Source organism: Beta vulgaris, chromosome 6 (genome assembly GCF_026745355.1).
Source record: "Beta vulgaris subsp. vulgaris cultivar EL10 chromosome 6, EL10.2, whole genome shotgun sequence".
NCBI lineage: Eukaryota > Viridiplantae > Streptophyta > Magnoliopsida > Caryophyllales > Amaranthaceae > Beta > Beta vulgaris.
The window spans coordinates 7419944-7492032 of NC_079207.1; the positions used below are offsets into that span (position 1 = coordinate 7419944).

The 72089-nt window shown below is 36.0% G+C and overlaps 6 protein-coding genes across 7 annotated transcripts; 3 read left to right on the top strand and 3 right to left on the bottom strand.

The window, feature by feature from the left end:
* Window positions 1-12057: 12057 nt before the first annotated feature.
* LOC104895386 (RCC1 domain-containing protein RUG3, mitochondrial) lies at window positions 12058-18747 on the bottom strand. Its single transcript, XM_010681875.4, has 6 exons — window positions 18159-18747; window positions 16839-16978; window positions 15008-15202; window positions 13336-13464; window positions 13110-13265; window positions 12058-12467 (listed from the first exon to the last, which is right to left on the bottom strand). Exons 1-6 carry the CDS (start codon window positions 18707-18709, stop codon window positions 12268-12270), a joined length of 1371 nt encoding a protein of 456 aa, XP_010680177.2. The 5' UTR covers window positions 18710-18747; the 3' UTR covers window positions 12058-12267.
* Window positions 18748-20216: 1469 nt separating this feature from the next.
* LOC104895387 (pentatricopeptide repeat-containing protein At1g30610, chloroplastic) lies at window positions 20217-28020 on the top strand. Of its 2 annotated transcripts, none has more exons than XM_010681877.4 (11): window positions 20217-20466; window positions 20684-20750; window positions 21128-21789; window positions 22526-22717; window positions 24854-24935; window positions 25097-25285; window positions 25556-25669; window positions 26041-26131; window positions 26211-26368; window positions 26763-27188; window positions 27610-28020. In XM_010681877.4, exons 2-11 carry the CDS (start codon window positions 20712-20714, stop codon window positions 27961-27963), a joined length of 2307 nt encoding a protein of 768 aa, XP_010680179.2. In that variant the 5' UTR covers window positions 20217-20466; window positions 20684-20711; the 3' UTR covers window positions 27964-28020. The 2 variants fall into 2 exon arrangements, with proteins under 2 accessions (XP_010680179.2, XP_010680178.2); XM_010681876.3 differs by having other exon boundaries at window positions 20218-20471.
* A 2810-nt stretch (window positions 28021-30830) lies between these two features.
* Window positions 30831-32743, top strand: LOC104895388 (uncharacterized). The gene has a single exon (XM_010681880.4). The coding sequence runs from the start codon at window positions 30933-30935 to the stop codon at window positions 32547-32549; it is 1617 nt and encodes a 538-aa protein (XP_010680182.2). The 5' UTR covers window positions 30831-30932; the 3' UTR covers window positions 32550-32743.
* A 327-nt stretch (window positions 32744-33070) lies between these two features.
* LOC104895389 (jasmonate-induced oxygenase 2) lies at window positions 33071-36029 on the bottom strand. The gene is made up of 3 exons (XM_010681881.4): window positions 35474-36029; window positions 34063-34384; window positions 33071-33483 (listed from the first exon to the last, which is right to left on the bottom strand). Exons 1-3 carry the CDS (start codon window positions 35953-35955, stop codon window positions 33244-33246), a joined length of 1044 nt encoding a protein of 347 aa, XP_010680183.2. The 5' UTR covers window positions 35956-36029; the 3' UTR covers window positions 33071-33243.
* Window positions 36030-54628: 18599 nt separating this feature from the next.
* Window positions 54629-57595, top strand: LOC104895610 (pyruvate kinase, cytosolic isozyme-like). The gene is made up of 3 exons (XM_010682169.3): window positions 54629-54946; window positions 55709-56170; window positions 56574-57595. The coding sequence occupies exons 1-3, from the start codon at window positions 54698-54700 to the stop codon at window positions 57384-57386; spliced, it is 1524 nt and encodes a 507-aa protein (XP_010680471.2). The 5' UTR covers window positions 54629-54697; the 3' UTR covers window positions 57387-57595.
* Window positions 57596-58865: 1270 nt separating this feature from the next.
* On the bottom strand, window positions 58866-66836 carry LOC104895390 (DEAD-box ATP-dependent RNA helicase 3, chloroplastic). The gene is made up of 10 exons (XM_010681882.4): window positions 66281-66836; window positions 64742-64878; window positions 64252-64666; window positions 63195-63293; window positions 62439-62663; window positions 61568-61945; window positions 60791-60934; window positions 60610-60705; window positions 60124-60485; window positions 58866-59528 (listed from the first exon to the last, which is right to left on the bottom strand). The coding sequence occupies exons 1-10, from the start codon at window positions 66677-66679 to the stop codon at window positions 59450-59452; spliced, it is 2334 nt and encodes a 777-aa protein (XP_010680184.3). The 5' UTR covers window positions 66680-66836; the 3' UTR covers window positions 58866-59449.
* Window positions 66837-72089: the final 5253 nt, after the last annotated feature.

Here is a 72089-nt window from a genome sequence, read left to right on the forward strand (position 1 = left end):
CCACTTACTTATTTTCATAAAGATTAGGAATTTTTTTAATTTACTAAAACAAATTTTAGGATAATTAATTAGGATATGCTCTAGAAAAAAAAAAGTTTAATTTGAACATACCAAACTATTGTACTTATAAAATAATTCAAATATTTTCAAAATTACCTTCCAAAAAGTGAATATGGTTATGCATTGATATTGCTGTATTGTTTCTATACCTCTGCAATGGTGAATCTCATGTAACAGTCAACCTTTTGGCTGGAACTACTATTAGCCAATCTATCTTGGACTTATATGGAGTTAAGGTCTAGTAATCTATAATCAATCATGCATCGTTTGTCTTCTTCTTCTTGTCATTTTTCTTTATTTATCTGTTCTTAATTGACCTCTTTCGATCATCTTTTGGATGGTAAATTCGGAAAAATTACGTATACCAGGTACATATATGTATGTCTCCTCATATGTAGCTATTATGTCCTTTTTGTATTTACCTCAAATTATATGCATTGGAAATTTTAATATTTTGAGCTCTTTTCAATTTTTTAACTGTTATTATATGTGATTTTGAAAAGAATTTTGGGGAATAATTGAGGGAGGTTTTAGAAGAATAGAAAATATAAGATATTATAGTGTGTTATATAAGTTATATATGTTAGAAATTTTAAGTTTGTCCGATTTTTTTCCAACATTGTATGGTTATTAATAGCACCACGTCTTGATTTTAGATAAATTATTGATGGCCTAAAATTATCCTTGCTCATAGTAAAAAAGAAATTAATGATTTTTTTTATAATTAAAAGAAATTTATATTATGATTAGTTTAATATAGGCTCATATAGGGGAATTAAATCCAAAAGCTACCTTAAAAGTAGGAAGAGCAAATGTGCGAATATAATTCAAGAAATCTTTACGATCTTGTGTTAAATTAAATCTTGTAAAGTGTGATATTTAGGAGTAGGGATCCCTTTATGACATTTTACGTTTAAGCATTTGATTCGCAAATATCAGATTGAGAAACTGTAAAAGTCAAGGTATGTACATGGTCCTTTGTCCTTACCATGTGAGAAAAGAAGAAGCAAACAGATCCATAAATGTATAAGTTAAGCCAAATAGTAAAATGTGGTGAGATTATTTTGCAATTGATTGCAGTATATTTTACCTTGCTTCCCTCCTAATCATGAGAGTAGAGTGTCTGTAATTTTATCAAAATTGAATCCTACTATAGTTTTGTTTTACAACATTGAAAACAATGAGTTAATTTTCATATATTTGACCACTTTTCAGAGTAAAAGCATATTACTTTCGTTTGTCCTCTGTACATCTGTTACAAACAACCTCTATATTACAATTTATACCCTACCCTTATGGATTGGCTGTTATTTTGTTTTTTAATCTAAAAGTTAACCCATCACCTCATGCAACACAAGGATACGAATTGCTCGATGTTATATATTACTCTAAACCGCACAAAATACGTTATATAGAAAATTTTGCTCCTTTTCAGATAAAATATATCATTTATAAACAAGGTTATAAGGGTAATGTTCATTTTTAAATATATCATTTCACATATGGTATTATGACAATATGACATAATTTGCTAATCCATGTATTCCCTAGAAGCCAAGAGCCTAAATTACCAATGTAGTCATATAAATTGTCCATTAAAATTGTGAAAAAAATTGAGAGACTCATGAGGGACCAATAAATCAAGTTGTTTTTACACAACAATCTAACTCATTAGATCTTTAAGGAACACTTAAAAGCAATGGAAACCTAAAGTAACTATATTTCTTTCCATATATATTCCATTTCCCACTACTACTAAGTGGATAAGTTTAGGTTGAATTGAAAAAGAGAAAGTGAAGATTGAAGATTTGATGAAACGGGGTAAAGAGCGTGCAAAGGTTATTGCAATTATGACGAATACTATTGTGGTCTTGTGTTGTGGAGGTGGAGCTCTTTTTAAGTCACGCGAATGATCCATTTAGTAAATGTCAAGTGGGGCTAACATACAACATTGGTGCATGTATTGTGTATAGCAAAACCATTTTTCTTTTGCAGAATTTGACACATTGACATACAGTTTTAATTAGGTCTGTCTTCTCTAAACAGTCTCAACTATTAATTAGTTACATTAGTATTTGAGTTTGGAGATTGCCTCGAGTTGATATTGTGTTTTCGATTTTTTGTTTCTATCTCTTTGGTATTTTTAATTCCACACTCTCCATCAACATCTTACTTAAGAATAATAGATGATGTATGATAGTATTACATAGTAAAGCATTAAAGCTTCTATAATACACAAAAATTTACATATTATAGATTCGTACATGAGACGAGGTTACAATATACTTCCTTCGTTCTATTTATATTATAATAATTACTATTTTGGGTAGTTTCACATCTATTGCAACAATTCCAATTTTGGTATAGAAAACAACTTTAGTTGACAATATTGCCCTTATATATCTTATTAAAACCATTATTAATTATTCAAACTTTGCTTTATAGAATTGTTTTTATTTTCTAAGGATGATTTCTCTCCTACTCTAGTTGATTAAAGAGTTACTTTTATGCTAAACTAATCATTTGTTTTAAATCCTTAAAAATTGTGTCCAAACATATTGTTGTAATAGAAAAAGAACGGAGGTAGTATTCGTTCGGCTAAATTTTAATCGAATTGGGTCACATTTAGTTTTAACTACTTATAACCTTCCATTTTGGCTGTTTTTTGGGACATTTTTGGACTTCTCCGGGCTTGGTCATATTTTCTCCCGAAACATTCCTAGGAAAGTCGGCGTGACTTGTGACGTTGCGCGGGTGCTTGGAACCATTTGTGTTGTCTTCAAAATCCTCTGAACACCCCGTTTGTTCATTTCTCGTGAAACACAAAATTGTCGCGAAATGAACGTAAACGCATTCATATATCCGTTCCAAGCCACATGACTCCTTTCCAATGACCTTTCATGGCCCTAGGAGGCATCCTGTGGCGTTCAGAGCTCGGGCTTCGAGAAAGTCCGAAAGCGTGTATTATAACCTTCAATTCTGGTTGTTTTGAGACATTTTTGGACTTCTCCGAGCCTGGTCATATTTTCTCCCGAACCGTTCTTAGGAAGGCCGACATGACTGGTAACGTTGCGCGGGTGCTTGACACCATTTGTGTTGCCTCGAAAAGCCTCTGAAAATGTGTATTATAACCTTCAATTTTGGCTGTTTTTTGGACATTTTTGGAATTCTCCAGGGTCATATTTTCTCCCGAAACATTCCTAAGAAAGTCGACATGACTTGTGAAGTTGCTTGGGTGCTTTGAGCCATTTGGGTTGCCTCGAAAAGCCTCTAAACACCATATTTGTTCATTTGTTGTGAAACCAAAATTGCCTCGAAATGAACGTAAAGTCATCCATATATATCTCCGTTTTCAAGCCACATGACACATTTCCAATGACCTCCTATGTCCCTATAAGGCATCTCATGGCGTTCGGAGCTCGGGTCCCGAAAATGTCCGAAAGTGTGTATTATAACCTTCAATTTTGACTGTTTTTGGGACATTTTTTTACTTTTTTTGGGACTGATTATATTTTCTCCGGAACGTTCCTAGAAATCCCGACGTCACTCGATAACGTTGCGCAGGTGCTTGGCACCATTTTTGTTGCCTCGAAAAACCTCTAAACACCCCATTTGTTCATTTCTCTTAAAACCTCAAAATTGTGTCGAAATGAACGTAAATGCATCCATATATTCGTTCCAAGCCACATGACTCATTTCCAATGACCTCCCATGGCCTTAGGATGCATCCAGTGGCGTTCGGAGCTCGGGACCCGGGAAAGTCCGAAAGCGTGTATTATAACCTTCAATTATGGTTGTTTTTTGGACATTTTTGGACTTCTCCACCCTGGTCATATTTTCTCCCGAAATATTCCTAGGAAAGTCACATGACTTGTGAAGTTGTGTGGGTGCTTGGAACCATTTGTGTTGCCTAGAAAAGTCTCTAAAAACCATATTTGTTCATTTGTTGTGAAACCAAAATTGCCTCAAAATGAACGTAAAGTCATCAATACATCCGTTTTCAAGCCACATGACTCTTTTCCAATGACCTTCTATGGCCCTAAGAGGCATCCCATGGCGTTCAGAGCTCGGGTGCCGAAAATGTCCGAAAGCGTGTATTATAACCTTCAAATTTTATTTGGGACATTTTTGGACTTTTTCGGGCCTGGTCATATTTTCTCCGTAACATTTCTAGAAAGCCCGACGTGACTAGATAACGTTGCGCGGGTGCTTGGCACCATTTTTGTTGCCTCGATAAGCCTCTAACACCCCATTTGTTCATTTCTCGTTAAACCTAAAATTGCCTCGAAATGAACGTAAATGCATCCATATATTCGTTCCAAGCCACATGACTCCTTTCGAATGACCTCCCATGGCCTTAGGATGCATCCTGTGACGTTCGGTGTTCGGACCCCGAGAAAGTCCGAAATCGTGTATAACGTTCAATTTTGGTTGTTTTTGGGACATTTTTGGACTTATTCGGGCCTTGCCATATTTCCTTCCAAAACGGTCCTAGAAAATCCGACGTGACTTTTAACGTTGTGCAGGTGCTTGGCACCATTTGTGTTGCCTTGAAAATCTTCTAAACACCCCATTTGTTCATTTCTCATGAAACCTAACAGTGTCTCGAAATGAACGTAAAGGCATCCACATAATCGTTCCAAGTCACATAACTCTTTTCCAATGAATTCTCATTCCCCTAGGAGGCAGGGCGTGGCGTTCGGAGCTCGGGATCGGGGAAAGTCCGAAAGCGTGTATTATAATCTTTAATTTTGGCAGTTTTTTGGGACATTTTTGGAGTTTTCCAGTTCTGGTCATATTTTCTCCCGAAACATTCATAGGAAAGTTGACGTTACTTGTGACGTTGAGCGGGTGCTTGGCACCATTTGTGTTGCCTTGAAAATCTTTTAAACACATCATTTGTTCATTTCTTGTGAAACCCAAAATTGTCTCGAAATGAACGTAAAATCATTCATATATTCGTTCCAAGCCACATGACTCTTTTCCAATGACCTCATATGGCCCTAGGAGGCATCTCGTGGCATTCGGAACTCGGACCCAGAGAAAGTCCGAAAGCGTGTATTATAACCTTTAATTTTGGCTGTTTTTGGGACATATTTGGACTTCTCGAGTCTGGCCATATTTTCTCTCGAAACGTTCCTACAAAAGCCAATGTGACTTGTAACGTTGTGCAGGTGCTTGGCACCATTTGTGCCGCCTCGAAAAGCCTCTGAACAACCCATTTGTTCATTTCTCGTGAAACCCAAAATTGTCTCGAAATGAACGTAAAAGCATCCATATATTTGTTTCAGGCCACATGACTCCTTTCCAATGACCTTCTATGGCCCTGTGAGGCATCTCAAGGCGTTCGGAGATCGTGCCACGGGAAATTCTGAAAGCGTGTATTATGACCTTCAATTTTGGTTGTTTTGAGACATTTTTGGACTTCTCCGCGTTTGGTCATATTTTCTCCCGCAACATTCCTAGTAAACCTATGTGACTTGTAACATTACGCGGGTGCTTGGCACATTTGTGTTGCCTCGAAAAAGTGTCTGAACACCTTATTTGTTCATTTTTCGTGAAACTCAAAATTTAGGATTAAGTAACTATTTTGTTTACCTTATTTTCAGAACTAGGAGTGACAATGAGATGAGAAAACTCGCGAGCTAGCTCGACTCGACTCGTTAGCATTTCGAGTCGAATTTGAGTTGAGTCGAGTTCACTCGAGTCGAGTTTTGACCGAGTCGAGTTTTGACCGAGTCGAGCTTTGACCGAGTCGAGCTTTGACCGAGTAGATTTCAAGTAGCTTGCAAGTGTCTCATGTTACAAGCAACAATAAGGTAGAAAAATGTTGAATTTAGGTATTCTGCTATTGATAATTAGGTATCCGAGCTTCTCATGAGTTTTCGAGTTGAGTATCGAGTTGCTCAACTCGACTCACCAACATCTCGAGTCGAGCTTTGACCGACTTTTGACAGAGTCGATCTCGAGCAGCTCGCGAGTTTTCTCATCTCATTTCCACCCCTAGTTCCGTTAAGTTCAGCATTGATGGAGAATAAGTTAACTAAGCTAATCTTAACTGATGGATTATTATCAAAAACTAGATTTCAGTAACTAATTTTAATTGTGGAGGGCAAACATCAGTAAGAATATATTATGACATGAAAACATGGAGAATGTTGGCACTATCACAGATTTCAGCAAATCTAAAAGCATGTTTGACTGTATGTCCAAATTTTAATCACAATCTCTTTTAAACAATATCAAATTCATAGAACTCATAAATAATAGTAATATAAATTCATCCATGAAAATGGCACAAACCACCAAGAGTCACAGTCAAAGTTCAGAACTCAGTTTAACTACCAGTAATGATATTTCTACAAAATTTCAATGTCAGACTGCACACAAGCAAACAGAATCAGTACCCATATAGTCTTATTCTGCAGCAAAAGACTGGATCAGAGATTTTAAACTAACCAAATTACCTGCTTAGGTTAGAATATTCTTCTGACTAATCCAAAAAAAAGTGTGCATCAAAGTTGATATAAAAAAGGCACAGTTATCCAACTACATTGTCTGTGTTCCTGGCATTTCATTATATTTAGCTAATAAGGTTTGTATTTCGCATAAATCAAGAAGTTTCAAAGTCTAATCCCCAAAGCAAAGGCATATACATGTAGTTGGTTATACTCCCTCCGTCTTTTTTTATTTGCTACAAGCACTTTTTCACAAAGACCAAGGAGGGAGTGGGGACCATTGACATAAATGAAATTAACAAAAAAGCAAATAGATAAATTGTGGACCTATGTATTATAATGGAAACATTTACAAATCAAGAAGGAAGTGATGGAAATTTGTAAATAAAGTGTGGGACCTATGTACTATATATGGAAATATTTGCAAATGTAGCAAATAAATTGAAACACCCCTAAATGGCAAAATGTAGCAAATAAAAAAAGACGGAGGGAGTAATTTTTTTTAGAATCGAATACAAATTCGTATATGTAATGTGTCACATCACTAATTGATATTGTTCTTTTATCTATATGAATCACGAAGGCAGTACAAAGTATAAAGAATGGGAAGGGGATTCGACCATGTGACATATCGTTCACACTTCACAATACCTCAATTTTAACCACTAGATCAAGACATCATTGGTTTAGTAATTGATATTGATAGTGTAATGTGGGGGTTACAATTATTGTATATGGAACAAAAATGCACACATTCAATTTTGATAATAATTAAGAAGGTTATAGTGAACTAGTGAAATAATGTATACGTTACTAAATACAAATGGAGTCACTCATAATCAAGGTGCGATTCATCACATCGGTTTGTAAATTATATGGTAATAAAAGAAAAAAAATTAGTACAACTAATATATCAGGTGTGCTTTTTCTTAAGAAGTGCCTATGGTGTACCCCCAATGATAGTCTTCATTTTCAACTAAAAACAACGTATTTATTTAAAACCGTATGTATATTCATATAGAATAAAAAAGTTTGTTCAACCAAAGTGGTACAAGCATAAAACTATTATCATAAAGCCTCATTTTACTCATTGTTGTTTTGCAGACTCTAAATTAGTAAAATATGTTAATATTAAATTTGAAGTACCATATTAAAGGTACAGTGAATGCGCTCCCATACAAGGGGGGGAGATAATTGAAAGGTATAATAGCAGAGAAATCCCAGGCCTTTGACTGCTGGTCTGGAACAAGTTGTTTTGTTTGTCATATTAGTACATAAACACAAAAAATTATAAAGATTTCAGTTTTAGTTGTAGAACACAGTTAACGGTATTGATCGTGAGCCAAACAAGGTTTGAAAAAGGGTGGTGTAGAAGATCGAGGGAATGCAAACAATAGTAGTACAATTGCAAGTCACACTCTTATGCTAACCAAATCGCAGTACTTCTCTTACGCTATGTTCTTTTGGAGTGAATTGAATTAAACTGAACTAAACTAAACTAAACTAAACTAAACTAAACTAAACTGAAACGAGTGAAAATTGTGAGAGAAAACTAACCTAACTGAAATAAACTGAATTTTTATTAATTCGGTCCAAAAAAACATAGCCTTAATATCTTACAATTTGGAGGGATGATACATCAAAACTGAATTGCTCCCTACCACTCAAATATAACACTAGTATAAAAAATTATTGGAGTTGGCGGTTTAATTTTAATATGAAGTTGTACAAACTCAAGTCTACATTCTTATAGTAAGCTCATTTAATCATCTTACTCTAACACGAGACTATTCGTAGACATCTCTTACCAACCTAGTCGTCCATTCTCTTCTCCTTCCTCTATTTTCCGTTGAATGTCGAACTATAATAATAGATTTTTTTTGATAAACAGCCCGACATTCTTACCGAACGAATTAAACTAGTCGCTAAAAGAATTGAAGAATGTGGGTACTGAATGGATTAAATAATCACTAAGGGGGTGTTTGGTTGAGGGATGTGAAGAAAGGAAAAGAATTTCCAAACTTTATGTTTACTATACTTGATGTTTGATTAATGATTTTTTCCTTTCCCTTTACTCATTTTTCAATTTAGAATTACCCCCCTTACCCTTACATCCATTACCCACCCCCTCACCCCCCAAGGTTTTGGATACCCCCAAATTCCTCTACACCATAATACAACTGACCACCCCACCATCACCAGGCTAACCCTACTGACCACCACCACGACCATTTGAGCTGCCGCCACCATCCTCCACCGGAGTCGACAACCCCTTGCAACCCGCAGAAAACCCCACCCACCGAAACACCACCCTACCCGCCGAGACCCCACCCCAGCCCTTGGAAACACCACCTCAATCGCCGAAAACACCATCCCACCCCTCGATAACACCACCCCATCCGCCGAAACACCACCCCACCACAGCCCTCGAAAAACCTCCCCCATTCGCCGAAAATCCCAACCCAATCCTCGAAAACCTCCCCCTCTCGCCCAAAACCCTAGCCCAGCCCTCGAAAAAACCCCCACCCGCGGAAAACCCTAGCCCAACCCTCAAGAACACTCCCCACCTGCCAAAAACCCTAGCCTAGATGTTGCCGGTCGTGCGTAGCTGGTCCCGATGTAAGTGAGAGAAAGAGATGGGGAGGAGTTGTAAGGGTCAACTTTTGTTACCCTTTCTCTTGTCTAACCAAACACATGGGTAAAATTGGGGGGTTTGGGATTCTTTTTCTTTCCTAACCCTTACTTGATTCCTTTCCCTTTCCCCACTTCCAACCAAACACCCCCTAAGTAGATTAAACTAGTCACTATATTTAAAAAAGATAGTCCATTTTTTTCTTACTTTGGGCTAGACCATTACCTAAATTTAAATTAAAAGTAAAAGTCTCTTATAAGATCAACTCTTCTAGTATTGTCTTATACCTTTTCAAGCAAATCTTAAATATTCACAAAGTGCTCAAGATACCTAATTGAAAGCAGGTGAGACTTACATACAGTATTTACGAATTGACAAAGTGGGGAAACTTCGTCTAAATTTCATAGAAATACAAAATATGAAAGGATATCAACCATTTTTCCGAAAAAGAAAAAAAAAAACTCAACAAGAAGCTGGAGTTCATCAAGTTAGCAATAGAGTTGGGATTTAGGCCTAGCTAGCACCAATGCCAACATAGCAAGAAATGTAAATGATGTGAGTTGAGTTCAAGTTTAGGATAACTCGACTCGACTCATTACTTTGACCAAGTCATGCTTTCATTGAGTTAGTCGCAAGTAGCTAACAAGTTGTCTCATCTCTTAAACACCCCAAATGTAAACAATATGCTGAATTAGGCAGTTTGCTTCTGATAGAAATTAATTAATTGTATATTCAAATTTCTCACGAGTCTAATGTCAAGTTTTGAGTTGCTCCACTCGATTCGCCATTATTTTGAGTCAAGTTCAAGTACGATTGAAGCTCATTCAAATAGTTGATCCTAAGTAGCTCATGCGTGCCTCATCTCATTTACACTCATAAGCATATCACAGGAGTAATAATGTCAAGCCATGCACATACATCATTTTCTAAATTCAGCACAAGCCAAGTAGAGCCTACTCAAATGTAAAATTCTCAAGAAAGACTGCATGACACAGGGTTGGGCTATGTAAAGACCCACTTGTTCTAGTTAGTAAATTTTGGAATAAACAATCCAAAATCCTCTTTTCTTTTCAAATCTTCTTAAGTAATCAAGACAATAGCAGGTAAGAATAATCAAACTTGTGCCACTAAAGTAGTAATAGTAAACTCATTCTATGATTGCATTTTACATGGTAACACAAACCTATAAAATCCAAACAGTTGGAACACTAAAAAGGCTTCAGAAGTTAAGAATCACAGTGCATAAGCCATAACTGCATATTACACCTATTTGCCCTCAAAATCCTGTGCATATTGCAACAATTATTTGACCTCAAAATCCTGTGGCTTAGTTGTTACTCCCTTATCTCTATTATATAAGACAAGGGAGGAGGTGTGGTGTCCTCTTTTGAAGTGACTAAAATACCCTTAATGATCTAATTAATGGAATGAAAAAAATTACAAAAGCAAATCATTTAAAAATTCTCATTCCAACTTGCTATTTAAAATAAGTTTAAAATGGTATATGCATCAAATACTTCAATCAAAAATTAAATGGACATATTTATACCGTATAAAAAAGATGGCATACATAACGTGCACATGAAAAGTCTGAACATTCACTACTTTTGATACTCTTTAAGGGCCTGTTCTCCCCAGCTTATTTTCAGTTCAGTTCAGTTCAGCTCCAATAAGTTCAGTTCAGTTTAGTTCAACTCCAATAAGTTCAGTTCAGTTCAGCTCAGCTCTATTCTTTTATAACCATTTTGTTAAATATTATTATTATTATTATTATTATTATTATTATTATTATTATTATTATTATGTTGGTATAATTTATTTTACTAATTACTATTATTATTATTATTTAAATATATATCATTACTATTAAGTATTATTATTATTGTTGTTTCTATATATTTTTTTTATTATAGCTTTACTAATTATTATTACTATTATTATTAGGAGGAACATGGTTTAGGTCAAAGCACAAATAAACCCACTTTTTTAAGCCCATAAACCAATCAAATCGCGTCAAGACAGTTTATGATGTAATTTTCGCGGTCCAACCCAATCATTATTTTTATTACTAAATATTTTTAAATTATTAAATCTAATTATTAAAATAGTAATATTAATTTACTTCTTAGATATTATTGTTTATATATCATCGTCAAGTATTAATATATTAATACAAATAATATAAAATAATAATTATTAATTATCATTATTATCATTAATTATTATTATTAATTTATAATTATTAATATTATTTATTTATAACTATCATTTAAAAATATTCAAAATACTACTATTATTATTATTCATTATTATTACTTATCATTATAATTATTATTTAATATTCATATTATTATTGTTTAAAATATTATTTATATATTTATTACATTCAATTTATTTCAATATAATATAATTCAATTCAATTCAATTCAATTCAATTCAGTTCAGTTCAGCTCTGATAAGTTCAGTTCAGTTCAGCTCCGATAAGTTCAGTTCAGTTCAGCTCTGATAAGTTCAGTTCAGCTGTTTTATGCCGAAGAGAACATGCCCTAATTCAGTTAAACCAACTCATTATTTTTGTTCTTTCTGTTCAATATTCATTCACAAAAAACAATGTTAACAATCACTCACAACCTTTTTATTTTTTTACATTAGCGAATTAATATATCTAAATTCATCTAACTGTTGAATTTTTCACATTTAAGTTTAATCATAAATAAAGTACAAATGGAGTATCTAATAGAATAACAAATTTTGAAATTAACGCATTACGCACGCATCGCGTGCATATGAAGGCTAGTTCCCATATAGGTGAAAAAAGGCGATACAGAAAAAAAAAAATTAAGAAAAAAAATGGGAAAAGCAGGGAGAACATAAAAGGGAAACAATTTCTAAAACTATGATGGACAATTTAGTTTATTTTAAAAGGATAGATGTTCTCCACATAACATGTGAAGAGGGAACATTTTAGTAAATCCACTTGGTAAGGTGGTCCATGCCAATTCCTCCTCTCAATTATCTAGACATACTTACATTTTGCTCGATTGCAAGGTTGATCGTTTGCTTACCTATAATTGCGCTCTCCGTAATGAAGATAAAACATCCACCAAAACTCATATCTCATTCTGTGCAGCTTGATCTTGAAACTAAACACATGGCATGAGATGCACCGATGGCAACAGCTAGAACACTATGGGGTCCCAAGCCATCATCTTCCATTAGAAAGTTCACTTCGACAGGAGAAGGATTTATCTCGGGCAACCCTGGAACCCCTAACTGAGAATCCTTTGCATTTCCCCACATGTATAGCTTCCCTGACTCTGTTTGAAAGAAATAGTGTTAAGAGCTTCTGTATCACCTACGCAGAAAAACATGGAGTGCATGGTCTAGACACAACTCTATTTACATGCCTCTCCTTTTTCAAAACTACAATTACTTCCGCTGACTAGAAATCATAGCCAATGAGTATATGACATTATTTTACAAAAAGATACTATAAGATTTAGGTCAATTAGACTACATCATAGAAAAACCAATCATAATTATTTTTTAGAAAGGCGACAGTTTCATCCAAATTACCCAAATACTATATGTGACTGTCAATTCAAAAATGAAAAACATCGAGAAGGAGAGGGTCACAAAGGGGCTATACGGGATTAAAATTTAGGAGTGCGAATCTCATCACGCAGCAAACCAAGAAAACATTTTTTGAAAAAAAACTTGGTAAAGAGACAGACCCTACTTGACAAGAACACTGCATTAGTTAAAACTAGATCCAGCTTTGCAGACTAGGCCCGTGGGAGTACAGGGATAGGATGAGCGTAATCCCACTACCAGACCCCAATGGCAGGTTTAGCAACCAGGGAAATATGTACCATCCTCCAGACAACTAAATATATCGTACAATATAAGGTGTGTATCTCAGGACTACAACATACAGCACCACTGAGGGAAGTTCTTACCTGTCACAGCTGCTGAAGTCGAACCTCCGCAGGCAATTGAGATAACACGCTCGTCAACCAGAGCGTCAATCATTGTGGGAACCTTCTGGTTCTGAATAGAAGAATGACCCAGCTGACCATGTCCACCATGTCCCCATGAAAGAACCTTACCATCCTCTAGGATCAAATATTAGATGTATCAGATACTATCAAGCAATAAGCAAGCAAATGAGTTTTTGGAACCAACCAGTCAAAGCTAGAGAATGATATCCTCCACAAGCTATTTGAACTATATGCACTTCTTCAAGGCTAGAAATCAGTCTAGGTCGCCAACCACCCACTTTATCACCTGTTCCTAGCTCATAGTTGGAATTGGCTGCCAGAACAAAGCAAAAAGATGTAAAGTAGATAACACAGCATTATAGTGGCAGCAGATATATAAAATTTTCCCACAATAGGATCATTCAGATCATGTAGCTAAAGGATGAACATCTGGTGACTTGCAACTTCCAGATTTTTGCATATTGCTGACTTCATTTTATTTTATTTTATTTTCCTAAAAGGATGAAACAAATCACCCAAAAACAATTATATATTCTTCTTTTTTTCATTCAGATATGGTACCAACCATTTAGGCTACATTTCTGGAGAAAGCACCATAATCATTAACTTAAGACCTGGACCAGAAGATGCACCGCAAATAACAGTAGAAAGTTAGGATTATGGAAATTTTGGGAGTAAAGGAAGGCCAAACATGACTTATTTTTCAGGGCACTAAAAATGGCAAGGAAACATCGGATTTGCAGGAGCATATAGCACTTAACAGAACTGAAAAGAGGCAAAGGACCTATGTGGACGATCAATTACGATATAATCTTGCTACCTCTGTGACTCCATCCTATTAGCATTAAGACTTCGGCATCATGGTTGTCATAACTCAAAATACTCTTAGTCCCTAAAAGTCAAGAACAGCAGCATGAAGGAACAATGCAAAAGGCATTTCAAACTATATGTCTATATCACATATCTTTTCGATCAAGTTGCCCACTTCAATCCTTTGTCTCTCACCACTCACCAGTGAACTTTACAGTAACTACCATGTTATCCAAATAGACGCAACTAAGCAATAGTACAAGGGATGTTATTACGGTAGATTTTAAGAGATTCGAAAAAAATGTCACTTAAAATCTAATGCTGACCCTCCCGAGCTCAGCATCTGATTGCTTGACCAGTAAACAAATTCAAACAGCAATGTCCTACCTCTCATAATACGAGAAGGAATATCAAGATCATTAGCTTAGCGTCTCAAACTCACAGTAGCAGATTAACATGCGTGCTCATGCTACTTCAAAAGTACTGCAATGACATTGACCCACTTGTAGCTCGAAATGTAAGATTAGGGGCTCGTGTGTTGTAGTTCCGACTTCACAGGGACAATTTCATGACTACTGTTTCTTCATATTTTCCATCAAACTTTCAACTTTCAAGGGTGTGGTGAAGCCAAAGTATCCACGGAATGCAATTGCATAGATTATCATTGGAGAGGGCCATATAGAGTAGTCAGAAAGGGAAGAGAGAGAAACCGTAAATGTTGATCCCGGTTTAATAAGGGATGGACACAAGTAATATCAGAAGCAGAAGCAAAGTCAGAACTCAAATGAGGTAAATTTAGATACGGCACAAGATTATGGTGATTAAGAACCAGTTGAAGGGACAGGACAACTAAGTGAAGTTGAATACTTCATCAGCAGGCATAACAGTGGAATACCACTGCATATACCGTCAGTAACCCTAGAACATAGTATAGACAAATTTATGCACATTGCTACAAATTCATCGATGACTGGAGAGAAAAGTGAGCAGTTAGAAGGTGACAACATCCCCCGATAGAGTTCTCAAAAGAACCAAAAAAAAATTACCTCCCCAGCACCAAACTTTCCCTTCTTCAGTCAGTGCCATTGTGAAAAAACCCCCACAAGCCACAGCAGCTACAGGAACCGGCAATGCTTCTACTTTGCATGGGACACTAAGCCCACCAGCTTGGTCAGGGCCACGTCCAGGACCAAGACCTAATCTACCGTCCCCTTCTTCGCGACCCCATGTGTATAACTCACCTGTAATATTGAAGGAACATGAGAATTGAGGAGAGCACATGGGAAGTAAAGAACAATCACACCCTCACTGTGGGAAATAGCAAAGCAAAACACATTCAGCTGATCCATTATCCAAATAGGAAGAAGTTCAAATTTCAATTAGAAACTCTGGCTCATGGCGTCCAGCATCAAGATAAGCACGCATTCGGCATAGTGCATCACCACTTAGAGAGGAAATGAAAATATATAGCAATAACTTACATGATAACTCATGCAAAACTTAACCCAAGATCACCACCCTCAAAACACACACACACAGAGAGATACAAGCGCACGCGCGCACACACACACACACAAGTAGCAAATTTTCCTCGTTTATATTCTTTTTTTTTTTTACTTTAGATCTCACATAACTTCTTTAAAACAAGCAAGAAACTGTTGCTCTTCGCTTGAAATCAAATTACTTAAAAGTTGAGACACTAGACAGAGGAGTCACCTTGAGAAAGTGGAATCCACAATAGAAACACTCTTCATGTAGTTCACCCATGTAATAAGTAGCAAGCAGCTATCTTTTTAAAGCATAAAGTTTTGAACTTGACATCTACGTAAAAACATAATTTACAATCATATAAGAAGATCTTTTCCCAACGACTTTGGTTACATGAATCTAAGATTTTCTCTCTGGTGGCCATCAAAATAGATCTCCTGCCTTCATTGTATGATTCCACAAATCTAATACCTCCGTATCAATTTTAATGGCCTCTATTCAAGTCATCTTTGACCTCCCCCAACTAAGCTAAAATATACACTATCCGCACTCTCCATTAACCTTATTGGTGCACAATCTAGTCGACATCATACATGCCCAAATCAACGTAATATGTTCCCCCTTATCTTATGTGTAACTCCAACCTTCTGCTGCATATCTCCACTCCATGGAATACTATCTCTTAAGATGTTTCCAAACATCCATCTTAGCTACCCCCATTTCCCTATTTTGATTCTTCCCATGCCTTCTGCAACCAAAACTAGATGAGAAATTTTCATATATCAATTATCACCCCAAAGCTTATTCACGCGTTCTCTTTCTTAGGAGAAGAGAGCTTAGATACCTCTTGTGGTTCTAAGCTTCCTAAGTATTAGGCTTGGACACATTTGATGATTGAAACTTAACTCTTTTGACTTGGATAACAGCTTCAAAGTTATTAAGAACCAGAACCTAACAAGAATAACAAAAGTATATACAATAGTGTTATTAGCATTTTCTGGTTCATAACTTCCGTATTACAACACTTATAGCTTTTCATTACTACCTCCATAGCAACTACATTTTGCTTACTTACACTACATGTAATTCCTCAAGATGATTTGCGTCTCCACCTACCACAAACATCTCCGCCCTGCCACCATTTTACTGGATGTCCTTCTCTATCTGTACATGTATGCATGCAACTGTGTGTGTGAAAGCATTCTGTCACAATTGATAGTGCCAGTTCATTAAAATTTCCAAAAGTTCACTTTCCCAATCATGAACATCCAGACAGTTATTACAATAGGGTTTGCATCTCACCAACGAAGGTCACTTCCTAAAAGGCTAAAGATTAAAAAAAGAAAACATGAATTTAAGATGAAATGTCACTAGGGGGAATCAACTCACCTGATTCAGTGATAGAAGCAGTATGTGTTCCACTGGTTGCAATGTGTTTAATCTTCTCATTCCAAGATCCTTCAACTAGCCGAGGAACCAACTCCCTTGTGTAAACTGTATGACCCAGAGCGCCAAAACCACCATATCCCCTGCAAACTTCATTTTTCAAATGAAAAACCATCAAGCTTTGCAGAAAGTAAAACACATCCATCCATAACTTATATTGACTCAAAACTAAACAGTGCAGGAAAACTTTTCTTTTTCCTAGTAATCATTTTAATCCTCTTATCCCTCCAATGAGTAATACACTCCGTTCAATAGAACCAACGATCCAGTATTCTACTGCTTGAGATTACAATGGACTGAGAATCAAAACGACTCATAAAGTCACCCGGCCTGCACTTCTCATCTATTCTAAGATAACAAATGGTGAGTACACTCCAAATCAAGTGTCAATTGGGAAAAGCCTCCTCTTTACTAGTCAGATCATGCCGCCAGACCCGCGACCCCGACCCTGCCGTGTATGGGAGCCTTAAAAAAAGTTGTTAAAATTGAGATTCTAGTCTGAATCGGAAAAGACCTTTGTAAAATTGAATCATCGAATCGTAAGATTCTACAAACACGTATAATGAATATATTACACTCAATATTCATTGAATGTGCTATAATCATATGTTAATAAACCTAAAAATTAGAAAAAATTAGTTGTTTACCACTATATTGGCAATAACTAACAATATAATCATATTCTTTGTTGCATGATTTAAATTTGCGAGATTTTCGCTAGTCAAAAGAAATGTATAGAATCGTCTAGAATCGTGAATCGAATCGTCTATCATATTTGAATAGTAAAATCGTAAGATTTTAAGATTTGAATAGAGATTTTAGTAACTTTGTTAACAGAGCCAATGTGGTAAACTTAAAGACTCCTTCTATAAGCAATATCTCAAACAATGAAAACAAGTAAACAACAACTTCCTTAAACTTCAACTTCCAATCTCCACCATATGATCCTACATTAGTACTAATACAGAACATTTCCACAAAAACATATGCATTCCAGAACCACACAATCAAACAACATACAACGCCTAGATGGCGCACACGCTAGTACATAGAGCATGGTGCACAGATGTACATTGATAACAAGGCAAATAAACACATGTACATGTTATTACATTGGTCTTTGTGTTCATAATCTAATCCTTCATGTTAATCGTGTGTATGGTTATCATCATACTGACATGTGTGTATGTACTAATTTGGCAACAACATAACATCAAACAAGCTTCAGTAATCAAAATCAAACAAATAACGAGGATAACTGACCAACTAAAGAGTTGCCCAACTGAGGTAAGTGCAATAGAATGAAGCCCACCAAGCGCTAAACCTTTAACACCACTCAAAAGAGGGTTCAAAGTAGGCACAAAAACCGAGTTTTCATGACCTAACCCAAGTCTTCCTCCATCACCTTTACCAAAAACCCAAACCTGCCCATCAATCAAAACCGCAGAATGGAACAACCCACATGAGATTCCGACCTCCACCATTGATTTTTGCGGCGATGGAGGAGAGAGAGAGCCGGAAGATGGGGAGAGAAGGAACGAAGGAAGGACGAGGAGAGAGAAAACTGGGGTTGGGTAAAGACGAATTTGTTCTGTTCCTATGCCTAGTTGACCTGACGAACCACGACCCCATGAGAGGAGTTGCAGAGAAATGGTGTCGTTTGAGGAAGAAGATTCGGTGGGTTTCCATAGAAGAGGGGTTTTTTTAGGGGTGGTGGTTGTGGTGGTGGAAGGTTTGGATGTGGTGGATGATTTGAAGGAGAAGAAGGTTCGAACGCCGGTGATGCGGCGGGTAAGGGTGGTGGAATTTGTCATTGTGTTGTGTGTTTGAGTTTAGTGAGTGTGGCTCAGGGTTTTGGGAGGGGTTTATCGTTTGACAATTAGCGAATAGTTGTTTGTTAGCGGAATATATTAGCGGTTTAACTAGTTGATTGTATTGACATGTTGAACTGGTTGGTTGTATCGATGATTTAGACCAGTTTATGGTATTATGTGGAATTTTTACTCTAAATATTGCAAAAGCAAGAAATATTTTCGATTTTCGTCAAAGTATGAAAATAATTCTGAATGTACCGTCTACGTAGAAGTGGGTGCGAGAAATTGTACTTTAAATAGCGATTTAGTTGTAGTTTAGCTCATTTGCGATATTTATTTATAAATCATTAGATGGAATATCGTTATAGCTAGAGCCTAGAGCAGAGCTAATTCATTGAAATATTCTTATAGCTATAGCAAGTTCGACCCTAAACCTAGGAACACAATATGTAAATTACTACATGTCTCTTTGAAATAAAACCCTAAATTTTCTCTAGCCAATTCGGAACTGCCACCATCTTTTCCAATGGTAACGAGCTTTGAGTTATACTTTTATGTATTTGCATTTCTAGTTTTTGTTAACAATAATCCTCTTCCCTCTTTGTTGGAGTGCTATTTACCCGAATATTAGGTTATTTATCTCAGTGAGTGGAGTTTACAATTTGATTTGTTAGTCTCCTCTTGTGGGAGTTTAAGTTTAATTTTTGTGGTTTGTTTCAGTCGTACAAATATACAATTCATTAATGATTTGTTGTACAAATTTGCAATAAATATTGGATTTTTATATGCTATGTGTTCATTTCAATGTTAGAGATTCCTTTCCAAAACTATGGCAAAATGGTTGATACTTTGATAAAAGGCTACAACCTGCATGATTCAGCGAAGAAGCGAAGGGTACGATATATTATCATACCTTGTTCATTATTATCATAGTTATGTCATATCAGAACTTTATTTGATCAACATTTTTCTCTAATATCGATTAGGGTAATTCTCAATGGTGACCTCGTACTTTTCGAGTTTCCAATAGGTGACCTTCAGTTTTATAAATTTATATTGGTAATCTTCAATTATTATTCTAGTTTCAAAACGTGACCTTATAAAGCAAAAAAAAAAACCTATTAATTCCATCAACTTTACGTTATAACTAATTTATTGCCACATAAACCAAGGTGCTTCCGGTTATTTTTTTTCAAATTTGACCTTAAGGGCCAAAATAATACTCAATTCTTTAGCCGACCAATTTTTAGTCCTGAAAACCAATTTAGACTTCAAATTTAACCCTCAAAACCTAAAATGAACTTCAAAACTTTAACCGACTAATATTTATAGCATGCAAACCTAAACCATTTTCAAACATACAAAACATATTATTCTAATAAAAAGTTAACGAAATTAACTATTTTTTACTCTACAAGCCCAAATTTGGAAATAAAATAATAATCGAGAGCTACCAGTAAGAAAAAAGACTTAATCCATGAGAAACTCAAAAAGTTCGAGGAATTTTCCTATCGATTATAGATGTTGTGTGACTATTAGGTAATGAAATTTACTTCTTTTTTATTTAAAAAAAAAAGGTAATCTCTTCCCAAACAGTTAATCATTCTACAACCTCCATCCCTTTATACCTCACCTGCGTCCTGCATTAACTGGAATGAATCCCAACTTTCCAGTATCTACCAACCCGCTAAGCTTACCTTTCCTTTTATGTTGACTATATTTACCATGCATTTGCTCCAACAAAACTCTCTACTTGGGTAAGGTAACACCTTTAAACTCTTTCAACTGTTTTTTTTTTTGTTTGTACAAATTACAACTATGAATATCTGTTCTTCCCATTACATGTAAATTTTAATAATTTCAATTGTATTTCTTGTCATTATGATTGTATTTTGGTGGATTGTAACTGTAAATTTATATCTTTAATGGGGTAATTTTTTTCGATAGTTATCTTTAGTGGGTTAATTTTTTCAGGTGAGCTTCGATAAGGGGTTGTAATCCAATGGGTTGCATTTCGGTGCAGATGGGATTTATGCTTCAGGTATTTATGCAATATTATTTTGATAGAAGAATTTTCTTCTGATTTTTTTGGGCAATTTTGTTGTTAAAGTTTCATATATTTTTGACAGCATATTATGAAATTCTGATTATTCTCCTAATACAATTATCAATGATTTTTACTGAGTTCTGAGTAATTGAGATGTTTGTTGAGTTAATTATGGGTATAATGGGAAAATTATTTGATATCAAAGTTATTATTTTTATGGGTTAAGCATCAAATAGACAAATACCTGTTAAGTGGGCAATTTGGTTAGTAACTGTATCTGTATGTGTTGCATTTTCTCAAATGTTTCTGGAACTAGCCTAAATACAGCTTATCTATGTTTGTTTTTTCTCATGTGAAATTGTAAATTTCAGACACCTGCATTTGGAGTTGTTTCTAATGTGAGAAGAAAGGAGAATGCTTGGGTTTTAGTACGGAGACGAAGTAGTTGTATTAAAAGTACGCTCTCAACTTCCCAGATGGAGAGCAACATGGTTGTGAAAGAAGACACTGAATTTAAGTCTTCATTTGATGAGTATTTAAAGGCGATGGAGTCTATTAGAACTGACAGGGAGATGAAGAAAGTTCAAAGAGGGAGTGGCCGTGAAAAGAAGCTTAGTGATGTTGCAGTCAGTAAAGATCTTCCGAAACATCAGAAACGGAGGGAGACTGTTAAATTTAAGAGGTTTGTAAGGTCAGATTCCAAGAAAGGAGATGAATGGTCTGAAAGAGTTTCTGACAAGAAAGAGCTGAGAGGTAGTGTTCAAGCAGGAAATAGTATAAGATCAAAGAAAGAGGCGAACTATGTAGGATCAAAGAATGGTTCGAGTAAGAAACTTGATGTGGACATCGCTGCTTCTACAAGAACTAGGCTCGTTAAAAAGAAGGGTATGCCTATGAAAGATACAATTGATGACAATCAATTTGAGAGGGAAAGGTTCATCTTCCAAGAATCTGAATTATTCAATAATGGTCTGGATAGTCCGCGAGTTTCACGGATGGAAATGGAGGAAAGAATACAGAGCCTTGCTAGATGGTTGGTATTTCCACTACAACATCCTGATGTATTTTTGTCTATATAATACTAGTTTATTTGTGGTAGGCTAGCTGCTTCAGCGCTCTTGTTGATTAAGGCAATCTGATTCACTCTTCCCTAGACTTATGGAATGCTTTAGTCTTAAGGAGCTTTAAGTTGCATTTCTTGTCTGTACAATTTGATTATAATGTGTGTCCTTTCCTTTACCGATGTGGTTCCTTGCCTCTAGCATGAAGTAATATTAGCTTACATGCTATTTCCTAGTGTGTAATATGGTGCATTGTAAGAAATTAGCAAAACTAAGGTGGGAGTGGGGGAGGAGGATGGGGAATTTCACAACATGCAAGTCATATTTTACCTCTGGTATCTTCTTTAGGGGATCCTATGTGGCCGTTTACTCTCTTGTTCCCTGATCCAAAAATGGAAGCAAAGCATGTAATGGAAGATGAAAGAAAATGGAAAATAAAAACTTGAGGGAGATCATTTATTGCATTGAACTACATGTCTGGTGTCCCTCAAAAGTCAGCATACCGGACTTTCATCCCTTAAAAGAAATATTTGAGATATGCTTTTGTTTGGGCATGTTTGGGCATCCAGCATGACCAATTAAGACTTCATGATAGTTAGTCTAAGTGTGTAGTGGTCATTTAAGTTGTAGAGTTACTTTATTCGTGTTAATACTGCTTTCTGTGTTATATAATACTTGAACTAATATCGTATATTGTTGTCCTTCCAGTTTAAATAATGCTGAAATGGACATGCCAGAGTGGATGTTCGCAAAGACCATGCGAAGTGCTAGAATTAGATTTTCTGATCATTCTATTATGAGGGTTATTCAGATATTGGGTAAATATAAGAACTGGCCAAGGGTGCTGCAAGTTATTGAATGGCTTCAAACGCATGACCGCTATAAATCACTTAAAATCAGGTTTGTTTCTAGCCCGGTTTCCACAATTTTAGTATGGACATTGAAAGAGGGCAACATTGTGAAAAAAAAGTGTAAATATGTCCTAATGGCATATAAGTGAAGATGTCCCCGTTTTGCCTCCTTTTCATTGAGATGAACCAAACGGCCCCTTAGTTTGGGGGTTGGCGGTTGGTTTTTATGCTCTGCCGATGTTTTGGTGATCACTTGGACCCTGGCAGTCAGTTTAATCCTAAAGTTTCTAGAAGCTGAGTGTTTAATTATGCCTGTCTCCTCAAACAATAGTGACATACTGTGGAGGGAGAGGGAGGCAAATGTATAATAAGGGTTGGCAATGATGCGAGTCGAGCTCGAGTTTGACTAAACTCGACTCGAACTCGAAAACTCATACTCAAACTCGACTCGACTCGAAAACTCGCGAGTTTCAAATTTTCAAGCTCGAACTCGAACTCGAAACCTAAACTCGAACTCGAGCTCGAACTCGTTTCAAGCTCGAACTCGAACTCGTTTCAAGCTTTTTGATCATTTGATATAGTTCTATTTTTTATAGAAGAAAATCTTTACTTTGCTTTTTGGTCATTTTATACACTTTTTTTTCATTTTTTTAAAAGAAAAGTACAAGTATATTTATAGAAAAAAATAAAGTTAAAATTTCTAAAAAAATTTAAAAGATATATATATACATATACATATATATATATACATATACATATACATATATATACATATACATATACATATATATACATATACATATATATAACATATACATATACATATATATTATATATATACATATACATATATATATATATATATATATATATATATATATATATATAATTATACATATACATATACATATATAAAATACATATACAATACATATACATATATATATACACATATACATATATATAACACATATACATATACATATAATATACACATATATATATATATATATAATATATATATTATATATATATATATATATAATATATATATTATATATATATATATATATATATAGAAGTGAGTTCATAGAGAATGCATACTTATATAGTTATATGAGAAATGAGAATGAATTTTACACGTTATAACTCTTATGAATAAGTGAGGTAACTCTAATGAAAAAGTGATGTAACTCCAAAACAAAATATTTGAAAAAAAATTCAAAAAAACCAAATTTTTTTTTAATCAAAATGTTTTAGAGGAATAACTCTAATGAATAAGTGTTTAACTCTAAACCAATCGTGTGGTTGAGATTCATTCTCATTTCTCATGTAAGGAGCTTTCTCATGTGATCTTACCCTATATATATATAATATATATATATATATATATATATATATTATATATATATATATATATATTATATAATATATATATATATATATATATATATATATATATAATATATATATATATAATATATATATATTATATATATATATATAATTTTATCGAGTATCTCACGAGTTTCTCGAGTCGAGTATTGAGTTGCTCGACTCGTCAACCTGTCGAGTCGAGTTCGAGCTCGAGTCGAGCTCACTTGAGTCGAGCTTTGACCGAGCCGAGTTCGAGTAGCTCGCGAGCTGTCTCAACTCATTGCCAGCCCTATGTATAATAGCACAACTTTCTGTTTATGCAGCAAAATAGGAAGTTCTTAGCTGCACTTTCTTGCTGGAGTGCAGTTGGTCTGTTGGTGATGATATGATTATATAATAGTCACTATTTCTTGTAGTGAGTGAGTGCAAGTTTCGGAGCAATGTGGCTTTACTGCTATGAACATTCTTCATGTTACTAGATTATAGACTCCTGTAACACCAAATGCTATGGACTTTATCTTTCCGGAGTTCCAAAATACTCTAAATTGTACTCAGTGGTGAAGTCTGTGTCTATATCCTAAGGTCTGATCTTTGTACTATCTCACCCTTTTCCTTTTGGGAGGATATAGTTACTAATGTCAGTATATGCATCTACTGGTTCCCTTTCTTGGATTCTTTAGTGTTCAGGCACATGCCATTTGCATAATATAGTAGATAACATTGTGGCTAACTATGTGAAACTTGTCATATATACTACACTTATCTGACAGTAAATTCTACTTCTGTTAAATCATGCCTTTAAGTTTAGATATGTCTACACAGCTGCACTTGATGTACTGGGGAAAGCAAGACGTCCTGCGGAAGCTCTAAATCTTTTTTGCGCAATGCAGGTAATTTTTCTTGACTGATTTCTCTCCTGTTAGATTAATACCTTATTCTAACATCTCCTTTTCCTCATTCCCCAATTATAGTGTTTCATTGTAGTTCTGAGCAACTTTATGTCCAGTAGTATAAAGTATTAACTTTGGCTGACACTTATAATCCACTGCAGCGGCATAAGACCACTTATCCAGACATAGTAACTTATCACTCAATTGCTGTTACTCTTGGACAAGCTGGTCATATGAAGGAACTTTTTGATGTAATTGATAGCATGAAGTCTATGCCAGAAAACTTCAAGATTGAATCTCTTGATGATTGGGATCCACGGCTTGAGCCCGACATTGTTGTTTACAATGCTGTAAGTGCACCAGGTGCTGTGTAAAAATTACTTTTTGCAATTTTTGTAGTGGACTATCCTCTTTGGAGTTGTGTGTGTGTGTGTGTGTGTGTGTGTGTGTGGTGTGTGTGTGTTGTGTTGGTGTTGTGTGTGTGTGTGTGTGTGTGTATGTGTGTGTGTATATATATATATATATATATAGGGAAGAGAGAGAGAGAGAGAGATGAAAAGATGATTAAATTAGCTACTTCATTAATTGCTTCTGTTTGTATTTGTCTATTTGATTATCAGGTTTTAAATGGCTGTGCTAAGAGGAAAGAATGGGAAGGAGCGATATGGGTGTTGCAAAAATTGAAAGAAATGGGCCAAGAGCCATCAGGCACAACATACGGACTTGTTATGGAGGTAAAAAGTTTCTTTTGCAACACTGGTAGCTACATAAAACTTCCGAGTTTCAGTACAAAATGTTCTGTAATTTTATGTATTCCAGCTATTTTTTAGTTGTTCTGTAGCATTTAGCCTTCACTTTGGTTACATGGGTGGTCACTTTGTTTCAACAAAGGATCATCTTTTTTGGCTTTTGTGGATGCATGTGTTTATTCTATGTTCTTTGCTTTCTCATAGCTGTTTTTTTCTCATCAATTATATCGAGGGGATTACAATTTACTTCATATGTTCTTGTGCTCCCATATGTCTTTGTCTAGCACATATTTATTCTTGTGTTTTTCTATGTCTTCAGATAAAGAATGTAATTAGAGTGCTCTCTTTTCAACCAGGTTATGTTAGCATGTGGAAAGTATGACTTGGTCCACGAGTACTTCAAGCAATTCCAGGGCTCTTCTGTCCCTAATGCTTTAACATATAGAGGTGCGTTTGTGAAGATATGTTTTATTATATTTAATTCTTGGAAGTAAACTGATGACTTGCTTGATTGCCCACTTTGTAGTTCTTGTTAATACTCTTTGGAAAGAAGGTAAGCCAGATGAGGCTATTGCAGTTATTCAAGACATGGAGAATCGGGGACTACTAGGTTCAGCCAGTATCTATTATGACCTTGCCCGCTGTCTCTGTAGTGTGGGAAGGTGTGAAGAAGGATTGATGCAAGTATGTTAAACTATAAATCATAGTTCTTTTGCAACTTTCATTTCTATCAAAGCTCAGTTCAGCATTGAGGCTTTTCTTTTTAGATTTTCCCTCCATTCACGCATTCCTTTTTGTGTTGTCCCCAAAATAAATTCGACACTTCTATTTTAGGTAATCTTCTACCTTTCTCTCTCCATTATGTTAACCCTTTCTCTCTCATATTCGTACTTAATTAACTCAACAGCTATCCTTGATATTTGTACCAAACTCGAAATTGAAATTTTTTCAAGGAATAGAGGGAGTATATTCATTTGTGCTAGACGGAAGTAGATGCCTAGAGGGCTTCAACTCTATGCTTTACCAATTTCGTATTTCCGTGATTGTATGATCATGTAACTCTCGCGTCACATTGCAGGTTGACAAGATATGCAAAGTCGCTAGTAAGCCTCTGGTGGTGACTTATACTGGTTTAATCCAAGCCTGTTTAACCAATGGAAATATTCATGACGCGACATCCATATTCAACCATATGCAGAAGTATTGTTCCCCAAATACCGTGACTTGTAACATTATGCTAAAAGCGCATCTCGGATATGGAATGTTTGACAAAGCTAAAGAGCTCTTTCATATGATGACACAAAGTGGAAACAACAAGGACAGCAAAATCAGGATCAAAATTATGCCTGATCACTGTACATTCAAGATGATGCTAGAAGCATGTATCAAGGAGCAACAATGGGATGATTTTGAATATGCCTATGAGCAGATGCTGCAGTATGGGCATCCTTTCAACACTAAGCGACATCTTTGGATGCTCCTACAAGCTTCTAGTGCTGGAAAGGTATTTCTCCTGTCCGGGAATAATATTTTACTGTGAATTTGCATGGTATGTCACTTGTAAGTTTCAAGGTAATGCATCTCTGCCAGGAGAGCTTCGTAACATGATAATTGCGTATCATAGGGACTTATTTGCATATTTGGAATAGTGACAGTTATTGTAGCGATTTTGCGGCTAAATAAACGGGTATATTAGGAATGTTATAGAATGTCACGTTGATATGCACTATTTTACATACATTTATTCCGTAGGAGTTTCTGTCTCTATCAGCATTGTTTTTCTCTTCATTTTTGTATCTAAAATCTGTCTCTCCAATCTCTGATAATTCCTCCCATCCTTTTTTATATTTTGTGTAGGATCAAACTGTTTCTTTCTATAATCCCTTATTGAGTTTCTAAACGTTTACAAATAATAATTTGCTTAGGTTGAACCGATTGAAACAACATGGAGCCACTTGGTGCAGACCGATCGTGTCCCGCCACCTGCACTCATCAAAGAAAGATTCAGATTGAAAATGGAGCACGACGACCTAGCTGAAGCAGTTTCAAGTGTTGGTTGCCATCCTTCCAGTCATCAGCAGTCATTCTCCAAGGAGGCATGGTTGAAGTTATTCAAGGACAATGCACATTGCTTCAAGAAAGAAGCTCTCGAGCACTTGATGCGCGAGGTCAACAACTGCCTCTCCAAGACCGACTCGCCAAACCTCATATACCAGAATTTGCTGGACTCTTGTATGGAATTTGTTAACCTCGACAAGCTAGTTGCTGGTCAGACATGAAGGATTGAAACCCCTGTAAAATGTTAATGATAGGAAATTTCTTTCTTTATGTGATAACATGCAGTATCGGCATCCGAATAGGCCATTAAACAAACAACAAACAATACAAATAGCACATTAGCACTCATACGTAAACTCCCAGATTCTTCCTTACAGTTAATACAAACTCTTACTACTTATCTCACAAGGTTCTCTCTCAGACTGGTTAGTATGAGCAAATATCACAAGGACTTTCGTTAATCAATACGATAATTTGGAATATATATGACACTGACTTCGAATTTTCTAGACCTATCAAATAACACTGTTACCCGCCCAAGCATGCCCATCCTTCTCGGGAATGCTCGCCCGAGCAGCTGTCAGGCTAAAGCTCTGGTAAATCGTCCATTTAGGCACCTTAGAGCAACTATAATGGCAAACTACAACCACTTGTAGCTTTGTGTGCCACATCAGATTTCCAAACTACAACATTCTCAAGCTACAACCTCTTCCAATAGAAAGCTACAACCACTTGTAGTTTTTGCAGGTCCCAATAGAAAGCTACAACCAATGAAAAATGGAAAGTGCAAAGTGGGGACCACAAAAGGTAAAACAAAGCAAGTAGTTTTGTGGAGCTACTTGACTTCCCCCAAGCAACAACATGCTTTTCACGCTAACAACAACAAGCAAGCAACTAGCTCCAACTTTCTCATATTTGCAAGCTAGGACCTCAAATGGTCCGCTGGAGTTGCTCTCAGTCTGCCAGTCCAGACAAGCTATCCATAGTTTTTTGACCTTGTCTCAAGTCTATCGCAAGCATTGAAATTATAATGGCTTATAAAAATATTGTTGTCATCTCGCGTACTTTTGTTTTCGATTATATTATCTACTTCCCGCTAACTTTAGAGTTGGTTTGATGGAAATTATGTGGGTGATTGGGAGTCATGGTGGATGAACAATACATGTTTGATGTTATAATATGGGCATATTTTTGGCTGCTAGTGCTTCGTATATGCGCGTGAAGGCAGGTTTGGCGACGTGGTGCTGCAACTACATGACTACATGACTACATGTTTCTGCATTAAGGACTCCAGGACGAGTTTAGACTCAAGAATTTGGAAGTGCATGCCTCGTTGTTTGTTGCTCATCTGCTTGTGGTTGTGACTTGTGTGGCTGCAAGCTCAAGCTTGTATGCTTAGTTGGATGATTTTGTGGTGCTAATGCTACTTTCATTTCCCATTGGGGTTGTCTTTGCAGTTTGCTTGAGAAGAATATTTTTTGAACTGAGGATTATTCTTTTAGTAGAAATAAGGTTTCCAACTTTAGAATGGAATGTATGAGGGATATGAGTGACTAATGAGTAAAATGTGACGAGCTTGTCCTAAATAATCACGGTGATATCAGATTTGTGAATAGTAATATATTAGGGGATATTTTGTGTAATTTTGAGAAAGTTGTGAGTATTGTAGGGGTATTTCCAAAAAAAGTGGGGATGTTTTGGATAGCAACTTTCTTATGTTCTAAAAAATTACAAAACTATTATGGTGACATGCACTATTCGCATATCACCGTGATTATTTGTTAATTTCTCAAATGTGCCATTTCTCTTGTTCTCAACCTAAGAAAATTTCAACTATTACAAATCAAAACAATGAAAACAATATATAAGGTACCCACCTATACGAAGGTGGGTAGGTGTTAAAAAATTCAAGCTTCCGGTATTGAGAATCTCGTCTTAATTATAAAAGTGGACACTAAAAAAATAAGATTATGGATTATCTTATGATATAGTAGTAAAAATAGCTTCTATAAATCTATTATACTAAATATTGTTTTTCTACATGGTTTAGGTCAATAATGATTAAAAAAACAATCAACTACATATTTGTGGATCCTCTAAGATGAAGATCCTAATCTTTGGTCACTTTATACACATTCTTACACGACCCTATTTATACATATCTCCATTTTTTTACTTGCAACATTCTTAACTTTTACGCTTGTCGATATACAACTTTGACTATTAATATCATTAACAATCAATTTGTGATGACTATAAAAGTTAAAATCTTATAAAACTATATATTAATATAATATAGTGCAAATATCAAAATGCTACAAGTAAAAGAAAAAGAAGGAAAACTTCGTATAGCTTAGTAGTGTACTAGCAGAGTCAGCTATTAAGGGGAGCCACCTGAGTGACGGATCATGGCTCTCCTTTTTGATGAGCCCCCACCTTTAAAGTGGAAAATAAATTATTAAAAAAAAGTTTATGAAGGATGTGCTTTTCTTCTAACTAAGCTCCTCCCATCTCCAACTTTTTCTCTCACTTTATTAGCTCTTAACTTTTCAATATCTATACCTCATAATTTTCATCATTCTTTACCTATTTATTCTTCTTAATTAAACCAACAACCATGCCAACAATTTATATCTTGCCTTCTCCCCTTTCTCCCATATTAAGTTCTTGTGGTGCCCGCCGTTTTGTACGGTTGATGCAAAAATATCCAGACAATTTAAATTAGTTTCCAACAATATATATAAAGAGCAAAAGTTCCAATACTATCAAGCGCAAATTTCGTTAAATATGTATGTACAATTTTTTTTTGGTGAAAACGAGTAATCAGATTTCAATTAAAGATTCATACACTCCCCTAGATAAGTGTCCATACAATAACTAGATGGGGAGGGAAAAATCCTAGTTACATTTGCACTATTATTATTAATACGACAATTTCCAGCTATCCCACAATGTTTGTACGATTTAGGAGCCCGTTTTTTAGTTTTCGCTCAGGGTCCCGAAAATATCCGAGACGGCACTGCGTATTAGGTACTAGCATACATACTATAAAGACACTCCGACGGTTGATTGTCAAGACAAACTCCAAAGTCCAAACTCTACCATCCTTGGCACTCGACAATACTAAGCGAAAGTTGGCGCGCAATTGTGGACATATTGCCTATTGCAGTAAGAGCAAGAGAGAGAAAAAATGGAGGATGAAGAAATGAAGAAGCTACTAAGCATGGGGTTCTCTGAAGAACTCGCTACCCAAGCTTTAGCTGCTACAGGCGGTCAATCTACCCTTAAAGCCACTGAATGGATTCTCTCTCTTCCTGAATCAACCCCTAAAACCCTCCTTAAACCCTCTCAAATCCCTCAAATTCTCTCTCCTCAATCTCAACCTAAACTCAACAAATTCTTCCCTTCTCATTCTTTCAAACACCCAATTTCTCAATCTCAACAAAACCCACAAATTTCTCTCCCTCAAAAACGTCCCAAATTAGTTCTTCATGACACTATCAAATCTTCTGAACCCTTGTCCGAGCGAATGCGGCCTCGAATTGTTGATGATATAGTTGGCCAAGATCATATTCTAGGACCCAAATCATTTCTCACATATGCTATCAAATGCAACCGTTTACCATCAATTATACTATGGGGACCACCTGGCACTGGCAAGACCTCCATTGCTAGGGCCCTTGTTAACTCATGTTCTTCATCCTATAAGTTTGTTTCGCTTTCGGCGGTTTATTCGGGTGTTAAGGATGTGAGGGAAGCTGTGGAGGGTGCTAGGAAGTTGAGGGATAGTAAAAGGACTGTGCTTTTTGTTGATGAAGTTCATAGGTTTAATAAGTCTCAACAGGATTCTTTCTTGCCTGTTATTGAGGATGGTAGTATTGTGTTTATTGGTGCTACTACTGAGAACCCTTCTTTTCATTTGGTTACCCCTTTGTTGTCTAGGTGTAGGGTACTTACACTTAATCCATTGCAACCTTTTGATATTGGTAAGTTGTTGGAAAGGGCAGTTGATGATTTGGAAAAAGGTTTGTCATTGAGTGTTGGAGGGAAGGTTGAGGTTGAGAACGAAGCGATTGAGCTTTTGTCTTCACAGTGTGATGGGGATGCTAGGGTTGCTTTGAATGCTCTTGAAGTTTGTGCTACCACGGCATTGGGTCGTGTTCAGGGTAAAGTTCAATCTTTAGAGGAAACTCAAAGTGGGTGTTCTTCGTCAGATAATGTGGTGGTTGTTAATGTGGATGATGTGAAAGAAGTTCTGCAAGGTAAGCATCTTGCTTATGATAAGGCAGGGGAAGAGCATTACAACTTGATTAGTGCATTGATTAAGTCGATGAGGGGGAGTGACGCAAATGCAGCTATATATTGGCTTGCTAGGATGTTAGAAGGAGGGGAACAACCTCTCTTCATAGCTAGGAGATTGGTTGTGTTTGCAAGTGAGGATGTTGGATTGGCAGACCCTAATGCACTGTCGCAAGCTGTCGCTTGCTATCAGGCTTGCCATTTTATCGGGATGCCTGAGTGTAGGCTGAATCTTGCTCAATGTGTGGCTTATTTAGCTTTGGCTCCAAAGTCGGTGGCTGTTTACAATGCGATCAACGAGGCGATGAAGATGGTGAAGAACTCAGTTGGCGGGAATGAAGGGGTGCCCTTGCATCTCAGGAATGCACCAACTAAGCTAATGGGAGAGCTTGGATACGGAAAGGGCTACATTTATACCCCTGACAATCCTACAGCAGAACAGACTTTTCTACCACCATCACTCCTAGGTAGAAAGTTTCTCCAATGGCCACCTAAGGATGCCTCATGAGCTATCCAGAACATTGATCTTTTGTTAGACACATTTGATCTTAGTTGAAGTCATTAGGTTTTATGGTTAGGTACACTTTTTGTTGCTCAATGGTATATCCCTGCAGCAAATTTTGTTTCCATGTGTGTATATTAGTTGGATACTCTCTTTTTTGGTTGCATCACATTGTGATATATACTTCATGTTGAAAGGAATCTAAGGAAGGCTTTTTTTCTTAACAGAAGAAAAACTTCTGAGCTCTTTTACTCTTGGCATGATACAAATTGCAGTGTTGAATTTGCATTTTATGATCTCGCCGTGTCTTCGGAACCAAATTTATGATTACAAGATAATGTGACTTGAGAGAGATGGAAATTCTATGTGATAAGGAGAAAAATTGAGAGAAACCACTTATCAAGCAAAACAACGTTAACATATTTCAAACAGAAAGTGATAAATTACTGGCAAACTTAGGGACACATGAAAGCCAGCAGAAAAAAACTCTGAATTCAACTGATGCCATCCTAATTTGGTGTTCACTGTTCAGAGTAAGCACTGCAATTTCTTCATTTCTCAAGACTCTTGTCAATATACAAGTTGTTCTTTGTTTGATCATATACATGGAAACCAGAAATTAGTATTCATTCTCTAACTTTCATGACATATTCAAAGGTTATCTAAAATTTCAAAACACTGTAGACATTATAGGACAATGTTACAGTAGAAGTGCGTCAAGGTTCCGCTTGCCTTCAGGGCCCTTAGTGTACCATGATTTAACAAAATCGCCATAGAGCACTTCCTGGTACCTGGGTCCAGATTTTGCCACAAGCTCCGGAGCCGGAGATATTTTCCTAGTTTTTGCAGGATCATGAAAAGTGGCCACCGACAGTCGTGCTCTATTCGCATTGGTTATGGCTCGATGTATCGAACTCCTGTACTCACCATTTGTAATGACCTACAAGGACCGTATCAGTTAAAACCAAACATAAGAGACATTTTGACAACATAGCCTTGTGAAGAGGATAGTATTTTGGAGATATGCCAACCTAGATATATGATGCTCATAAACAGGTCCAGAGTATACTAGCCTACTTGTGAAACCAAACACCAACATCCACTATGCATGTTCAACAGCACAACCCAAGATAAAGATGAGATTAAGTTAGAAAGGAACCTCCCTTTGTCCCTGATTAATATGCCACATTTCTACAATACACCGTCCCAAAAGAAATTTCCACTTTCTAGATTTAAAGTTCAACTTTCCAAACATCAGCCTTAAAGAAAGGCTCTAATTAAGAAACTCCAGTGAAAGATTTTGTTGATAGTGGAGATGTGAAAATTTAAATAGTGACAGTTGTTTTATTATGACTCAAATTTTTTAAAATGTCCTTGATCAGATGTGGCCTATTTGAGGATGAAGGAATATCCGACATGGATTGGATCCAAGTTATGCATCAAGGGGAGAGTAAGTCAAGACTAGTGTGTGTAGGCAGGGAGTGCAAAGTGCATATAAGAAAGGATGAAGGAGAGGTACCTCGGTTTGATCTGCAAGGATCACAACGATGGCATCAGATAATGGCTGTACGTTGACCCATCCCCCATCTTTCAAGACTTCTAGTCCACCGACATCATCCTGGATAAGTAGGGTTATAGCACCCATATCAGAGTGCGCCTGCAAACCCAGCGTAAGTTCTGGCTGAGGGCAAGGTGGGTAATAGCTGACTGTTATATTCTGGTAGAAATCACCCACAGCATCCTCAATGCAAGAAGAATGTAGACCTAGACTTTCAGAAATCAGAGCTAAGAGCTTCTGAGCAAGTGATTTCATCTGTTCACTGTATTCTTCCACCACATGTCTGGCCAATGCATACATTTCCAAGTCAATACTGATCATCTTAAGCTTAAAATACACTCTCCATGTAATTTGTGAACTAATAGTTCTATTTTTTTGACTATTTAGTTAAATCCACCATATGTAATCATTTTCCTACGATATTTTTTCTGGGCATACCAAAAATCCGACCAGCGAATTTAAATTAATCACAAAACTATACACGAAAGTTTTATACTTTGCCAATGTGCATAGCCGCATATGCAATTGGTTTGCACAACCTCAAAAAAGGTGATTATCACAAGATCACTTCCCAATATAACAGAAAGATTCACAGTTCCTTGGTTTTGAATCATAAATCGACTAAATCTTCGAAAAGTCTCCTGTTCATTCTAAGCTAGAAACTAGCAGTTCAGCTAAAGATACACTCCCACTAAACTTAAACCTCAGCATTTACAAAAGTGAATTCACTGTTCAATTCTAAATTAACCTGCCTTCATCCCCACACACAAATGTGAAAGTTCTCACATTCAAGAGCACAAGATTACCTCAATCCCCACATACGAATGCGAAGGTTCTCATATACCAGAGCACAAGATTATCTCAATCCCCACATACGAATGCGAAAGTGTTCTCATATTCTAGAGCACAAGATTACCTCAATCCAAGTAACACCACCAGTAATACCGAATTACCGATATATTAAGCTCAATCCATCTTTTAAATTGGTTTTTTTTATAAATGCATAAAAAACACACATTACACAACCACCTTAGATTTCTAATACAAATTATCCATTAGAAATTCAGAATTACCATGAACTTCATCCAATTAAATGAAAACTGAAGGTAATTACTAAAAATGTAAAACTCCAGTGCTTGTTTATTTATACGGTCTTCAAGACAGACTTTTGACCTCGAAATTTTCAATTCGTTATTAATAAAAATATTAAAAAATTTATATTATGAAATTACACATCAAAGCGAATCTAAGAAGATCCCACGTGATTATATTTTCTTATATATATTAACGAGAATATTTGGTCAAAAAATTTAAGTGTGACACACTACAAAAGAAACCGGCACTATATTACGAGACGAACGATTATAATTACCTATAATTAGAAGGATAATGAGGCCAACGAGAGGGATTACGCCGAGAAATTGGAAAAGTATGATGATCAAAATAATCCCTCCAATCCAACACGACGTCGTCTTTCTCACTAACCAGCATACGACTTCCATAACCTTCAGAAGCAGGAGAATTTCGATCACAACCATACTTAATTTTCTCAGAAACATCGAGATCCTCGAAGAAGGAAGATCCAACGGTCCGCATTTGATGAAGGAGATTAATGGGGACGCCATGGTTGAGTACATGAAAAGCTCCCCAATGTCGGCACGCAGATGATAATTGAGGAGAGAGAATTTCGGAGGAGAGAGAAAGATCGATTAGAGGAATTGTGGTTGAAGGAGGAGGAAGAAGGTGGTGATTAGGGCGGAGTTGTGATGGTTGGATGTATTCTGGTGGGACTTTTAGGGTTTTTGTTTGTGCTAGGGTTTGAACTCGGGTTGTTGATTCTTTGATTACCTCCATTGGAGAGAGTTTGAGGAAGATTGAGTTTGTAGAGGTGTTTGACTTGTTTGTTTTCCATGGTTGATCAACTTCTTACTTAGGGCCTAGGTAGGGATGTCAATTGTCAATGGGGCGGGTCTGGGTCTGGGTCGGGTCCATCTGGACCCAGATCCAGACCCGTTTATTTTTCATAGACGCAGATCCGTCCCAGATTCGTTGGGTCTAGATTTTTCAGATCCAGACCCAGATCCGTAAATCTAGCGGGTCCATGGGTCCTTATTGGGTCCTAAATGGGTTTTTCTTAGTTTTAAGTTTTTATCGCGTTTTTGAATATATGTAATAAAAATTTACGCCCTAATATATATAGGTTCTTGTATCCATGGTTAATGCATTTTCTAAATAAAATTTTAATAATTAACTCATAAAATATTAAAATGTTACAACTTATAAAGTTACATGTCTTAGTGGAGTTACAACACTAACGAGTTTACAAAATCACTCATAAAATTTTAGAGTTTAGTAAAAAACAAAAAAATCTAATATGTAAATGGATCCGTGGGACGGGTCTGGGTCTAGCATATGTGGTAGAGGTGATCATGGGCCGGGCCGCGGCCAAAAAAATTTGCCCAATGGTCGGGCGGGGCCGGGCCGAATTTTTGTGTCCAAAGCCCGCTATTTCGGGCCTAAATTAACGGGCTTTGCGGGCCAAAACGGCCCGGGCCAAAAAAAAAGATTAAAAAGTCGTTTTTGGCAGCTTGCCCAAAGCCCGCCCAAAGACAAAAAAAATCCGAGCAGGTTGGGCCCGATCCGGCCAGCGGGTCGGGCCAAAATAATCACCTCTAATATGTGGACCCAGACCCGACCCAGACCTATTGGGTCTAAAATTTCTGGACTCAGACCCTTATAAATGGTTCGGGTCCTAGCGGGTCTGGGTCGGGTCCAAGACCCATTGCCATCCCTAGGCCTAGGGGGAGTGGGGATTAAAACGCTGACATGGTGCACGCAATTGTACGAAAAATAAGGGCTTTGCTAAACACCGCCCTGATTTTTCCTACTTACGCCCTGTATTTTAGTACAAAAATACATGGTATTTTTTTTTAATACATGGCATCCCTCATTGGCTCATCACTCCTTTCCTCTTTCCCTTTCTTTATTTAAACCCCCACATTTCCCATGTTTTCCACACATTTCACTTTCATTTTCCAAACTTTGTTTATTGGCTTTCTTTTTCAAGAAATTTCCGGCATTGGCCAAGATGTTTGGCGGCGTTGACCAACATTGACCGGCGTTGACCAACATTGACCGGCGTTGACCAATCAAGAAGAATTTCCTCTGGCGTCATGGCAAACATGTGAGTTTTTTAGAACACGAAACTGGTCAGGCGCCTGATTTAGGCGTTTGACTATGTGGTCAGGCGCCTAATTTAGGCGTCCAACCATACAGTGAGGCGCCTAATTTAGGCGTCCAACCATGTGGCAAGGCGCCTGAGTTAGGCGTCCAACCATATGGTGAGGCGCCTAATTTAGACGCCCAACCATATGGTGAGGCGCCTAATTTAGACGCCTGACATATGGTTAGACGCCTAAATTAGGCGCCTCACCAGTCCATATGGGTTGAAATTTAGGCGCCTACTTGTTTTTAGAGTTAAGTCAAAGCATGATGTAGAATTTACATATGCTTGAAATATCTGTTTAGAATATGTAAAACAATAATATCTTTACATGGTAGAATATTTGTAAAAATTTACTATGTTTGAGCTTAAATGTAGAATTTACATGAATATATGTTGATTTTAGATATTATAATACTTACATTATATTTTCACATATATCAATGTGATGTCTTATATGTAGATTTTTAGCATATATTAGAGTAGTTATATTTAAATTTTTAACATAATAAATGTTCAATTACATTTAGATTTATACCTATAATAATAGTTATATATAATTTTAACATATTAGATGTAGAATTTACATAAAGTGATATATGTAGAATTTAATAATATTATAATAGTTATATTTTTATTTTTAACATGTTAGAGTAGTTATAATATAATAGGCATAAATAATTTAAATTATATATTTTGCATATTATACTAGGTTATAAGTTCATCCTAATTATAAAAAAATGAAAATATGAACCAGTATTTTTTTTGGCCTAGAATTGCTTACAAGCGTCCTAATTAGGCGCCTGCACCATAGGTGATGCGTCTAATCAAGGCGCCTGCACCTATGGTGAGGCGTCTAATCAAGGCACCTGCACCATAGGTGAGACGCCTCACCTTTGGAGCAGGCGCCTTTATTGGGCGCCTCTTATCTGGTCCAGGCGCCTTGATTTGACGCCTAACCTCTGGTTCAGGCGCCTAATCACCACTGCTCCTGTGCAAATATATTGGACTTATTTACTTTTTTTAATTTTTGACTTGTATTTAGATATGTAATTTAACTATGTGATTTAGATATATAATTTATTAAATAGTTTCTATTACTTCTATGGTATTTAATAGGTTCCATATTTGAGCAATAATGGGGACGGGGTTAATTATCACGGTAGATTTCAGATAACTGATGCATTCCCAACGGTTAATGATGCGGTTAACCATCTTAATGAAATTGCAATTTCCATAGGATTTGAATTGGTTATTGACTCATATAAGCAGAAACCGACTGGTCCACTGCGTTGCTATTTTGAAATGTTTTAGGGGCGCGAGATACTCGGGAAATAAGGTAGATCCGAATTATGGTGCGACCTAATACATCGACAAAGTTTTGTGGATGTAATTTTATGATTAGGTTGGTTTTGGGGACAAATGGCATGTGTCTATTCCGAATATGATTATGGTTTCCACAACCACGCATTCATAGTATATGCGGAGGGTCACAGACGGACTAGTGGGCTCAATGATGATGCTAGGCGGATGGTTCGACAGATGACTGATGCCGAGACCCGCACCCAGAAAACATTCAAGCTGCTGTAAATGAGGCATTCCCCCATCTTCACCAAACGATAAAACATATATCAACGAGAGGTATTTTTACAAGATGGAAGGGGCGTGAAGAACGGACTTCAGCTGAAAATTTTTGTACCTTGCTCGTTCGAAAAAATGTGTATTGGTCATTTCGGGATGATGATGGAGTGATCACTCATGCATTCATGTCTCATCCTGGTGGTACGAACGCATTTCGTACCTATCCATGGGTAATTGGCATCGATTCAACATATAAAACCAATCGCTATGGTATGCCTTGCATTGAGATGGTAGGGGTGGCACCGACGAATATGAACTTCCTCATCGCCTATGCCATAGTGAAGGAAGAGACTGCATACAGTTACCAGTGGGTGTTGCAGTGTCTGCGTAATCTAATTGGCGATGATGTGAGCCCGAGTGTCATATTCACAGATCGTGAATTGGGTTTGATTAGACCTATTAGGGAAGTTTTTCCAGCTTCTACTCATCTTCTTTGTACATGGCATATTAACAAAGATGTGGAGGCAAGAGTTAGTAGATTATGTGGGGGGGCTGCATTTGGAGAGCGATTTCGTATTGGTCATTGGTCGAATGTAGTAAATGCAAACACAGAACATAATTATGAGGTTGCATTGTGAAATTGGAAGTCTGCTTGGGCATGGAAGCCCTCCGTCATTAATTATGTTGAGACAACATGGTTGAATCCACATAACACAAAGTTTGCTAAAGCATGGATCAACAACATGCTTCATTTTGGGAACACAACCACATGTATAGTGGAGAGTGCACATGCAGCTCTAAAAGCATGGCTGCAAACTTCCACTTGTGCCTTGGATACGCTGTTCAGTCGGGTTAATTTGTTCATAGATAGCCAAATGATAAAGATCAGGGATAATTTAGAGAAATCTAGGTGCAGAATTGGAAGGCAACATATGATAGATCCTTTTCGTTATTTCGTTGGTCATGTCTCACATTACTGTCTCAATATGCTGAAAATTGAAAACACTAAACACCTATATATACATGGGTAAGGAAGTGTTTGATTATTGTGGTTGTGTGCTTGTGTCTTCTTCTGGTATCCCATGTGTTATGTGGCCTCCAAAACTAGTTATGACACTACCGTCCAACGGCCCACCTAGCCTAGCCTCACGTACTAGCCATGAAGTGTCCTCCTCCGTCCCCTTCCTCTTGCCCGACCTACTACTCCCGGATCCCTCAGCATTGCACGATGCTCCATCTGAAGAACGTGCAAAACGACCACGAGAGGTACGTGGTTTGCATCCCCGAGACGGACGACCTTCCTCTGCGTCCGTTGATGGATGCTCCGGCTGACTATCGTAATAAGTACCCGCCTCCTGATCGTTCCCCGCCATCGGGTTGCCTCTCCATGGTGAGTGAGGTCTCCACGCCTCAATGTCCATAATAGGAGTAGGCAATGCAACGGATAAAGGAGGAATCTCTGGTACTTCCTCTGTTTCCGCCCCTGATGAAGACTGAGTGCTCCTGAAAAGCAACTCTCTAGCCTTCCTCGATGAGATTGTCACCCCTCTATCATGAGGATGACGATGACCCGAATCTGTAGGCAAAGACGTTGCTTTGCCTTTGTCTCGCCCACTCATCTTTGATTAAACGTATAAAATTTAATTAATATTAATACTGTCAAAATATGAATAATCAATTACATTCAATAATTAAAATTGTTCTCATATAAATATATTTCTACGCTTCATTAACTATATTTTCTATTATTTAATTCATTTTTCGCAATAATACATTTTCCAATTTTAATACACCATAATTAATATAATTTTGTAATTATTTTCTTTAAAAAAAATTAAAATTAATAGAATTCGGGCCCTTAAATTAAATTCCCCACCAGTGGTACATGCGCCCAATTAAAATTATTTATATATAGTTTTTAGTTGCATTTAGGTTGCATTTTAGAGCATTTAGTTTCATATTTAGGTTCATTGATGCATTATATTCTTAAGTTATATTTTTCTACTCCTATTCGGTATGTTTTCTTGTTTTTGATGAATTTCAGGCATTGAGGATATATTTGGAGTATGATTAATTAAGCTTGAGGATTAGGAGCACTTGGAAGGAAGCTACAATGCATAAGGATCGTCATAGATATTTTATAGTACGAATTTGAGCGAAAACGAAGCGGAAAATCATTAGAAGAAATGTGAAAAAGAGTCATGTCTACTCTTCTGATCATAACTTTTGATGTGATTCTTAGAATCGAGTAATTCCAGAATATTTGGAAACTAGACTTGAAGAGCTTTCCAACGATAGGTGGCACGCCCCGAGGAGACTTTTAGTCAAGGAGTTATGCCTTTCGGAAATTGCACTGATTTCTGCTGGAATATGCCACGCGTACGCGCGGATCACTAATCCGCCTATTAATGATTTATTTAAGACTTTCCTTATCTTCTAAATTACTTTCCAAGTCATATTAGGTGATTGAATATTTATTTAAATAGGTTTTCATTCTTTTTCTCCCTCCTCCTCCCTCTCACGTTATTTTCTTAGGTTTTAGGTTTTAGGTTTTAGGTTTTAGTTTTCTTTCCTCTCTTTCTCTCTAGTTTCTAGTGTAAACCCTAGTTTTCATTCTTCTTCATTAATTCATGAGTTTCATTAGTTTCTTTCCTTGATTTCTTTGATTATGTTTTTCTTTGTAGATTTAGATTTCATTATTTATTTCATGATAGAGTAGTTTCTTTTATCTATGGTTAAGTTGAACCCTAGTATGATTTAATTCATGATTGTTTCTTTAAATTCTCATATTAATTGTTAATTGTTCTTGCTTAATTGATTGTGCATATTCCAATACTAGATTAGGGATAACTAGTATTGTTATGATTCCATTGTCTTGATCACAACGGGAGTTGGATTTTGACGGATTTGAGTATTTCAATTAAGGGCATGAAGTTCTCCACGGGAGTAGGTAGAATGGATTGTTAGGAAGTTAAAGTGCGTGTTTAATGTCTTTAATTTGCATGATTCCACGGGAGTAGGCTTGAATGCATATTAGAGAAGCCATAGATACTCGGGAGAGGTTTATGGTACTTTATAGGGTGTACTTTTCCTTGTGAACATTTAATTTATTAGTTTGGGGTAGAAATTATTTTGTATTATTCGTGCTAGTGGGGATACTTAACTGTAGAGTCTTTTATTTTATATTGATTAGTATAGTTTAATTCCACCATTTTCTTGATATTAATCTCCTTTAGTCTTACCATTATTTAAGGACTAATCATGAACAACTTTCTCTCTGTGGGATCGACTCTGACTTACCCTACTACATAGTTAGGAGGATTAGTTAGGTTATTTATTTTTGTTAGGTGCGCGACACGCCTATCAAATTTTGGCGCCGTTGCCGGGGAACGGTTTTGTTTCTATTTAGTTTTTTTATTGTTGGTGAGACTAAATTGTAAATATTTTTTTTCTCTCTTTTGTGAATATTTTTTTTATAACTTTTCTGTATCATGGAGTCAGTTATTTTAGTGATGGGAATAATTTTTTGCTAGGAAACATAGTCGAAATTTTTGGAATTCTCATGTTTACAGTTTTGATGCATCATATCAAAATCCTCCCAATTTTTGCATGAGTTCTCCTGAATTACCTCATATGTTATGTGAATCCCATGTATATGCTAGTAATTCTAGAGCAATTTTTTCTTTCCTCAATATGAGAATGAATTGTTTTGGAAATACTATCACAGACTTGGTGATTTTATAGGTCCTAATCATGGAATTAAATTATGGGATATGTGCCTTGTGATTTATGAGGGGTTAAATGAAGAAACTAGGATGGTGGTAGAATCTATGTGTGATGGAGGATTTCTATTCCAATCGCCTGATTATTGTTGGGATTTAATTGAGTGGTTGGCTAGGGATACTTATGAGTGGGAGATGTCTTTATCTGCTTTTTTACCCCAAACTTACATGACACCACCACTAGTAGATGGTTTTGACCCCTCTTCCCAATTTGAATGTCAATCTGCTCAGAATTCTAGCCCCGATCCGTTTATTTATGATGATAATGAGGGGTGGATAATAAATGAGAGCTATTGGGATGATGAAAAGATTGAAAGAACGACTAATGTGATGGATGTTTTGCAGGAGGAAGAAGCCATGGTTGAAAATTCCTCTTTGGAGGAAAGTCAAGTTGAGCGTGAGGTGATTTTTGAGTCTTTATCGGTATCACCTATTGTTTTTGAGTCTCATGTTCAATTCTCTGAGAAACTTGATATTATATCTTCTTCCCCTATATTATATCCTCCATCACTCCTTCTTTCTCCCCTTTTGAATGACTTTCATGATAATGTAAATAATGTACAATTAGTTTCTTTTCGTTCTTTTGAGTCATGTAAAAAGACTAACGATTTTTCTTTTTTTTCTTGTAAATATAACTTTTCGTTTGATTTTTCTTTTTGTAGTTTTAATAATTTTTTAGGACTAACATTTTTCATTTTTCCTTTTCACTGTTATATAATATGCTCTGAGATGTTTGCAGGAACATATGATAAGCTTCTTCGAGCATTGAACTATTATGAGTGGTCTACTAATCTTAAACGGTCATGCAAGACCTTAAATTTGCGGTTTCGGGAGGCAACCCGAGTTTAACTTAGTTTATTTCTCTTTTCTTTCCTTTTTTTTTTTTCATTCTTTGTGTGTGACTTTTGGTGTGTTGTTGGTTCTTGTGATTGTAGGTGGAAATTGAAATTGAAAAGAATTTTAAAGAAAACAAAAAAAAAAAAAAATTGGTAGAAGACGCAGCAGTACGTCGAGAGAGACAGAGGAGCATCATCGACGACAGTGACGTCACCATCTCAGGCGACCACCAAAAAAAAAAAAAAAAAATACCGGCGCACTACCACCGGACTCATCGCCGGCATCCACACGCACACCACCCACTTCTCTCTTTCGAACCCTTTCTCCCCTGTTTCAATCTTCGTCCCCCAATCCCGTGCTCTCTTCACCGTTTCTCTCACAAACCACCTCTGCCGGCCCGCCGGCGTTTTCCCATCTATTGTCGCATCGTCACCACACAAATCACGACCGACCACCCACAACCCACCCCACTCGCCACCACTGGCGTCCCTGCCACCGGAACGTTCGCCGATATCCTTCTTTCCGCCTAGTACCTCGCCACATCGCACCAATTCTCATCCCCACCTGCCCTCCGCCTTGCCGCCGCCGACCACCTCACCTGCGCACACCACCTTACTGCGCTGTCCAGCAGCCGCCGCGAAATCCCCACCCCCTGATTTCTTCTCGTCTCTTCTCGTTTCTTTTGCTGCTCTTTACTTTCTCATCTTTTAAATTTTTTTTTCTCATTTTCTTTTTCTTTTTTTTTCTTATTAATTTCCCATTCTCCTAACACTTCTTTCCATTTTGATTAATGGTTGTTATAGGATTGTGACGGTTGACAACAAACTAGTTCAAGTTGGTTTTCCAAGAGTGGTGCTTGTGATTATAAAGCTTATTCGACTCGTCGTTGGGTTGTAAGCCTTTCTATTTTATATTGTTCGTACTCTTGTTTAGGTTCGAATTTTTGCTTGGATTTTTTTTGGATGTCATCTTGCTGAGAATTCTTTTTGAAGCCATTGATTGAATTATTGGATTGTCGAGATTTGTGTGTGGTTTTTGTGGTGTTGTGGCTTTTGGTGGGGCGACTTTGGTGACTTGGTGCTCCAGGGGTTGGTTTTCGTTCCTTTTCTGAACTGGTTTATGCAGTGAGGACACTGCAAATTCTAGCTTGGGGGAGGAATATTCTATCTTTTACTGTTTTCTAGTGTAGATTTCATTGCTTTCGTAGGATGTTGCACGGTTTGTACTGCTTATTAGGAGTGGGAGTTTACGTGTAACCAAAAAAATTGTACTGCTTTCTTAGTTGCATTAGCAATTTTCATCTCATTTTAGTTGCATCTATGGACTACTGCTAAAACTTTTTGAGAACCTTGTTGATATTTTACTACATTTACTAAGCGTCACTCATCTCGTTCATGATTCTTCATAGCACGATTGTTTCGCAATGATTGTTTGTGGTAAGATTGATTGATCTCTCTCTGGCTCGATTTAACTTATTATGCAGACACCTAACCTAAGTGAGCTTTTGTGCCTATAAACTGAGTATCTGTGTCAGTTTGTTTTTTTCATGTGTGATTAGTTCCTCGTTGTTGCATTGATCTTGACTTTGACTTGGTACTCCTTGATATTTGATAGTGCATACATTTTGATATGATTGAGGCGTTTCATTTGATGATCTTAGCTCCAGAGTTTTCTTGTTTTCATATTATCCTTCCTTTAGCCCCGCTGAGCCTTTTCTGACTTTGTTTGATTGTTACCTACATTACAAGCCTTGCCTCATTTGATTCTTGTCCAAGCCTAGCTTGGGGGAGCGAGTATTAGTTTTGGTTTAGTTTGTATTGAATTAAAGTGCTCTATTGTTGGTTTAGAAGGATGGAAAATATGTTTAGTGAGCTTGGAAATTGAAATGAAAGTTTGAAAAAAAAAAGAAACACAAAAAAAAGGTGAAAAATGAAATGAAAAAGAAGTGAAAAAAAAGAGTTGTGAATAAAGTGAAATAAAAAGGGTTATGATTGAATTTCTTGAGTGAAAAAGGTTGTTGATTATATTTGGAGATTGTTGGTTGTTGCATGGAGTTGTTATGACTTTATGGTCATGTTTTCAGTTATATGATGCTCCCCCTTCTTGGTTTTTCCACCACAATTCCCAAATTATTTCCATACCTTTAACCTCAGCCCCATTACAACCCTTAAAAGTCCTCTTGATCATTATGTATTGTATTGTTGAGTATTAAGTGAGTCAAAAAGTCAAAGTTAAAGAATATTTGCTTCATCTGAGTCGACTGATTTAGGTTGAGAGTCATTATTATCCCTTAAACACATGAGAGATTTGAGTGCACATAACTATAGTGAGGTCTGACAGGTTTGGTTAAATCCAGTTTGGGAGAGAGGTTTGTGGTTTGATTGGAGAGTCGATTGCGATACATGACATGCTATATATGCGGCTTTGTTCGAGCTTGTTTCGATGCTTGGCTTATGTAGTGATTATATCTCTTGTGTTTTCAATTGAGTGTTTAGCCCTGTTGTAGTCCTATATTGTAGGTTGTCTAACTTTTCCGATGTCTATGTCTTATTGCTTGAGGACAAGCAATGGTTTAGCTTGGGGGAGTTTGATAAGTCATATTTATATATAGTTTTTAGTTGCATTTAGGTTGCATTTTAGAGCATTTAGTTTCATATTTAGGTTCATTGATTGCATTATATTCTTAAGTTATTTTTCTACTCCTATTCGGTATGTTTTCTTGTTTTTGATGAATTTCAGGCATTGAGGATATTTGGAGTATGATTAATTAAGCTTGAGGATTAGGAGCACTTGGAAGGAAGCTACAATGCATAAGGATCGTCATAGATATTTTATAGTACGAATTTGAGCGAAAACGAAGCGGAAAATCATTAGAAGAAATGTGAAAAAGAGTCATGTCTACTCTTCTGATCATAACTTTTGATGTGATTCTTAGATCGAGTAATTCCAAATATTGGAAACTAGACTTGAAGAGTTTCCAACGATAGGTGGCACGCCCCGAGGAGACTTTAGTCAAGGAGTTATGCCTTTCGGAAGATTGCACTGTTCTGCTGGAATATGCCACGCGTACGCGCGATCACTAATCCGCCTATTAATGATTTATTTAAGACTTTCCTTATCTTGTAAATTACTTTCCAAGTCATATTAGGTATTGAATATTTATTTAGATAGGTTTTCATTCTTTCTCCCTCCCTCCCTCTACGTTATTTCTTAGTTTTAGGTTTTAGTTTAGTTTTAGTTTCTTTCTCTCTTTCTCTCTAGTTTTAGTGTAAACCTAGTTTTATTCTTTTCATTAATTCATGAGTTTCATTAGTTTCTTTCTTGATTTCTTTATTATGTTTTTTCTTTAGATTTAGATTTCATTATTTATTTCATGATAGATAGTTTCTTTTATCTATGGTTAGTTGAACCCTAGTATGATTTAATTCATGATTGTTTCTTTAAATTCTCATATTAATTGTTAATTGTTCTTGCTTAATTGATTGTGCATATTCCAATACTAGATTAGGGATAACTAGTATTGTTATGATTCCATTGTCTTGATCACAACGGGAGTTGGATTTTGACGGATTTGAGTATTTCAATTAAGGCATGAAGTTCTCCACGGGAGTAGGTAGAATGGATTGTTAGGAAGTTAAAGTGTCGTGTTTAATGTCTTTAATTTGCATGATTCCACGGGAGTAGGCTTGAATGCATATTAGAGAAGCCATAGATACTCGGGAGAGGTTTATGGTACTTTATAGGGTGTACTTTTCCTTGTGAACATTTAATTTATTAGTTTGGGGTAGAAATTATTTTGTATTATTTCGTGCTAGTGGGGATACTTAACTGTAGAGTCTTTTATTTTTATATTGATTAGTATATTAATTCCACCATTATTCTTGATATTAATCTCCTTTAGTCTTACCATTATTTAAGGACTAATCGTAGAACAACTTTCTCTCTGTGGGATCGACTCTGACTTACCCTACTACATAGTTAGGAGGATTAGTTAGGTTATTTATTTTTGTTAGGTGCGCGACACGCCTATCATGTATTTGTACTAATTTGGAAGGATTGGGAATAACTTGATGTGTCAATTTTGTGTCGGGTTCAATTTATTGAATGGTCGTTTAATTTGATAATGGTGGATTTTCATGTTTTTGCAAGGAAAAACATTTGTATATTTACTAATGTTGAATAGAAGTTGTAAGGTTATGTTTCTCTACAGCTTATTTGATTTATTTAACTTAATTTTGTTGAAACTTATTTTTGTTAAGTACAATTTATTTATTGTTAATAATTGAATTCATCTTTGTGCAACTTACCTTATTTGTATACTCATTTTTGCAATATTTATTTTCTTGAACCTATCTTTTTCTTAGTTGAGTAGAGCAGAACTTGAGTCTTATTAATTTTCAAACATTCATCAACGTATAGGGACTGCTTTTATATTGAGAAAGTAACTACTTTGGTATCATGGGAGTGCAATACCAATGTTGTAGTGGAAAGGCCAATTCCTCAATGTCTCGGCTATTCACAGGACGTGACCCCCATTTTTGAAGCAATAGCCTTGAAAAATTTGTAAAATTTGACGTTTTAACAATGTGTCATCTTTTTTCGTTTTTACCATGGATTGTCATATGCCAATACTATGTCACTCTTTTATAAAGTTTCACCATCAAGTGATGCCCTTAATGATCAATGGTAGGCAATAAGAATTTTTGCGAGATGAAACATTTTCCAATTTTTCGTCATTAACCGTTAACTTTTTGTTATTAATTGTGCGTTGGCTTACCTCTATCTCTTTACATTTCATTTTCCTCCATTTTTTAGCTCTATTTCCTTCTCATTTCTATTATAAAACCCTTAGCCCCCCAAATTTATTTTTGCTCACCAAATCTGAAATCTCACTTGCCCTTCAACAAATTTAGGATTCTTGCTTAGCAAATCTGAAACCTCTCTTTCTCTTCAACAATGATGAAATGTGAGTCCGGTTTGTGGTGGCTACAAGGACTTTGACCACATGATAATCCGAGGACAAAGCTTGTGGTTGTCAAATTCTATAATCACTATAAACTGGACAAAAAAGTTGCAACACCTTCAATGACAGCTGTAGAGGGAGAATGATGATGCCCTGCTCTTGCATAGGGTGTTGCATAGTAGAGTGGTAATGGAGGAGAGATAGTTGAGGGAGAGATAGGATACAAAAGGGTTTTTTTTGTTTAATTTAGGGTAGAAATGGAAGGGAACTGAATTGTAAAATAGATGGAAGTAAACCAACTCACAGTCAACGGCAAAACGTTAACGGCCAATGACGGAAAAATGAAAAAGGTTTCATCTCACAATTTTTTTTGTTTAAGGTTGTAAATTGCAAAAAATAATTTAAAAGATTGGTTTTCGCAAAAAAAATGACTATAAAAGATTGTTTATGACAAAAAACTCTATAATATATAGCTTTTCTCCTCCTTTTCTCTCTAAAAAAAATCTCTAGCCTCCTCCTTCAAGCTTTGGTGATAGTAAGCTCAATTTTCTGTTTGTTTTTTGTCACTAATATAAAATGTATGTTTATCTCTGTTATAACGGTCGTGAGAGAGAAACAAATAATGAATGCAAAAAGCGATAAAAACAGACAACAGATTTACGTGGTTCACCAATTTGGCTACATCCACGGCAGAGAGAGGGAGAATATTTTATTATGTCAGGAAAACCAGATTACAGAGAGAAAAGAGACTAATTCGGCGTTTAAAACCTAGGTATAAATAACCTATTTATACTTAGCGGCTCAAAAACGCGTTTCCGAATAATTCGCCGACCCGCCCGACCGGGCGGTCCCCAGCTCTCCCAGAACAGCTGGCGCGCCCGATCACAGTTTCGTCAGTTCTTCGTAAAATTGGCATAACTTTCTCGTTTCTCAGCGGAATTGGGCATATGACCTATCGTTGGAAAGCTCTTGGAACAAGCTATCACCTCCACTTTGAATCACATCAAAATCATTTATAGATTAAGAGATATGTGCATTAAAAGTCAGCCTTATGTCATTCCTTCTTCACGCATTCTACCAAACACCTTCAAGGCACCATTCAAGTCACTATTCTTACAAATCTCCACATTGACTTGAATCCTCTCACAATAACCAGAAAACCAGATGCATTGATCACAACGCCCATAATCTCCTAACACCAGATTTGTCCCAAAAGACAACCAGAACAGATTAGTCCCTAAGGACCCTAGAATTGCCCCATGAGGGCAACTAACAATTACGAACAGCTTGTAAGTCCAAGCAACCTTGGAACTTACCCTGTGGAATCAGATTCGAACAGATGTTTTCCTTATACTCTTTCCTAGCACAAGTAACACCTTCCTTGGATGCCCCAAAAATATTCACCTCTCCAACATACAGTGCAAAACCCATCATGTCTTCACAACCATCCCTTTGGGGAGAGTCCCCAAAGATTTCATGCTGACCAAGAGCTAAGTTTGACTAACCCTTTGATGACGAAGAACACGGAATTTCAGATTCAGATTGTAAGTGTTGACAAATTTCTCCCTGACGTGAACCACCACTCCAAGCTAGAGTGCCTCTGTGCTCCACCTGTTCTCAACACTATCACAAACAGCCAATGTAGCAACCCCAGACTCAGATATCGTAGACCCTTGCAACACATACAATGTCTCCCGTTTAACCCCTTTCAGAATCATCTTCGAATCCCTGTAGACATACAACCCTCCACCCTCACCTTTGAAACTAAACCCTTTCTTGTCTAATAGACTAAGTGAAATCGGATTCTTTGTGACCTGTGGAACATGCCTAACATCATTCAAAGTACAGACTTTGCCATCACATGTCCTAATTCTGATGGACCCTATACCAACTGTCTTACAGACCTCACTGTTGGCCATAGTAACACTTCCATCAACCTGTTTATAGTTCATAAACCACTCCTTGCGCGAACACATATGACAAGACGCTCCAGAATCTAAAACCCACACATCCCTACAATGTGACTGACTATTAGCTACTAGGGCCAAATCTTCCTCAGAATCACCTCCAGTTTCTGCCAAAGTAGCAGAACCTTTATTCTTGTCCTCCTGCTTCTTTTTCTTAGGACACTCCCTTTTCCAATGCCCCGTTTTCTTACAGTAATTACAGACATCACTAGATTTAGGACCTCTAGAAAACGGTTTCTTGGATTTTTTCCCTGAATTCTCCTGTCCATTACTATTAGCTACTAATCCAGCAGCCTGATCGCTTGTACCTGTACCAGACGCCTTATGACGAATCTCTCTAGTGTGCAGAGAAGATCTTACTTCTTCTAACGACAGACTATCTTTACCAACAATAAAGGAATCCACAAAATTCTCATATGATATAGGCAAAGATACCAACAATATTAAAGCAGCATCCTCATCATCTACTTTAACATCAATATTTCGCAGACCTAGTAAGATGGTATTCAGTTTATCTAGATGATCCCTTAGAGACGTACCTTCCTGCATACGCAGGCTGAACAATCGTTGCTTCATCATCAACTTGTTGGTTAGAGATTTCGTCATGTATAAACTCTCTAACTTCAACCACAGACCAGCAGCAGTTTCCTCCTCCCCAACCTCAGTAATTATGTCGTCAGGCAGACACAACATAATTATTGAATGCGCCTTTTCCTCCATAATTTCCATCTCAGCGGTAACTGAATCCGTTGCCTTCTTGGCCAACGGTGCCCACAACCCCTGTTGCTTCAGTAAAGCCCGCATCTTGAATTGCCACATACTAAAACTATTCCTCCAGTAAATTTATCAATTTTGACATTCATCCCAGACATCTTTCTCACACAGATCGATCACCAAAGCTCTTGATACCGATTTGTTATAACGGACGTGAGAGAGAAACAAATAATGAATGCAAAAAGCGATAAAAACAGACAACAGATTTACGTGGTTCACCAATTTGGCTACATCCACGGCAGAGAGAGGGAGAATATTTTATTATGTGAGGAAAACCAGATTACATAGGGAAAAGAGACTAATTCGGCGTTTAAAACCTAGGTATAAGTAACCTATTTATACTTAGCGGCTCAAAAACGCGTTTCCGCATAATTCGCCGACCCGCCCGACCCACCCAGGCGAAATCTGCCCGACCGGGCGGTCCCCAGCTCTCCCAGAACAGCTTGCGCGCCCGACCGGGCGAGGCCGAAAAGAGTTTCGTTAGTTCTTCGTAAAACTAACATAACTTTCTCGTTTCTCAGCGGAATTGGGCATATGACCTATCGTTGGAAAGCTCTTGTAACAAGCTATCAACTCCACTTTGAATCACATCAAAATCATTTATAGATTGAGAGATATGTGCATTCAAAGTCAGCCTTGTGTCATTCCTTCTTCACGCATTCTACCAAACACCTTCAAGGCACCATTCAAGTCACTATTCTTACAATCTCCTTTTATAAGATCTCTAGTTTGTTGGATTTGTTGGGGGACTTTCTCTCCTTTTGTAGGAATTTCAAGATCTTTGGTTTTTGAGAGTATGAATATTAGTGGTTTACAAATGATTTTTTTTTATGCAGTTCTATAAAGGTTCAATAAGGGGTTACTAAACGCAACCTCACGTTACTAACGCAACCCAAAAACCCTTATAATCATATTCTTTCTAAAAAAAATCTCTATCTCTCTAAAAATATTCTCTCCTCCTCCATTCTAATTGTTAGAGGAAATAACTTCATAAAAAGACCTAATTCACAAATTTTAATCTAATATTCAATGGACAATAATTTTGATTCAAGCGAATTTCAATCTGATGTATGTTGTTCATTTTTTTCGTCATTATGCGTTGTCGGGCGATTATTATGCATCGATTTGCCATATTTCGTGCAATTTACATGAAACATAATAGTCTGTTTCGTTCAATCTGCATGAAACAGTCTATTCTGTTTTGTGCAGATTGCACGAAACATTCTATTCTGTTTTATGCAGATTGCACGAAACTGTAAATTCAAACCTTTAATAATTTTCGCAGTTTTCTTCCAAATTGTAACTTGCAATTTGTTGTTTGCTATTTTGAAACCACGAAAATGGAGAAAGGAGGAAGAGAAATCACTGAATTTGTTGTATTGTTATGGAGAAATCACTAGAAAATGGAGGAATTATTAGAAATTAAATTTGTACAACCCTAGAAAAAAGCCAGAGAAATGATAGAGGGAGAAAGTAGGCAGATATCGGGAGATGGTGAATGGAATTATGAGGGGTATTTTAGGTATTTTACCGGACTGCGTTAGTAAAGTGAAGTTGCATTTAACAACCATGTTCAATAATTCTTTGCAATCTACTGAGTCAATCCAAGTTATCTTCTCAAATTTATGTGACACCGGATCCACTAGTAATAAGTCGTATTGTATGGAGACAACGTATTTAGAAGAGTTTGTCTTGTAAGAGACCGTCTACTCTTAAATTACCATTAGACAATGGTAAGCCCAATATTAGAAAGAGAATTAGCCCAATAGTAACTAGGTTAATTTCTTTCGATGACTAATTTAATCCATTTAATGACTAGGTCTACTATTATATTAAAATTAGACCGTCTCTATTAATAATTTTTGTATCCAGAATATGTTTGGCTTTGTTAGATTTATTTTGTTCATCAATTGTAGTTATGGTATAGCTTTGATTAGTGAAAATTAATGTCCCTTAAAGCCTTCTCGTAAAAGTATTTTAACAATGTTTTCGGTGATATTAGTAGATATTATTTGAACCGTTCCTTTTCTATTTATGTCAGCATTTCGTATAGAGGTTATTATACCAGCAATAGTGTCCTTAATTACCCATGTAGAACTAAAATACGTTGTGTCCCAAAAATTTGATACTTCTTTTATAAAGTTAAAATCCTAATATAGTACCAAGGGAACTATAAATATATTTACTGAATATTCCATTAGGGGGTCAACTATCTAGTTTAATTTGAACCAAACTAAATAAATTGTTAAGGGCATGTTCGATATCATTTTTTGTTTTCAGTTTTCAGTATTTTTGAAAATTAAAAACAGGAAACTAGAAAAAGTGATTTTCACTTTTTAGTTGTCAGTTTTCGAAATCATCATATTTCCAATAAATTTGACTAATTTTTTATTCATTATAGGATATATATCATATGACTTTGAAAATCAAAAAACAAAAAAACAAAAAACCACATTAATACCTAACGGGCCCTAAGTGAGTTATTCTTTCAATTTTTAACACAATTTATATCTTTTTTTTTTGAAGGGTACAATTTATTAAAAAAACTAATATGAACCCGGTGCACACTAATTAGTGTGCACCCGATCCATATCACGTGAGTTTATGATAGTGTATGTTAAAATGATATAGTGTATGTTAAAATGATATAGTGTATATTAAAATGATATAGTGTATGTTATAGTGATATAGTGTATGTTAAAGTGATATAGTGTATGTTAAAGTGATATAGTGTATGTCAAAATGATATAGTGTATGTTAAAGTGATATAGTGTATGTTAAAATGATATAGTGTATGTTAAAATGATATAGTGTGTGTCAAAGTGATATAGTGTGTGTTAAAGTGATATAGTGTATGTTACAATGATATAAGTGTATGTTAAAGTGATATAGTGTGTATTAAAGTGATATAGTGTGTGTTAAAATGATATAGTGTGTGTTAAAGTGATCTGATATAGTGTATGTTAAAGTGATATAGTGTTTGTTATAATGATATAGTGTATGTTAAAATGATATAGTGTATGTTAAAATGATATAGTGTATGTTAAAGTGATATAACGGGTCACGTGCCTGGGCCTGGTCCACACTATTTTTAGTGTGAACCGGGTCCACGCAAGTCAGATTGACAATTTATATCTTTTTAAAATTTCTTTTTATCTAAAATTTACATATAGTTACTAAAAAAACAAATGTAAGAAATCAGAACAAAATTTTGAACATTGCCTTGATAGTCTACCCTAATTCTAAATTCCCTATGCGGCGATGCAAATACTTGTTGACCAAGAAATAAAGATAGATATTACCCTAAAGTCTTAATCCTAGTAGGAATAGTGTTATAATATGATCACTTATAAATAGAACTAAGCCTCAACGTAACCTATCCTTCTTCTATTCAGTTTTTTCCAAAGTACTAGGCGAGAAACAAAATAGTTTCCTCAATATTAGTACGTTTGATTGAAAGGAGAAGTTTATGGCGGCGACGATGGCGGCGATGACGATGATGACGACGGAGAAGAGGCGAAAAACTAAGATAGTATGCACGTTGGGGCCGGCGTCGAGGTCAATTGAGTTGCTAGAGCAGCTATTGAGAGCAGGGATGAATGTTGCTCGTTTCAACTTTTCTCATGGTTCTCATGCTTATCATCAAGAAACCCTTGATAATCTTCGTCAAGCCATGCATAATACTGGTATATTATGTGCTGTTATGCTCGATACTAAGGTATACTTCCAACTTCTAATTGATTAATATTTCATATAATTTTTATAAAGTTTACATACATATTCATGCTATATTCATGCTTTTGATTGTACTAATTGTTAATTTCTTTCGATTACTAGTCTGCAAAAGTTTAATACTTTACGGTAGATAATAGATTAGGTTAAAATAATTATATTATTTTCTATATGAAAGTATAAAACTTTAAGCATGAGATATGACATACTTCGATCACTTACTCACATTTAAAAATCAAAGTATGATTAATCGTCTTTTCAAGCAAGCTATCTTTTTCTCGGATCTTCGGATCTTGATATTGTACTTCATAATATTTTCTCTTCTAGTTTACATTACTCTTTCATTATATGATTTCATATAAAGCGTGGCTCCCTATATTTTGATAGATAATTTGTCCTCGGACGAATATTAGCTTGCTTTTTCCCTAACAAATATAAGCAAAGTTGGTTTTTTTCTCAAAAATTATAAGAATTGGCTTCTACAATATTAAATATATGATTTTGCCTATTAAAGACAAATTACGTCCCATGCAATTTTATACTGAGAAAATCAAGTAATTACTTTTAAGATAAATAAAATAATGGTCAAATTTCATTGTTGTAACTTGTACATTGTTTTTCCTACCATGGAGGTATTGGTGGTGTTTATTTTATTTTATTTTGGCAAAAACTATTAAAAGAGACGGTCTAATTTTAACCTAGTAGCGATCTTTTACCAGATAAACTGTTATTTTGGTTAATTATACAGGGTCCCGAAATTCGAACAGGGATATTAAAGGAGGGGAAGGCAATACAACTTACACAAGGACAAGAGATCACAATCTCCACTGATTATAGTATAAAGGGTGATGAAAAGATGATCAGTATGAGTTACAAAAAGTTGGCTCATGATGTTAAGCCAGGAAGTGAAATACTTTGTTCTGATGGAACTATTTCATTTACTGTTCTATCATGTGATAAAGAATTAGGACTCGTGCAGTGTCGCTGCGAAAACTCGGCTATGCTGGGTGAAAGAAAGAATGTCAATCTTCCCGGAGTTGTTGTGGATCTTCCAACCTTGACTGGCAAAGACAGAGAAGACATTCTAGGTTGGGGAATACCTAATCAAGTTGACATTATCGCCCTTTCATTTGTTCGTAAGGGTTCTGATCTGGTTGATGTTCGTAATTTTTTGGGTGCACACTCCAAAAATATCATCTTGATGTCTAAGGTTTGTTGATCTTCTCTTTTAAATTTAAAGTTGCAGACTATTAATTACAATTGCTTTTATTAGGCTTTACACCATTATACTAGTACTTCATGTTTTAAGGCATAACAAGAACGATGAACAATGAACACGATTGACTAACTTCACACAATGACCCAAATTACTAACTCGAACTAAAAATCACTAGAATTCTGAATGCATATGAATATCTGGAATATGTAATTGTAACTCAGTGGAATATGAATATCCGGTAGATAAATTTTATGATAGAATTTCGATAAGCAGAATAATCAAGTTCGACATGTCAAGTTAAAATTGAGGAATAACAATTATATTTTCATTAGGTTAATTAGCATGCGAATTATGTTTTAAAATGCTGATTATTTTGATTGCATGTTTTTAACAGGTTGAAAATCAAGAAGGGGTAGCAAACTTTGATGAGATTCTAGCAAATTCAGATGCATTTATGGTAGCACGAGGTGACCTTGGAATGGAAATACCAATTGAGAAAATATTTCTTGCACAAAAGGCGATGATACAGAAGTGCAACATCCAAGGAAAAGCAGTAGTAACAGCCACCCAAATGTTAGAATCTATGATTAAATCTCCTCGACCAACTCGTGCTGAAGCCACTGATGTTGCGAATGCAGTATTAGATGGAACAGACTGTGTAATGCTTAGTGGAGAAACAGCTGCGGGAGCCTACCCAGTGCTTGCAGTAACTACAATGGCGCGAATTTGTTTAGAAGCCGAAAACTTCTTAAACTATGGGGATGTTTTCAAACATATAATGAAAAATGTCCCTATGCCGCTGAGTCCACTCGAGAGCATTGCATCCTCTGCCGTTAAAACAGCAAATGCAGTAAACGCGGCTCTTATTTTGGTCCTTACACGAGGGGGGACTACTGCAAAACTAGTGGCTAAGTATAAGCCGAGTATGCTGATTTTATCTGTTATTGTTCCTGAGATAAGAACAGATGGCTTAGAGTGGTCATGTAGCAGTGAAGCACCTGCAAGACATAGCCTTGTGGTTCGAGGATTGGTTCCGGTGTTATGTGGAGCTTCTGCTAAAGCCTCGTATTCAGAGTCTACAGAAGAAGCATTAGATTTTGGAATTGAATATGCTAAGACTCAAGGTTTGTGCAAAGTTGGCGACTCTATTGTGGCATTGCATCGGATTGAAGCTGCTTCAGTCATTAAGCTTTTAACCATTACATAATAAGACATTTTTTTTTTTTATGTTTTGTTTGTTTTTCAAAATTTATTGCGTAGAGTATAACTTTGGCTCTTTTTAGTTATGCACTTTTGCCTAGTATTGATTTGCAAGTTAATATACTTCTGAAGTAAAATTATTTTAGTTTGTGAAATTTTTGTAATGTTGTTTAAATTTTGATGTTAGACTGTGAAACATGAGGTTTTTACACTTTAGCTAGGGTGTCCAGTACAATAAAAAGTAGAAAATCGTGAGAAAAAATAAAATAGTAAGAGCTAAAGAAAAAATAATATTCCTTCAAGCTTCTTTCGTTAATAGAGTAACTTTAGTCTCCCCAATATATATTTAACCGTCAATATTCTTCTTGTTAATAAAAAAATAAAACATAATATTATGAAAATGTGGATTAAAAATAGTTAACCTAATTATACATAGTAATTTTTTCTTAGAAATTAGAGAGACTTTATGATCAAGGTTAATAATACAAGTAGGAGGGAGATTATAACATCGTCAACTGCGGGGTGGGAGCATCGAATCCAGTACAAAAGAAGATGGTCTGGGATCTTATTGGGTTTAATTTGTCTTTTTTTTTAGTAAAGAAAGGAAGCGTTAGACAGCCTAGACTAGCCTTTAGGATAAGACCAACTAAAGCATTTTTACGGATGATTGTGGTAAACTCCCTATTAAAAACCTCAAACCAATAGTGAAGAGAAGATTGTAAATGACCCTTATGAGTCAGGAAGTCCGCCGCTTGATTAACCTCCCTAAAGAAATGAGAGATCTGCACTTTCAAAAACCGCTTCAAACCTACCTTTGCATCACGAATCAAAGAGTCAATTTTTCAAAGGATTTTCCAATTTTAATTTTGTCATTTAGGATATTGTATTTAGTTATTCTTTGAAGGAAGGCTATTTTGTATTTTGGATACAAAAGGTTAGACAAAATATTGATTGTGGGTACATCCGTATATCAATCCAAGTAAATAAAACCTCTACTACAGTAGCTTTTCTATGTTAGAAGTATATTATATAAACACCATATATTCAAAGTAAAGGCCCCAAAGTTAACTTTTAAGTATCCAAATTTGTCTAAACTAAACTGAAGTGAATGAAAATTGTGAGAAGAATCTAATTGAATTGAATCGAATTTTCCCAAACTAAATTGAATTTCATTAATTCAGTCCAAAAGAATAGATCCATACCAAAAATAAGTTCTCATAAGGTGCCGTAAATGTATCTACGAAAAAAAGGAGATCTAGTTCTTGTAAGTTGTTTCTTATTGTTTTCTCCCTAAATGTTGGTTTTAGAATGTAAATTGTGACAAACAAAAAAAATCATCTCTTCAAGATTAATTGAGACATGATATAAGTTCATGCAATAATGAAATACAGTGTTGTGCAATCTTTTATTCCACAATTAATACTTAGTATGTGAATTTAATCGATCAATTACTGGAACAATTTTATTACACCAACTACAGTCTACATATCAACTTAAAATTTAAAAAAGATGCAAAAACAACTGTTAAAATATGAGTTCAAGAAAAATGACCCCTTAGTTAAAACATACAACCCACATATTTGCTCAACCGACCAACAAAATGTCCAAAATAGCATGCTTCAAGCAGCAGCCATAAGAGACTTCTTGAGCTTTTTTCTGTATCTGACTACAATATATACACCAAGAATTTCCTGCATGGATATATCCCAATGACCTTACAGCAAAAGCTATGGCGCGTACACACTAGAAATAGAAATGTAAAACAAAGATGAGGACCTCCAATATAAATACTAAAACTGAAGCGCGAGTTAGTGATCAAGAAACTCCCCCCTGAGTGAAAAGCATTGTCGCAGGGCCAATAAGTCCAGTGGAGCTCTCAGTAATCGAAGCAGAATTTCACATTCAAAGCCAAGAAACCTCTTACAGCAGCATATCTTGAATGGCTAATAACTTTGAAGAGCGTACACCTTGGCCGGATTTTAGCAGATGAACAAAAGCAGCAGCCATGAGGTATATTCATCCCTGGCTGTCAATTTATAGAAATTTGATGTAGGTTAGGAAGCGGAGTTTCTAGTATGATTGCTTGTTGGGGCATTCTGAAGCCCTATGTCCACTTTTCCCACAGTTGAAACACGCACCACCAAAGCTCCTAATGAAAACGCAAAAGTTAGAGACATCAAGGTAGAATAGCAAGAATAGTGATTAAAGCAAATATATACACTATTCCATCCTCTCGAAACCCAGTCACATATACTCCCTCTATTTCCAACCTAAGCCACACAAGCTTCACGGAAATTTGCATCATCCACTAATACCTCTTATAATATAGATTATTACAAAAGTTACCATCATATTCATCTTGAGAATATTTTTTATAAAATGTACTTATAAGCTTATCAATTCTATTTTAGAGTTATCAACGATCAAAGTTCAAACTCTAACATTGTATACACAAGGAAGAAACCAGGGGGATACTATTTTGGTCTCTAAAATATCCAGCAAAAGTTGTCACTTATCCTAAATAGTAACGAGAGAGTATTAAATTCCCAATATGCAAAATACTTAATTAAGTGATAAATAAGCATAGAAGTACAATAGTTTGACTTTATAAAGGGTTGTTATACAAAATTATGTCATATCCTTATATATGAAGGGTTTGAAAAATGTGACAACGAATTTAGGATGGAAGGAGTCCAGTATTTAAACCCCATGCGTATTACCCAGTTTAGAGAAGGAAAGAATACCTGTCCCTATTTCCAAAGGATGATGACCTATTTGATCGACTACCAGAACCACCAATCAGCCAATCGTCCCCACCGCTTCTCGAGTTTGAGGACCACCTGGAACCAGAATCATTCCCACCGCCTCTTGGGCTTGAGGACCAGCTGTTGCTAGATCTAGAGGAGCTTCGACCACCACGCCTAAACATATTGTCGTCCTTGTCCTCAAAATCAAAGTCCTGACTCCTGCCCCAGCCTTGGGAAGTTCGTGATCCTCTTCTATCACTCGAACCTCCACGGCCTCCACGACCTCCACGACCTCCTCCTCTCCCAGAAAATCTGCCATAATTGTCACTGGGAGGCGCATCATCTTGCAATGCAGGCAACTGCAAATTACAGGTATTTAAGTATGATGAGACTAAGATTCTGACAGCCAGAAGTTACCTTTGGATTTAACTATTGGCAGTTTTTATATAAAAAGATGAACAGGTTAGATGATTATAGTATGACCTTAGTGATCTTAGCCAGTGAGTTGCCTGGAGGTAATTCTTTAGTCAGCAACTCCTTTGCAATTTCCTCGGGAAGATCAAAAACTGCACCTTGAACCTGAAAGACAAACAGACACCACAATCAACTAAAATAACAAAAAAAACAAAATCTTTACAATGAAATAATATTCTCTACCACTTACACTTTCATCTGCAATTAATTGGATCTTTCCAACTTCATCAGCAGCAGTCGTATAGACATCAGATAGAAATCCCATAACAGATCTAGCTGACATGAATCCTCTTGAAAGACCAGGAGTACGAGTCAATTGCAATGTTATCCACCCCTGCAACAGAGAATTTAATTTTTTTTAATAATAGAATTGATAGTAAACGACACGTAAGAACGCACATGCTAAAATTTCACTATGAAACAGCTGGATCAGATGTAGACAATTGTTGTATATTCCTGGTTACTCGGCGGGTCAATAGTGGAACATCTTGTTAATGGGCAAGACTGGGTCAGGCAATGCGGGCTGTGGATCAGTAGTGGGATGATAATGGAAGGGTCATAGATTAGGAGCAAGAGACATGAGCACAGTAGAAACTAAAACCGAAGTTAAATGGAAAATTTTACTATATGTCTACATCTTTTTTTCTTTTGCAAAGATATTGGCCTATTATTTTGGCCCTGAATCGACCTTGTTTGACGAAAAAACTCCGTAACCTAACCAAATCCGAATGCCCATTAACCAGGTCTAGTGCCATAATGGCCTGCCATCGAAATAATGATTGTTCGTGATGCCCCAAAACCATCCACTAGAAGCATTAGCGGAAAAAAAGGCCATGATCTTTGTTGAAATTTGGCTGATGATATCAACTACCTCTTCCCGTAGAAGCACAGAAACAATAAAATGAACACTTAGACATCTTTATACTTCTAGTATCAAATTCTTAATACAGAATCCAAGATCAATTACCTGCTCGTGACTAAGAAGAGATCTTGATGAAGGAGGTTGGGAAAAGCCACTCAGATGGGCTAATGCTGCAGCAAGAGCTCCGGTTCCCTGCTCATCAAGTAATTTTTGGGCTGTTGGAGTAAAGAATTTGATTGACTCAGGATGAACCCCACCCAAAGTAGCAACAACCTGATCAGCAGATGACTCCAACACTTCTTCAACTGATGGGGCGGTTATATACTCAAACTTGCAACCTACATCTCTTTCAAGAGATCTAATTGTTCTTCTCTGGTTGCTAGTGTACATTAAAATAGCTGTGCCTTCCTTTCCTGCCCTCCCTGTACGACCAGAACGATGCACAAAAGTCTCCGCATCATTTGGTAGCTCGTAATGAATAATCTGCAGGACGAAAAAGTAGCCAATTATTTTTCCAATGTGAGAACATAGAGAGCACTAGACATGGACAAAGCCTTGAGAAATAAAGGTAGACAACGAACGTGAACCTCCCCTAAAATATGAAACCATCCAGCTGATACTATAGAAGCATGACCAGGTTTGACTCTTGATGCACACAGGATAACTTAAAAACATGGAGACAGCAGTGAGCAGGAAAAGTAACAGTGAATTTATAGCCTTGAAACATCTAATAAGCAAAAGCAGCAGAAAGACTATTAGTTACACAGTACCCATATGAAGTTCGGCATATGTAGGGCTGTACGGCGATGGGTGAAAAAACAAAACTAACGCAGCAATTTTTAAAGCCAAAAGGACATAGATAATATGAGATATGACCAAATTTAACTAATTTCACTTGCCTAGAAAAACAATATGTTGGGCTACAACCAATACAAAAAGCTACAAAGCTATTCAGACGAATTCTTGTAGAACTAACCAGGTCAACATTTGGTATATCGAGACCACGAGCAGCAACATCAGTGGCAACCAACACAGAGAATTTTCCTTGTCGAAAGCCATTCAATGTCCTCTCACGCTGGTGCTGAGATATATCACCATGCAATGCCTCCGAAGAGATACTACTAGATAATGATAAAGAAACTTCATCGGCATCCCTTTTGGTCTGTGTAAACACAATGGTTTTCCCACCCCTGGCATACACCTGCAAAGAAATAAACAGAAGTGGTCTATATGAAAAATCCCCCATATACTGGCAACTGAAAGTTTGTAAGGTTAACATAATATCCTTTCACAGACATTCTCAATCAGACATCCTATAAAATAAAAAGATTCTGCATCAAATTTTCAAAACCTCATAAACAGATGCCAATATTATGTACAAGCAAGTACAGACAACCAAAAACTTCAATGGCATATGCCTTCAAAAATATTCTTGAACCAACTTTATTCAAATGACTGCAAACTCTTAGAATAGAAACACCCAGAGCCTACATCAGTATACAGAGATGCATGCGTTGAGCACATACAACAGACACACAAATTACGTAACATTAGTATAACTGCAGCTGTTTACACAGTTCTGAATTAGTACTTCAGAGTGGAAGTACAAAAAATATAAGTGTGCCACCATGGAATTTATCAACAAATACTAAAGAGAGCTAACATGTCTAGAATGGATATTCAGAAGCTAACAGAGCAAGGCTGAATAAATAAATTGCATCTTGACTCCTACCGAGATAACATCACTAAGGATAGTGCGCTTTGATGTTGCAGTGGTTGAAATTGCATGCAGTTTAATCCCTTCTGCCAACTTCTCCTCTCGGTCACCAACCTGTAGAAAAGTTCCAAATCACAAACATCAAGCAAAGATTAATCTCAACTACAAAAGCATCAACATATCCACACTGATTGGGGATGTAAATCAAAAGAATCTCTTCACTCAAGACATGCAATAGTTGCGAGGTTAGTGCACCTAATCACATCAATCCTTTTTTATTCTAAATATTTTCAAGAGAAACATCACAGAACATAAATGAGATTTGCATTTAATACAAGACAGCCAGAGCACTATTTGCACATTCTTGCGTGATTCTTTGTGCATCACCTCATGGCCAAAAGCTAGGCTGTTTTAGATTTTTTGTTCATGTTTCTTCTTAAACGTTCTTTCTTTGGGTGTGCGGGGAGCTGTCAGCTGGGCCGGGGAAGAAGGAAAGTATGATGCATAAACTTCAGGCGCCTTCAGCTATCAGTACTTACTAGTCTTTCAACACAATTGCATGACCTTTACCCATTCATCACATAGATAAGATAAAATAGTTACTATGATACTCAAAATAAGAACAAAAGAAAAACAACTACTTCATATACATGTCCTGGGGCAATTTTATTTCCCTCTGCTACCCGCACAGCTAAGCTTAAAAGAAAAGCTAACAATACTGTGGAAGACTGCTCTTGGACATTATTCTCTAAAAAGGAGAAAGAGAAGTGAATCATGCACAGAAACACACGCTCACCCAAACTTCTATAGATGATTGTAAAACATGCTTTATTACTGAACTTCAAACAAACATGTAATAAAACATGCCTTTCCATCTGAGAAGAGATGTCCCGCTGGCCATAACGAAGAAAGCAAGAGCACAATTGATATATATAATTTAAAACACCGAGAGCAAAAGGATGACTGTGTATTATAAAGGACTGGCAATACATAGCGTAGTGGCACAGTTAAATACTTAATTATGCAGACAAAACAAATGTCAGCTGCAGAAAGATAAGAGAGAAGGATTTACCAAGTCAATTGTTAGGGGAGTGTTTAAATATTTCCTAGCCAATTTTTTAACCCAGGCAGGCATAGTTGCTGAAAAAAGCATGCTTTGCCTTTCAGATGGAAGCTTTTCCAATATTACTTCCACATCTTCCTCAAACCCAACCGCAAGCATTTGGTCGGCTTCATCAAGAACCAAAAATTCAACTTCCCCCAGTTTGAGGCTGTTACTGTTCACCAAATCTATGATTCTACCAGGAGTTCCGACCACCACATCAACTCCACGGGAAAGAGCATTTTGTTGTGCACTGTAAGAAACACCTCCATAAACACAAACAGTGCTCAAGTAAGGTGCAGACTCCTTCATTTCCTTCTCAACTTGTCTTGCCAACTCTCTGGTAGGAGCTAGAACTAGAACTCTAGGAAGTCGTCCAGTGCGCCTACAACAAGAAAATACAGGTGTTAGTGACCCCAGTTCATAATGCATAAATCACAAGGCATGTAGCGATAATTACCGTAGAGGGCCTCTTTCTTCATTCCCTTCAGTAAGGCGTTTGAGTATTGGAATCCCAAAAGCCAGAGTTTTTCCTGTTCCAGTCTTTGCTCGAGCAATGATATCTCTGCCTTCTGCAGCAGGTAACAGTACAGCTCGCTAAAACAAGCAGAAAAAAAGTATGAGCAAATAATACAATATGAAAATGTCATACCAGCACATGATTTCAAAGCAGATTGATTTTTGAACCTAAGGCACCTATATCGTTACCTTGCCTAGTAAAATAAGATGCTCAAAAGACTCGTGAGACGGTCTGATAGAGAAGTTTTATGTTATATACATGTTGTATAAAGCGCTAACAAGTTAAAATGAAATATATTTTCAAGAGGTGCAAATTACTATTCTATACTGGCTAATTTTTGTAGCTGTAAAGTAAAAGAAAATATGAAGGCAAGAACCTACGAAACTAGATACAACTCATCAAGTACAAAAGTCGTATAAAGTAAGATAGAGTAAGGTAAAAGGATTAAGTGGTCCGGACTCAAGGTCCCTCGTCACTGATACAACATATAAGAGATTTATGAGTGAGGCGTTAAGTACTGGAATCCCGGAAGCCAGCGTTTTCCCTATCCCAGTCCTTTTTCTCAAGATCCCTCCTCCTTGCACATGTAAGGGACTCGGTTTACATTGCGAGCCATCACAGGCTAACTATTAAATAATGTATATATCTAATTCATGCACTACGGAGGCTGCACTATATCTAATTTATACTCGAATATTAAGCACTACCACATGTCACTAGCCACACATACCAGGAAGAACCACAACATCCCATCTATCTATTGATTATATTAACTAGTTAAGAGTACAGGAACTTTCCACTCATATCTGAACACAAATTTTCACGGGCATCAACCATTGCTCTTCGAATAAATCTCCTCTACAGAACTCAATATTCTCTCAACTCCATACTCCATGAAAAGTTCTTTTTCTTTCCTGTTCTTCCTAATTACTACAAATGTCACCTACCTTGCAAATTTATTGCCTTTGTTCCCAAATCCACAGCAAGCTCCCCTCATTTCTTACCTAGAGAACCTCACCCGATGTACAAAATCCAGTTCTTGTCCCTTTCTTATCCTTTATAGACCAACTTTAAGTTTTTAACCAATTACATAGTGAGCACAAACACAAACACTACTACAACCTAAGAATTATACAGGAAAGTCTCACAAATAGCCTGCTCCACAATATTCGAATGATAAATCTAATTATCCATCATCACTCCTAGGTTTTCCCATATAATACACCCTAAAATGAATAACATAAACTACTACCAAATAACTCTAATCACCTACCATCACTCATACATTAAACCCTACTAGTCTACTACAATACAACCTAAAATGAATAACATAAACTTATAACAACAACCAACAACTATACATAATATTGTAGCAAAACAGATTAATTATCCACATCAAGAATACAAAAAGAACAGCATAAAACAAACCACATGATAAAATTAAGAGGTTAAAACAAAAAAAGGGCAAAAAAAAATCACCTGAATAGGAAATAGTTGAGTAATGCCACGTTTGCTAAGGGACTCAACAAGTTTCTGAGGAAGTCCCAATCTTGCAACATCAAGTTCATCATCACTAATTCCAGAAATTTTAATTTCACCTTCTTCCTCACTCTCAAACAATAATTCTTCTCCTTCATCAAACTCCTCATCACTCACACCAAACGAGCCCTTAGCAAAATCCCCAGTAAGTCCTTTAAAAGCTTCCTCACTCAACACAGAGTTAGGGGTTGCAATTGCAGAAGAAACCCACTTTAAATTTCTAGTCTTTGAGGCTAAAAATGGGAGAGAAATTGAAGGAGAAACTGGGTTTTTTCTGGGTATTTGAATAGAAGGTGTTTGGTAAAGTATGGAAGAAACCCCAACAAAAGAAGAAGCCATTGCTGAATTTAAAAAGATACTATCTTTTTAAGTTAGGGTTACTTTATATCCCTATTTTTCTTCTCTGCAGAAATTTGCAGAGAGGAAAAGAAAATGGGGGGAGGAGAAGAAGGAAAGGAAGAAGATAGGGTGGGAAAAAAAGAGAAGGGGTTTTAGGGGATAAGGGGGTGTTGCTCTCTTTATAGTGTTTCAATGTATGGAGTTGGATTACTCCACATAGGTGAATTTGTGTTTTACACTTGCATACAAAATGAACAACACAAGTTGGGATATTTGTGATGAGAAAAGACACAAAGGATTTTTACATAGACACTATCGAGGATTTTGGTTAGATAATACTATCTTTGTTTTCGTTTTAGGATATCTAAAAGTCTTTCTTATGGTGACAACGTGAAAAATGTTATGAGAACACATTTGAGCTTGAATGGAAATGGTAGGTAAAAAATTTGGGTATATGGGACTTAATGTTACTTTCTCTTCTTTTTCAATTTTGGTCAACTGGAGTGATATTGATACTGATAGGATTACTAAAAGAGTTCGACCAGCAATATATAAACAAATCTTCATTTTTTAAAATGAAAAACAATATTTGTATATCTAGTAAACTATTAGCGTGTTTATTTATTGTCAAAAACCTAGCCTATTAATAAAATTGATATTTAAGTTTCACCTTTAATTTCAAACCTGTAGATGTCGTGATAGATGTTCTAGGAACACGTTTCAACTCAATTGGAGCTAAGTGAGTAGGGTACATAGGACATAATGTTACCGTAACTCCTATTTTCAACTTTGGTTAACTTAAGTGACACTGGTGGGGTTAGTGATAGGGTTCGACTAATAATATTTAAACAAAATATTTTTTATTTTTAGTGACAAACAAAATATGTTTTAATTTAATTTTTACCATCTTTACTTTTTGTTGAAAAACCTCCCGGATCTAATAAAGTTAAGGAAAAATTGACAGGAATAATACCAACTTTCTGTTGTCTTCTCAAAATAATCCCAACTTTGGATTATTCCATAATAATCCTAATTTTGAGGGAATCTTCTCAAAATAAACCGAAGTATCACTTTTCTTGCATATACTAATCCGTTTTAGGTCTATAATATATAGAAAATTAATAGTTCGGATTATTTTGAGAAGGTACTCTCTAAAGTTGGGATTATTCTAAAATAATCCAAAATTGAAATTATTTTTAGAAGACTGGTGAAAGTTGGGATCATTTATGTCAATTTTTCCGTTAAGTTAATACTTCCTCCGTTTCTAAATAAGTGCAACATTTCTTGTTTTCACATTTGCCAATGCATTATTTTAACCATTAATATCTTCAATTATCAATAAGTAAAAATTATAAAAGTTGATATTAAAAAAACTCACATTCAGACGAATCTAACAAGATCCACATGACTATGTTTTTCTTAAAATGTAAATCACCAAAGCTAATTAAAGTTTAAACTGTGAATAGTAAACACTATGCAAATGTTGCACTTATTTAGAAACGGAGGAAGTATTTAAGTTTCTCTTTTAGTTCTAACTACACACTTTAGGATCTTGTTGGCATATGCACGACTTCTGCTCAAACAACAAATGGCAACTCAAATTCACAATTTGGCAACAAAATCAAGAATCTTGGTAATTACTGCCTCCATCCCAAAATATAGTTCCCATTTTCCTTTTTTCACGGTAATTTATGCAAGTAGAATCTAAGAAGAATAGTAAAGAATTTTTGTTTATTTAAATAAATGTTGTATGGGAAAAGATGATTTTAGGAGAGAGAATGGAGAATACTTGGTGAAAGAACATTAATTGTAGTATTTTGGTTGAATAAACAAAGGAAAAAAAAACAAAATTCAAGAAGCAAATAAATGATGGGACACGGTTTTTCTAGACAAATTACGAAAAAATGTGGAAGTAAATATGGAAATGAGAACTATATTTTGGGACACCCAAACTGAAAATGGGAACTATATTTTGGGACAGAGGGAGTAGTAATAATTATTATCCTTATTATGGAACGACACTATGAACTTTGCTAAACATGAGCAAATCATAAAATTGTTAGGTTAACTCTATGAAATGCTCCCTTTTGAGAACCAGTGCTCATATAAGTTCAACAACCATCTTTGTCATTTTTTTTCGCATTATGAGATGAGAGAAAAAATTACTCTGTTAATAATAGTGAAAACATAAGCAAAGAGTCTTTTGTTTATTTGAGCAAGTTCAATAATGTCTATCTTGTGGACTGGTTGAACTTGAACATATAAGCTTCCATCTCCCATCATCGAAAAAAAATAGAAGGGGAACCCATTATTACTGATCAAAAAGAACATATTACTTCTTGTATGAACTAGCTATATTCACGTGATGCGTGCAAAACAACTAAAAGGTTAAATTATGTAGGAAAGTTGTTCACTAAGTTATGGTGAAGAAAATATGACATAATCTATACATTTAACAAACATCTCAATAGTGCAACGATGTGATACCAAAGTAAAGGAAAGTAAACATATAAGAGTATTTTATCACTTGTTTATTTTGCTTTCATTGTGCTTAACTAACCACATGAACTTCTCCGCTCAATCGACTTGCATCAAATATCTAGCATTAACATTTAACAATGTTCACGATAGAACTATCCAATCGATGTATAGGTAAGTCTTGTGAAAAACAAATTATATCCAAAAATTGAGAAACATTTTTCTAAAACTCGTGTGCAACAATTTGGCTGCATAAACACAAAAATTGCTTCTGATTTTAAATATAATATATGCTAAAAGATTATTTGTAGTCAGTAGGAAATTTGCTTGTTATTTGTGACTTGCAATCTTATGACTGGCATAAGGCTGACTTTGAATGCACATATCTCTCAATATATAAATGGTTCGAATGTGATTCAAATTGGAGGTGATAGCTTATTCAAAGAGCTTTCCAATGATTGGTCATATGCCCAATTCCGCTGAGAAACGAGAAAGTTACGCCCGTTTTACGAAGAACTGCCGAGAGCATACCGCGACTCGCGGTTTGCGAGATGCGTTTCCGAATCAGTTTTTCATTTTTAGGGTTTTGTGTGGAGTATATTCTAGGATTTTTGTGCGGGGTTCCTTATGTTATAAAAGGACTTTGGTGCTCATTATTTACATACAACATATGAAACATTTTTAGCTCTAGAATTTAGGACTCCTAGTATTATTCTCTCCGATTTTCTCCATCATAGTGAAAAAGCTTTAATCCTCCATCTGTGGACGTAGGTCAAATTTGACTGAACCACGTAAATCCTTGTATTCTTTATTTGTTCATCTTTATTGTTTTCTCACCTTTATTATTCCATTGACTTTGTTCCGCATTAAATCAAACTACAATGCCCTGTTTCCTAACATTGTTGAAGTACTGATTTTTTCAGTAGCTAACACATCCCATAATGTGTTTATACAATGTCCTGAAGTTTTTTTTTTTTTTTGAAAAGAAGTATTGTGACTTTGAAAAATACCACTATACCACTTTTGTCAAATATGGTAAGTCGAAGTAACTTGTTAATGAGAAAAATCAGATATCAATCTATATACTTCATAGAACTTTGGTGTTCAAGGATATGTAATATGAGATCCATACCTGAAATGGTTGCAACATTCATATGATTACGTGATTGATATTTAGGAGCTCCTTAAGAACGGTTTTCATTTCGAGGCAATGTTTTCATGTTTCAAATCTTATCAACTTGTTCAATACGACATGCATACCCAAATAGGCAACAACTCGATAATATTATACTTGTAAGTTGTAACAGATGAAATAGGGTAAAATGATACTCCTACGAAATAGAGAAAAAATAAATATAATTTATGCTGACATTACTAACTTCTATTACTTTCATGATTATTTTAAGTTACATTTGGAGAAAGCGATAGAGTACAAAACTATTTCATGGGGTCTCAACTATCAACTTATTTTTTTTTTAGGGAAACCCAAACGAGGGCTATTCTATCAAATCAAAATAAGCAATATTCACAACACTACCCGAAACATCATCCTCCCAACTACGCCAACCAAGTTCTATAGGTTGAAAATAGCTAGTGAGCAACTTTGTTTGAATGAAAGCGAGATAACAAAGAAAAAAATATCACTAATAACAAGAGAAAAGTCACTTGAACCCACAACATCACTCTTCAAAGTTTGAATGACCGAGAAGCAATCACTTCTCAGCAAAAACCATCAACTTAAATTTCTGACTAAGTTGATCTTTTAACATGATATTATATTTAGTGTGACACAAAAGATCACTACTTCAAATATCATCCACCCCTTTTTTCTACGTGGAATATATAGTGTTCGTTATGAGAAACATGTCGATAATGTTTCTATGCAAAATGCAACAACTTGTTTACCTAATCAATTGCCGGCTTGGCGTATGAGACTAACCATTATTTAGATTAAAAATAAGATATGCATACAAAAATTCTTACCAAAAAACCATATGGTGAACTATGCATCTAGTACCAAAGGCCAAGGATCCAATAGATTTAAAGTCATAATAATTAATACCTAGGATGTAAATATAAATATTTAATCTGTGGCTGGACTAGTTTTGTCAACACTTTATTTATGTACCAACAAATGGACAAGAATACATTAATATATATTTTTCATGTTATAATGAAGTACAAACTTATATTGTTGTACATTATTACAAGTGTATTATGTTCCAAAAATATATATATATATATATATATATATATATATAATATATTATAGAGTCGGGATCCGGTGAGAATGAAGAGTTATGTGAGAATAAAATATATATGAGAATAAACTACAACCGTTAGATCATACAAAACCTAACGGCTGCGATTTGCCCAAAGCACCAACAACAATACCATTCTTCTCGCGGCAACATTTCAATTGAAGCGTGAACAGTTGCTTTCACATGAAGGAAAATTGAAGACTCATACCTCTCACATCGATCTATTGATTGCAAACAAAAATCTGAAATTTTTCTATTGATCGAAATTCTAAATCAAGTAACTTTTGGTACTGCTCAATCTTTTTTGATTTTTCAATCATCATCAGGTACGAAGTAAACCTATTTCATGGAATTTGAATTTTTTAGAATTGATGTACTTGTGTTCTACACTTAATTCATGGATTCCCTAATTATAAGCTATGTTTTCACATCTTTATTCGGAAATTAGGTATTTCATAGACTATACTTGACGGTGATGGAATCTTCTAGATATGTTGTTTTGTTCTGTGGTTGTGGTTGTGTACTGCTGAGGAACTTTTGTTCAAGTGGGTTGCTTTTCAAAAATTTGATATCTTAGTGTTTTGTTTAGTTGGGTAATGGGTATGATCAGATCAGTTTGGCCATGTTCATCATATATTTACTATATATACATCAGTGCTACACTACAAGTA

Excerpts from the sequence above, each read along its gene's own strand:
- LOC104895386 (XM_010681875.4), bottom strand. The coding sequence starts at position 18,709 with ATGACAAATTCCACCACCCTTACCCGCCGCATCACCGGCGTTCGAACC. Across the intron at positions 16,979-18,158 it reads GTTGGGCAACTCTTTAGTTG|GGGATATGGTGGTTTTGGCG; the intron begins GTCAGTTATCCT and ends TGAAGTTTGCAG. Across the intron at positions 15,203-16,838 it reads TGCTTCTATCACTGAATCAG|GTGAGTTATACACATGGGGT; the intron begins GTGAGTTGATTC and ends TCAATATTACAG.
- LOC104895389 (XM_010681881.4), bottom strand. The coding sequence starts at position 35,955 with ATGGAGGTAATCAAAGAATCAACAACCCGAGTTCAAACCCTAGCACAA. Across the intron at positions 34,385-35,473 it reads CATTATCCTTCTAATTATAG|ACATGTGGTGGAAGAATACA; the intron begins GTAATTATAATC and ends TGCATTGGCCAG. Across the intron at positions 33,484-34,062 it reads TCCTTGCAGATCAAACCGAG|GTCATTACAAATGGTGAGTA; the intron begins GTACCTCTCCTT and ends CGGTCCTTGTAG.
- LOC104895610 (XM_010682169.3), top strand. The coding sequence starts at position 54,698 with ATGGCGGCGACGATGGCGGCGATGACGATGATGACGACGGAGAAGAGG. Across the intron at positions 54,947-55,708 it reads CTGTTATGCTCGATACTAAG|GGTCCCGAAATTCGAACAGG; the intron begins GTATACTTCCAA and ends TTAATTATACAG. Across the intron at positions 56,171-56,573 it reads ATATCATCTTGATGTCTAAG|GTTGAAAATCAAGAAGGGGT; the intron begins GTTTGTTGATCT and ends TGTTTTTAACAG.
- LOC104895390 (XM_010681882.4), bottom strand. The coding sequence starts at position 66,679 with ATGGCTTCTTCTTTTGTTGGGGTTTCTTCCATACTTTACCAAACACCT. Across the intron at positions 62,664-63,194 it reads TCCTTAGTGATGTTATCTCG|GTGTATGCCAGGGGTGGGAA; the intron begins GTAGGAGTCAAG and ends ATTTCTTTGCAG. Across the intron at positions 60,935-61,567 it reads CTCTTCTTAGTCACGAGCAG|GGGTGGATAACATTGCAATT; the intron begins GTAATTGATCTT and ends TCTCTGTTGCAG.
- LOC104895387 (XM_010681877.4), top strand. The coding sequence starts at position 20,712 with ATGGGTTGCATTTCGGTGCAGATGGGATTTATGCTTCAG. Across the intron at positions 20,751-21,127 it reads AGATGGGATTTATGCTTCAG|ACACCTGCATTTGGAGTTGT; the intron begins GTATTTATGCAA and ends TGTAAATTTCAG. Across the intron at positions 21,790-22,525 it reads ATACAGAGCCTTGCTAGATG|TTTAAATAATGCTGAAATGG; the intron begins GTTGGTATTTCC and ends TTGTCCTTCCAG.
- LOC104895388 (XM_010681880.4), top strand. The coding sequence starts at position 30,933 with ATGGAGGATGAAGAAATGAAGAAGCTACTAAGCATGGGGTTCTCTGAA.